Here is a 72,089-nt window from a genome sequence, read left to right on the forward strand (position 1 = left end):
ATGTTTTCCTTATATTTAATTTTTGACAGTTTGATTAATATGTGTCTTGGCGTGTTTCTCCTTGGGTTTATCCTGTATGGGACTCTCTGTGCTTCCAGGACTTGATTAACTATTTCCTTTCCCATATTAGGAAGTTTTCAACTATAATCTCTTCAAATATTTTCTCAGTCCCTTTCTTTTTCTCTTCTTCTTCTGGGACCCCTATAATTCGAATGTTGGTGTGTTTAATGTTGTCCCAGAGGTCTCTGAGACTGTCCTCAGTTCTTTTCATTCTTTTTTCTTTATCCTGCTCTGTAGTAGTTATTTCCACCATTTTATCTTCCAGGTCACTTATCCTTTCTTCTGCCTCAGTTATTCTGCTATTGATCCCATCTAGAGTATTTTTAATTTCATTTATTGTGTTTTTCATCATTGCTTGGTTCCTCTTTAGTTCTTCTACGTCCTTGTTAAATGTTTCTTGCATTTTGTCTATTCTATTTCCAAGATTTTGGATCATCCTTACTATCATTATTCTGAATTCTTTTTCAGGTAGACTACCTATTTCCTCTTCATTTGTTAAGTCTAGTGTGCTTTGACCCTGCTCCTTCATCTGCTGTGTGTTTTTCTGTCGTCTCATTTTGCTTATCTTACTGTGTTTGGGGTCTCCTTTTCACAGACTGCAGGTTTGTAGTTCCCGTTGTTTTTGGTATCTGTCCCCAGTGGCTAAGGTTGGTTCAGTGGGTTGTGTAGGCTTTCTGGTGTAGGGAACTAGTGCCTGAGCTCTGGTGGATGAGGCTGGATCTTGTCTTTCTGGTGGGCACATCCACGTCTGGTGGTGTATTTTGGGGTGTCTGTGGCCTTATTATGATTTTAGGCAGCCTCTCTGCTAATGGATGGGGCTGTGTTCCTGTCTTGCTAGTTGTTTGGCATAGGGTGTTCAGCACTGTAGCTTGCTGGTCATTGAGTGATGCTGGGTCTTGATGTTGAGATGGAGATCTCTGAGAGATTTTTACCGTTTGGTATTACGTGGAGCTGGGAGGTCTCTTGTGGACCAGTGTCCTGAAGTTGGCTCTCCCACCTCAGAGGCACGGCCCTGATGCCTGGCTGGAGCACCAAGAGCCTTTCGTCCACACGGCTCAGAGTAAAAGGGAGAAAAAATAGAAAGAAAGAAAGAAAGAAGGAAAGAAAGAAAGAAAGAGGCTATAATATAGTGAAGCAAAATAAAGCTATTGTAAAGCAAAGCTATACAGACAAAATCTCACCCAGAAGCATATACATATACACTCACAAAAAAAAAGGAACAGGGGAAAAATTAATATATCCTGCTCCCAAAGTCCACCTCCTGAATTTGGGATGATTCGTTGTCTATTCAGGTATTCAACAGATGCAGGCACATCAAGTTGTTTGTGGAGTTTTAATCCGCTGCTTCTGAGGCTGCTGGGAGAGATTTCCCCATCTCTTCCCTGTTCACACAGCTCCTGGGGTTCAGCTTAGGATTTGGACCCGCCTCTGCGTGTAGGTCGCCTGGGGGCGTCTATTCCCCGCCCAGACAGAACGGGGTTAAAGGAGCAGCTGCTTCAGGGGCGCTGGCTCACTCAGGCCGCGGGGAGGGAGGGGTACGGAGGAGGCGGGGCGAGCCTGCGGCAGCAGAGGCCGGCGTGACGTTGCACCAGCCTGAGGCGCGCAGTGCGTTCTCCCGGGGAATTTGTCCGGGGATCACGGGACCCTGGCAGTGGCGGGCTGCACCGGCTCCCGGGAGGGGCGGTGTGGAGAGTGACCTGTGCTCACACACAGGTTTTTTGGAGGCGGCAGCAGCAGCCCCAGCATCTCACGCCCGTCTCTGGGGTCCGCGCTGCTCGCCGCTGCTCGCCCCCTTCTCTGGAGTTCGTTTAGGCGGCGCTCTGAATCCCCTCTCCTTGCGCACAGCGAAACAAAGAGGCAAGAAAAAGTCTCTTGCCTCTTCGGCAGCTGCAGACCTTTTCCCGGTCTCCCTCCCAGCCAGCTGTGGTGCGCTAACCCCTTCAGGCTGTGTTCACGCCGCCAGCTCCAGTCCTCTCCCTGCGATCTGACCGAAGCCCGAGCCTCAGCTCCCAGCCCCGCCTGCCCCGGCGGGGGAGCAGACAAGCCTCTCGGGCTGGTGAGCGCTGCTCGGCGCCGAGCCTCTGTGCGGGAGTGTCTCGCTTTTTCCTCTGCGCCCCTGTTGCTGTGGGATCCGCGCTGTTAGCTGCGGCTCGCGCCCGTCTCTGAAGTTTGTTTAGGCGGCGCTCTTAATCCCCTCTCCTCGCGCATCAGGAAACAAAGAGGGAAGAAAAAGTCTCTTGCCTCTTCGGCAGCTGCAGACTTTTTCTCGGACTCCCTCCCGGCTAGCTGTGGTGCGCTAACCCCTTCAGGCTCTGTTCACGCCACCAATCCCAGTCCTCTCCCTGCGATCCGACCGAAGCCCGAGCCTCAGCTCCCAGCCCCGCCCGCCCCGGCGGGGGAGCCAGACAAGCCTCTCGGGCTGGTGAGTGCTGGTCGGCACCGCTCCTCCGTGCGGGAGCCTCTCTGCTTTGCCCTCCGCACCCCTGTGGCTGCGCTCTCCTCCGTGGCTCCGAAGCTTCCCCCCTCTGCCACCCGCAGTCTCTGCCCGTGAAGGGGCTTCCTAGTGCGTGGAAATCTTTCCTCCTTCACAGCTCCCTCCCACTGGTGCAGGTGCTGTCCCTATTCTTTTGTCTCTGTTATTTCTTTTTTCTTTTTTTCTTTTGGCCTACCCAAGTACGGGGGGAGTTTCTTGCCTTTTTGGAGGTTGGACGTTTTCTGCCAGCGTTCAGTGGGTGTTCTGTAGGAGCAGTTCCACGTGTAGATGTATTTCTACTGTATCTGTGGGAAGGAAGGTGATCTCCGCGTCTTACTCTTCCGCCATCTTCTCTCCTCCTAATGTTCTTTTATTATGAAGGAATAGTAGCTGAACACTGATCTTACTAGCACAATGGAACTCAGCAAGGAATACGGTACCCTACTCAATAACCATTCACTTTAAGCTTTTCTTCTTGGCTTAGTTTTACTGCATGTCTGTCTTGAGAGTGTTTTTAAATGGTTTTCTCTGGCTTTTGTGCATTTTCTCCTTGTGACCTTCTTCTATCAACCTACCTTTATCTCTGAAGAAGATCAAACCCTATGTCTATTATTGATTTTATTCATTTAATTAGAAATTTAACATATCTTTTTTTAAATAGACTTTATTTTTTGGAACAGTGTTAGATTTACGGAAAAATTGACAACATAGTACAGAGAGTTCCCATACACCACACACCCAGTTTCCCCTATTAGTAACACCTTACATGAGTATAACATTATCTTTTTAACCATTTAATTTATTTAGTAGAAACGCTAATGTTTTTGTTAGTGCTCTGGTTATAGGTTTTGCATGATCTGCCACAATATTTTTTTCCCAAAAGACTTGTTATTTTTAGTGTGTTTTTTCAGAATGCAAGGACTTTTTAAAATCAATGCATCTGATGTTGTAGCAAAAACACCTGTGTTATGTTTAAGAACTGTTGAGTTGAATGAGTGAAAATCATTTCTCCCTTTTTGCCTATTCAAGGACTTAACTCTTTTAACTATTTAACCTTGTCTTCCCTCATCCTCTGTCTCTGCTTACTGCATTATTCCTACCTGCTAACAAATATGATCTAGCATCTCCTATAAAATACAAACCCTCTCTTGACCCACATCTTCCTATATTACCATCCCATCGCAAAACTCAGAAAACTGTCTACACATGCTATCTCTACTTTCTCACTTCCCATTTACTCTTCTACCTACTTCAACCTGACTTCCACACATACTAATCCACTGAAACTGCCATTGCTAAGGTCCCCAAAATTTCCGTATTGCTAAGTCCAAAGAATAATTTTATTCTCTTATCTTACTTCACCTCTCAATAAGATTCAATATAATCAATGATTTCCACTAGAGCCGTACTCTCTTCAGCTTCAGTGACACAACTCCCTGAGATTCCTCCTACATTACTGGCTGTTTCCTCTAGTCTCTTTTCTAGATCTTCCCCTTCTACCCATCCTCTAAATATTGGAATTCCTTATGGCTCTGTCATGAGACCTTCTCTGTTTTCTAGCTGCTCTTCCTCTCTCTTTAGCTGACCTCATCTTATTCCAATGGTTTTAAACATATGCCAATGACTTACAAATTTATGTTTCTAGTCCAGACATTTATTCTGGTCTCCCAACTCTTGTATCTGCCCATTTAGCATAAACACTTAGATATCACAGAGACACTTCAAACTACAACATCTCCAAACTAAAGACTTGATTTTCCTTCCTAAATCTGGAACTTCCTCAGACCTTCCCATGTAATAAATGGTATCACCACCTACCCAGTGATTAGAGCCAGAAACTTAGGAATCATATTTCATGTTTTCCTCACCCTCTAATCTATCAGCAAGTCCTGATAATACTATCTCCAATATACATCTCAAACCAATCAACTTGTCTTTATTTCCACTGCTCCTTCTCTAGGCCAATCTATCATTGCATTTTACTGTCTCCTAACGAGCTCTCAATAGCTACTCAAAAAATATTTATCACATGTAGCTACAGTGTGAATATGTATGTATGTGTGTATATAAACATATACATGAAAACCCATCAAACCATTTAAAGTAAGGAAGTGCATAAGCATTTGTGTATGTGTGTGTGCCTACACGTGTGTGTCTGTGTATTCCCTTGCTTAAAACAGTTTGGAGGCTTTTCATTACCCTTCAAGTAAAATCCTGACACTTTACCTTGTTTTACTAGGCCCTCGCCAACTGGCCCCTATATACGTATCTAATCTCATTTTATGCCATAGTCTCCCTTTGTTCCCTACTATACTTCAGTTCTACTTGTCTTCTCTTAATTCCTAGTGTTCTCTAAAGTCTTTCTTGTTATGGGGACTTTGAATTTCCCACTGCTTGAAATAGTCTTACTCCAGCTTTTTCTCGGTCCCTTCTATCTCATGCTTTAAGTCATTTTTGTTGAAAGGCCTTCCTTAACCATCCTATCTAAAATGTTACTCTTGTGAATCTGTATAGCAACATTATTTACTTTTTGTAAACTTTATTTGTTTACTTGTTTATTGTCTATCTTCTCCAACAGAAACCTTACTCCATGAGGGAAAAGAGCTTGTCTATCTAATTCTCTTTTGTATTATCAGCAAATAACAGAATGCTTAGCCATAAATATTTGTTGAACAAATAAAGAAGTGAATGTATATGATGACTAATGTTCTTGTGCTAAAACAAAATTGTTTTGTGTTGGGTTTAATGGTGGAATGATCAACTATCAGCTCTGTATCTATATTTAAGTCATTCCTATATTTGGCCATAATAGTTCAAGTTCAGGGATTGCCTGTTTGGAAAAGTATATTGTACAAATGATATTAATAGACTTCAAGACTTAAGTTTGTTCACTCTGAGAAATCAGGGCATATAATTAACCAAAACTCTACCAGCAATCTATGTTCAAATGCTGACTTTAATAATGTAGGCTTTGATAATTCTATGTAGTTCTCTTTTTCTCTTAAATATAAGATTAGCACTCTGACATTACTGAAAAATATATAGTGAATTGGTACAAATCCAAGTTAAAAATTGGAAATATTAAAATTATTTATTTCATATTTATCATTATACTTTCCTTCTAATTAACTGTTGCCCCATGGGTCTTATGAAGAGAGGATTCTCTTCATGTGTATTTCTGCAATGTGACTATGGTATTAGCTGTGATAAAGAGGACTGTTTTGTGTTCTGCAGCTTATTCTGTTGTGGGCCTTATGTTGATTCACTCTTCTCTCCACTTTTCTCTAATTGAACCCATTTTCATGGGTACAACATGACTTAATTTGACAGTCACTTGATGTAATTTTAAACTGTAAAAAAAAAAATAGTGCAAACGTAGGTCCTGAGATCAAGTGACAATTTCTGGTTATGAAATGGTCATGTGGATGATCCATAACATAGTTATATTAATTTGTTTAGATTGTCACTAATTAAAAATGTACATATTTTCTTGTTTAAAAAAATTTCAAATCTCTGATTGTGAGAAACACTGGCCTATAGGAATGGTCACTAAAAGGTACTAAATTTTCTGACATTGCACCTTTTTCCAATATTTAGTCCAATGTTCAAATCACGTGTTAGACCATACATTTTAATTTTTGGTCAGACACTCAATATTCATATGTTTTCTTGAACTTCTATGATAATCTTTCTTGTTTTGAAGGAAAGGAAAAGTTCACTGGGAACTGTCTATGTTTAAGTCCCCTATTTCACCTTCTGGCCCTTTTCTGTTCTTCAAAATCTAGACCAGTGGTATTCAAATCCTACCAGACCCCATTTTATGGTTTATATTTTCTAACACTTTCTTTGCTATGCTGATAAGAAATTATGAACTCACCTAGCAGAGTTGGAGTTACGGTGAAGCTAATGAAAGTTAAACTTCATGACCCCTCATTTGCATGGGCCCCTCCAAGATCCTGCATGTGGTCATATATTTTTATAAAATTTGCAAAAGTAAGATATTTTAGCCACGTTTGGATAAGACCACTGTCTTTTCCCCATCAGACTTCCCTCTGTCATGCTTCCTTTTTAACTGGCAGCATGAGAGAAGCTGCAGAAAGCTTTTGGGATCCAGCCAAGATGAACTTGAGTTAAGGATTTGTTTAGTTCTTGTTTAGTGTAATAGATGTACACGGTTCGCAGTCACTTCCAGGTATGGGAAGGTATTGCAAGTCACCCTGGTGTAGAAATGGCTTCCAAGAAAACGCCACCAAGAGCCAGCTCTCCTGACTTTAGGACACAAAGGCGGAGGGGCAAAGGTCACACTGAAGCATGAATGCATCCTCCAGTACTCAGCACTGGAAATTTGTGGGCAGTGAAGTAAGACAAGGTTGAAATATCTGGAGTCAGTTCTCCTGGGTTCTTCCCATGTATACACGATATTAAACTTTTGTTTGATGTTCTCCTGTTAATTTGTCTCATGTCAATTTAACTCTTAGACCAGCCTGAAGAATCTAGAAGGGTAGAGGAAAGTTTTTTCCTTCCCAACACTCTATAAAAAGTGATATTACAATATAACTGTCTAATGAAGAAGAGATCAGAGTATGTAGTAAAGGTATATAGGAAAAGAAAATTATTTCTATATTTTATAATGTTCATGTCATTTTCCAGCTTTTACATTTTGCAGTTTGTTGTAGTTTGTTTTCTTTTTCTAAATAAGTAGTCATTCTAATACCTAATATTGTATTCATAATTTTCTATTCAAATTTTTAAGGAAGACACCCCAAATTGTGGAAGTTTCAGGCACCTGAACCTGGATTCATCGCTCCTACCTACACACACATATAGATTTTAAAATCAATATAATTCCCAGTCTTAATATAAAAAAGAAATAAAATGAATTGACTTTATAGTAAGAAAATATATCCATGATGAATATGACAGCTATAAATGTAGCCTAATATGATAGTAAGGTATTGGTGATACTGAAACCAAGGCTGTTACCCCAGAGGTGTTCTCCAGCCCCTCCCTCCAAGAAACCAATTACTCTTATCTAAGTTTCAGGAGGAAGCTGTAAAGAGAAAAACAAGAACTGGTTAGAACCAACTAAGCCCAAGATGGCAGAAGATTTGACTTCCAGTAGTCCTTGAGCCTCATTATATGCTCATTGTAATACATTAGCATATGCTAAATGATACACCCACAGGTGCTATGACAGTTGACAATTGCCATGACAACAACTGGAAAAGCCCATGCAAAGGCTGAACAGGAGTCTTGCATCAGTTCCAGGTCCAAACCACACCCCTGTGCTTGGATAACTCATGAATATTCCTCTCACTCTTTCCGATTTCCCTCCTTTTTACCTCGACCCTCCTATATATTTGGTGTCTCTGCCCGAACTGGATTGAGAAGTTGATTTGCAAAAAGTTCCTGCTTCTTCATTCTTTGGCCATTGAATAAAGTTTGTGCTGTTCCAGCCTCAGCATCAGTTTTCTTATTGGCTGCACAAATGCAAGCAGAAAAAGAACCTCCCTGGCTGAGACAAGGGGTCTTGGCCCAGGCCAGGACCCTGCTGGGGTCTAGCTGACTAATTTGGTAACAATACAATGATCAGGAACAGTGTAGCTGTTGGTGATCTGATTTTGGGAAACAGTGAAAAATTCAAGGATGCTGTTCCAGGAAAAGCAAATGTGAGCAGATAGGGTAGGTGTTCCCCAGAGAAAGAGAACCAGGCATGGCTTTCTTGACATAAGAGAAGCCATTTCTGGCCTAAGTCATCTTGTGAACTAAGCTTGGCCACAATGCTTGCCCATGAACAGATCTCAGTAATCAGGAAGTGAGGGAATGAAGAAACAAAGGAAAAGTAGTCAAGAAACAATAGTACAGCTATAAAACAGGGTCCTAGCTCCTCCTCAAGGGATATACACGACACTCTGATACAGTCTTTGAGTTCTGCAGGAACTAAGGTCCCCACCAAGGGGGAGGATTGAATGATGATGTTGACCCTTGTGACTTTAATCAACTAAAGCTTGGACTTGACCTTGACCCCAATTCTATGCTGATTCTCCTCTGCTCGAGCCCCTTCAAGAATATGCATGTAAGGCTTCCCTGGTGGCGCAGTGGTTGAGAATCTGCCTGCCAATGCAGGGGACACGGGTTCGAGCCCTGGTCTGGGAAGATCCCACGTGCTGCGGAGCAGCTGGGCCCGTGACCCACAATTACTGAGCCTGCACGTCTGGAGCCTGTGCTCCGCAACAAGAGAGGCCACGATAGTGAGAGGCCCGCGCACTGCGATGAAGAGTGGCCCCCGCTTGCCGCAACTAGAGGAAGCCCTCGCACAGAAAAGAAGACCCAACACAGCCATAAATAAATAAATGAATAAATAAATAAAAAATAAAAAAAAGAAAAAGAATATGCATGTACCCTTAGCTTAAAACTTCCCAGTTTTTGCTGTTCCAGGAGACACTGCTTTGGGAAATATCCCCCGTGTTCTCCTTTTTGCTGTAAGTAATAATAAATCCTTCCTTCTCCCAATCTTTTGGCTTGGTTGTATCTTTTGGCTCGACACCAACCAAGAGGCAAAGCCAGTTTTCAAATAACACAAAGACTAATCTTCCCTCAGTGTACACAATAGTGTCTTCCCTGTAAAATCCAGTACATATGAAAAAATGTAAAAATACTTTGCATTATTTGTCAAACAGTCAGATGCAAGGCTCAAATAATTATAAAATATCTGGCTGGACAGTCAAAAGCATTGCAAAGGCAGAACAAGTTCTTTATTATGGAAGCCTGTCCTGGGTATTACAGGACACTGGGCTGCCTCCTAAATGCTAAAAATGTATCCTGCACACCCATTACTGAGACAAGCAACAAGAAACTCCTCCCAGCTTCCAAAAGCTACTTACTAAAATGCAAATATCCTTGGCTGGGCTAAGACCTCTTTTCCTTATCTGCTAACAGCCTAAAAGGGGTTCCTTTAAGAGAAAGTTGTTTTCATTTTTAACTGTGTAATTCTGTAAGGAAGCATAAAATAAATCTAGCCTGCACCACACATGGTTTGAGGGCTGACTCTGCAAGACTGGGGTTTCTCTGTCTAGAACCACACCTGAGAATGATCTCAGGACCCCCACAGATCAACTCCTCCCCTCCAGCCCCCCAGCTTGTGAGTGCAGATAGGGTCTGCTTGAAGCACAATTCCTCCTGTGTGATCTGGGCTGCACCCTCTGAGGACAGTTTTTGCCTTCTGGACCAGTAGCCTTTCCAAATCTTTTCCCTATGGACAGAAGGAATCTCTTTCTCTGCTGCTCTCAAGTCCAAAGGCTGTAACAAAATGATCATAATAACAGTAATAACTATCATATACAGCATTTACTATCTGCCAGCCTCTCTTCTAAATCTTTCACTATATTAACTCATTTAATACTCTCAACGAGTGCTGTTACTGTCTCCATTTTACCAGAGAGGATGCTGAGTCACAGAAAGACTGAGTAACTTGATGAGAGTCACAAAGCCAATAAGTGATCTGAGCTGAGAATCAAACTCCAACGCTTGCTCAGAGCCTGGACGCCTAATCAGTCTTACACTTAATCTCTTTAAAATATACCTGGATAATAATTTTTTTCTTTTAATTTTTAAAATTTAATATAATAGTCCAGCATCAAAAAAACAATTTTTTTTTTTTTTAAACGCCATCATTCTTCCTAGGAATCTTCCTCAGCAGGCTTATAATTCTGTTCTCTCTACTCTGAAGGAAAGATCAGCTCACTTAACGTCTTTTAACTGTTGGAAGGCAGGAAGACAAGCCGGAGGCCCTCTGGGTCTCTTGGCTGGAACATAGTATTTATAAGGCAAAGGTCCCGGTCAATTTTCCTGAGTGCACCTTATGGTTCAGACTGTTTCCTAACTACAAGGCGCTGCAGAGATGCCTCAACTGGAAGGTGAATAGCTGGTTTCACATCTCAAAGACAGGCAGCTTGATACCCCAGCTGCCCACAATATACTCTATAAAACAGTAGGAATTAGGTTCAGTCAGTGGTCCAGGCTGGAGGAATTTTAGGAGACCTACTCAAGGATTTTCTCTGTATTTTATAGGTTTAGGGGATACCTCAGAATTGTATCACTAGTTAGGAAATCTTTTCCCAGTCTATTGCATTTTTATGTTCATTCAGTACATGACCATGAACCTGACCCAGACCCTTTGACTTCTAGGCTTCCACTGATGACCTTTAATTGGCTATCTCGTAGACCTGTCTATAACCAATCTGTAGAATATTGTCTATAAATAGTCTGTAAGATATTAGTTCTATCTATATCAATTTGTAATATCCAAATAGTATGATCACTTTTGAATTTGAGCTATAGCATATTTTGTTATTAAAATCAGGTGTCAGGGGACTTCCCTGGTGGTCCAGTGCTTAAGAATCTGCCTTCCAATGCAGGGGATGCGGGTTCGATCCCTGGTCAGGGAACTGAGATCCCACATACCACGGGGCAACTAAGGCCACATGCCGCAACTAGAGAGAAGCCCGCATGCCACATCGAAAGGTCCTGTGTGCCACAACTAAGACCCGAAGCAGCCAAAAATAAATAAATAAATATTAAAAAAAATAAAAAGATAAAGTAAAATAAAATCAGGTGTCGGAAGGATATTTTACAACTAGTCTCCATTCAAATCCTTATTTCTGTGAAAAATTCCACCGATTCTCCCTTCCATGATAGACAGAAGTTAGTCTCTAAAAATGCAAGGGAAAGTATCAACCTTGGGATTATTTCCTGAAGTCTCATTTTTCTTTTTCTGGGGGAAGAATCTCTGTCCACACCTAAAGTTTTAGCTTGCATAAACCCTTTCTCCATCTCTTCCTGAGTGCATTTACTTTGGGAGTCCTAGGAGTTTCTATTTATTCCTTGATGATCCACCCAAAGCAGGTAACCATTCAAATCAAGGCATTTTAAAAGTATTAAAGCCACTGATGTTATTGTGAAAATTCACCAGGCAGTCAGCACCAGCTATTCAGAGCTCTTTCCTGAGCAGACTCCTGTTCAAGGTGGCAGGAGCTGGGTGTCCTCCTCGCCCTAAGAATCTAGAGTAAAAAGGCAAGAATCTCTCTCTCTTCTCTCTTCTTTTATAGGTACATCAATGAAATATACATAACTAGTATGTCAACAGTGCTCACAGCATTGTGGCTGTGGATTGAAATGTCATTTCCAAAAACAAGAAAAAATTGTAGGACTGCATTTTCTACAATTTCTAGAGGTGGGATTAGATCAATGATTTTCCATCTGTGGGTGGGTCATGGATCCTTGGAATCCATGAAATTTTTGCATGGGGACTATGAACTTATGTCAACTTTAAGGACAATCTGTAGATTGGATGAATAAGGATACATATTATATAGAAGTGGTCATGAGTGTGGACTCTTCAGCCAGATTCCCATTGTAGCTTTTCGACTTAGCAGTTGCATGTTCTTGGACAAGTCACTTAACCTCTCTGTGCTTTAGTTTCCTCATTCTTTAACTACATAAAGTTGGTGGGATGAGCAAAGTAGATAAGGCATGTTGCATACTTAGCCTTGTACCCAGTCCTCAGGAAGAAATCAGTATTTGTCGGGTACATACACACCGTGAGCAGACAGCTGTTTTGCTGTTTCACCATTTTATATCCAATTTTATATCAACCTTGCCTGATACTGGAAAACACAGAGAGGAAAAAGCCAGTAGATTAGCTTTTCTTCTGCTTCCCAGTTTTGGAAGGCACAAAGGCTCAGACACACTATGGACTGATCCCTCCTTTGCCATCATGTCCCAAATCATCAAAGTTCCTGGCAAAAGTCTTTTACTCTGGACACCTCACAGTGGATAGGCCCTATAGTTCATGCATGGCCAGCTGAGTTTCATTTCCCCACTGCTACAAAGTGAAGAATAGATTAAGCTTTCTGAGAACCAGTAACAGGTCAAAATTTGGGGATAGAGATGCTGTTTATGAGTGTTGAACACATGAGTACCCAGGTTCAAAGTTTGTAGTAAGAAGTGAGGTTAAGACACAATCTATTGATCCCAGCGATCCTGACATTGACAGGTAGGATACAAGAATCAACAGCACATTCCACCCAGACAGTGGATAAAAAATTTGGAGAACTTTTTCTTTTTTTTTTTTTTTTATAAGATAAAGGATGTGTGGAATTCAACTGGTGCATCAACCAGTTATGGCAGAGTGGAGTGGAACTATGGTTTAATCTTAAGTGTTGTCCCTTCTGAATTCTCATTTTGTTCCTTTGGGTACCTGGGCTTGTATACTATGGGAATTAGGGTATAGTTTATTCTTTCTGAGGTTGATATTGTTGATTTTGTTGTTGTTGTTGTAGGGGTTGATGGATGCATGGTTTGTTTTGTTTTCTGAGCTTTAATGAACTACTTTTGTTGAATCTGCTGATCTTTGCCATTACTGCTACCAAAATACTACCTTAATTTCTCTGCTGGACACTGAAGCAAAAAAGGCTTTAGGATGGTGGAGGAAATGAAAGTAATGTCTCAACTCCAAAGCTTATACTCTCCAAACTAGGAAATATTACGTCCTGTTGAATTTCAGTCTACCTCCCATTCAAGCAGGGAATAACTGAAGGAGGAACCTTTAAAATAGATTATTTGAGTCGCAGTAAAGTGATCATCTATGAAGGACGATTTTATTGTAGAATCGCTGTCCTAGGGAAAAAGAATATCTGATAACTCCCCTGGACAAACTCAACAAAGTGGTGAAATAGCTTCTGTCTTTGTCTCTTCCAGGATCTTGGTATATTCAAATACGTATTGCCCTCTGACAGTGCCTCAAAAATTGCATATTCCCCATTTCTTTCTCCGCCCCGCCCCCCCCCCCCCCCCACCAGCAAACAACTTTTTCTTATCATGCTCCCTTCTTCGTGACTATGGAGAGGAGTGAGATTGCTTACATGAATTATACTGGCGTTAAGATACTGGTTATCAAATCAAGCATCCTGTGTATTTGCTGATTGCCTTAACCCTGTTGAAATGCATGTTTCTCCTGAGTCTTTAATAAATAATGGTAATAAAGGAGGGCAAAGGTAGATTTACTGAGCAGCTTTTACATACCAGATGCTGTGTAATGCACTTTACACATTTATTATCTTATTAAACCTCATAATAAAGACATGACCTGGATACCATTATTGTCCTTATTTTACAGGTAAACCTTAATCACATAAATACTAGGAGTATTTGAATTCAGATCTTTAAATACTTACGCTTTCCAAAATAAATTGCTGCTTTCTTTAAAGATCTGTCACTAAAACATTGCATGACCTGGGACCAGTCACAATCTTTCTTATATGAAACTTTCTATTTATGAATCTGTAACCCCATATTCTCTAATTTCATAGAAGTTGGAAGCTTTGGTTAGATCTTTACGTGCAGTGACTTTATGTTTAATTCATTAGACTTAATTCAAGAGTCTGTGAGGAAAAGCATGGCATAATAGACTGGGGCCTTGCTTACTTTGTACTGCCTCTGCCTACTTCAGAGATTTGGCAAGGACCAAATAATAATACTGCATATGAAAAAGCTTTGTAAAGGGCAAACCATTGTAGATATTTATGGGGTTATTATCTCCAGTATCACTATCAATACCAAATCCTGGAAGAAGGTGACCAACTCTGACCTAGATTTAAAAAACAGAAGAATTAGGCAAAGGGGTCCTGGAGGGAGGAGAACAGTTGCGGATTTATAGGAGAAAGGGTGATCGTGCTGGAGATTAGAAAGATAAAAGTGGAAAAATGCTGGGAAAGAAAATAAAGTAAATTATATGACCGAGATCCCTGTAAGTTAAGGCTTAACGTCCGCCTTCCTGTGTTGTGAGCCCCATCAGGACCCCATGGGAGAGAAGGAGTCTCTGAAAATATCTCTAATTTGGCTGGTTGGATAGTGGATCATCAGGGAAGCAAATGAAAATTTGTGACTTTGTGAATTAATGTTTCAGCAGGAAATTAGGTAACAAGGGGGTTGGTAGCTCTGCAGAACCACAGCAGAATTTCAGCAATTGCTGGCCATACTTGTAGACATGCATAAACAATATATCATCATAATTAAGAGTTTTACTCTGAGGTTAGATTTTTAAAATATTTTGAGCCCCAAATTAGCCATTTACTAGGGAATACCCTAAGACAAGCTACTTCACCTCTCTAAGCTCCAATTTTCTTATCTATAAAATGTCGATAACAATGGTACCTCCTTCATAGGGTTATTGTGAGAAATGAGTGAAATACCAGATGTATAGTGCCTGGCATATATTAGGTGCTGAATAATTAACTGTTGTTGTTTTATTCTGCTCTCCCTGGCACCCTTTTCTAAGTTTGAAATGACATAGCTGTACATTGACAGACAGTTTAAGAAAGCTCTGTGCCTGTGTGCCTAGCTCTATGCCTCTTTACCACTAGATTCCAGATGTGTACACAGATGTGGGATGGAGAGTGCAGTATGCGGGTAAATACAAAATTGCCCTATTAGGCACCACCCTGAATATTATCTCCAGAGAAGGAAGCAAACCTAGGTGCAGCTGATGAGTTAATGAGATATGAAACAGAGAACATTTCCTTCTCCTTTTTAGTTTCAAGCTTACTCTAAGGCTCTAGGTCTCTCCAGGCCAGTTGGCAGCTGGCAGCCACAGAGGAAATGCCTACTGACATGGGAACCCCTGCCCTGCTGTGGATAGCTCTGTTGCTCTTCTGTAAGTAGAGATCAGTTACCTGCCCCTGAAGGGGCCAAAATGGATTGAGGGAGCAGCTGGAGTGGGAAAGTTGATCATTTTACTGTGACTTTTTCTAGGCTATGTGCAAACCGTGGGGAATTTCCCAGGGATTCTGTAAGGAAGGCAATCTGGATAGCAGAGGAAGTGGGGCTGAACACCATCTAAGGGGGAAGCTGGACTGAAAGTCTGGTCCTTACTATCATGCTGGCATCTTCCAGAGGGCAAGGGAGGAAAGACAGAAGCTCCTTCTTTCCCTGAGTCAGATTCCTGGAAAGATGGTTGGCCCTTAAAACTTCGTGGATGTAGACCTCATCACCATTTCCAGATCCCAGTCTTTAGGTGTCCAGAAGGCTGGGGATAGACACTAACGTATCCTCTCTGGACTTTTTGCAGCTCCAGATGGCATATCAGCAGGTGAGTCCTCTGTCCTTGTTCCCTCAGCATTTCAATGTGTCTGGGACTTGCCCTCCCTTCACTCTTTCCCTTCATCCCATCATCTATTTTCTAATGATTATTAATCTGCTCTTCCCTGTCCAACCCACTTCCACCTTGCATAATCTTCCTTTTTTCCCCCATTCAAAAGTTTCCCACATGCCACTTCATTCTCTCAAGTCACCCTTTCCTCTTTAATGCCAACAATCATGTCTGTTGAGCATCTAAGTGTCTCAGCCACTCCTCCAGCCACTATCATGTAAACTCGTTCAATCCTTTTTTTAATTTATTTTTTAATACAGCAGTTTCTTATTAGTTATCTATTTTATACATATTAGTGTATATATGTCAACCCCAATCTCTCAATTCATCCTACAACCCCCCCCCCCGCTTTCCCCCCTTTGTGTCCATACGTTTGTTCTCTACATCTGTGTCTCTATTTCTGCCTTGCAAACCAGTTCATCTGTACCATTTTTCTAGATTCCACATATATGAGTTCATATACGATATTTGTTTTTCTCTTTCTGACTTACTCACTCTGTATGACAGTCTCTAGGTCCATCCACATCTCTACAAACGGCCCAACTTCACTCCTTTTTATGGCTGAGTAATATTCCAATGTATATATGTACCACATCTTCATTATCCATTCGTCTGTCAGTGGGCATTTAGGTTGCTTCCATGACCTGGCTATTGTAAATAGTGCTTCAATGAACATTGGGGGTGCATGTGTCTTTTTGAATTATGGTTTTCTCTGGGTATATGCCCAGTAGTGGGATTGCTGGGTCATATGGTAATTCTATTTTTAGTTTATTAGGGAACTTCCATACTGTTCCCCATAGTGGCTGTATCAATCTACATTCCCACTGACAGTGAAAGAGGGTTCGCTTTTCTCCACAACCTCTCCAGCATTTGTTGTTTGTAGATTTTCTGATGATGCTCATTCTAACTGGTGTGAGTTGATACCTCATTGTAGTTTTGATTTGCATTTCTCTAATAATTAGTGATGTTGAGCATCTTTTCATGTGCTTCTTGGCCATCTGTATGTCTTCTTTGGAGAAATGTCTATTTAGGTCTTCTGCCCATTTTTTGATTGGGTTGTTTGTTTTTTTTTGTTTGTTTGTTTTTGTTTTTTTAATATTGAGTTGCATGAGCTGTTTATATATTTTGGAGATTAATCCTTTGTCCATTGATTCGTTTGCAAATATTTTCTCCCATTCTGAGGGTTGTCTTTTTGTCTTGTTTATAGTTTCCTTTGCTGTGCAAAAGCTTTTAAGTTTCATTAGGTCCCATTTATTCATTTTTGTTTTTATTTCCATTACTCTAGGATGTGGATCAAAAAAGATCTTGCTATGATTTATGTCAAAGAGTGTCCTTCCTATGTTTTCCTCTAAGAGTTTTATAGTGTCCAGTCTTACATGTAGGTCTTTAATCCATTTTGAATTTATTTTTGTGTATGGTGTTAGGGAGTGTTCTAATTTCATTCTTTTACATGTAGCTGTCCAGTTCTCCCAGCAACACTTATTGAAGAGATTGTCTTTTTGCCATTGTATATTCTTGCCTCCTTTGTCATAGATTAGTTAACCATAGGTGTGTGGGTTTATCTCTGGGCTTTCTATCCTGTTCCATTGATCTATATTTCTGTTTTGTGCCAGTACCATATTGTCTCAATTACTGTAGCTTTGTAGTATAGTCTGAAGTCAGGGAGCCTGATTCCTCCAGCTCCGTTTTTATTTCTCAAGATTGCTTTGGCTATTGAGGGTCTTTTGTGTCTCCATACAAATTTTAAGATTTTTTTGTTTTAGTTCCGTAAAAAATGCCATTGGTAATTTGGTAGGGATTGCATTGGATCTGTAGATTGCTTTGGGTAGTATAGACATTTTCACAATATTGATTCTTCCAATCCAAGAACATAGTATATCTCTCCATCTGTTTGTATCATCTATGATTTTTTTCATCAGTGTTTTATAGTTTTCTGCATACAGGTCTTTTGTCTCCTTAAGAAGGTTTATTCCTAGGTATTTTATTCTTTTTGTTGCAATGGTGAATGGGATTGTTTCCTTAATTTCTCTTTCTGATCTTTCATTTTTAGTGTATAGGACTGCAAGAGATTTCTGCTCATTAATTTTGTATCCTGCAACTTTACCAAATTCATTGTTTAGCTCTAGTAGTTTTCTGGTGGCATCTTTAGGATTCCCTATGTATAGTATCATGTTATCTGCAAACAATGACAGTTTTATTTCTTTTCCAATTTGTATTCCTTTTACTTCTTTTTCTTCTCTGATTGCCATGACTAGGACTTCCAAAACTATGTTGAATAAGAGTGGCGAGAGTGGATATCCTTGTCTCGTTCCTGATCTTAGAGGAAATGCTGTCACTTTTTTCACCATTGAGAATGATGTTTGCTATGGGTTTGTTGTATATGGCCTTTATTATGTTGAGGTTGGTTACCCCATGCCCACTTTCTGGAGAGTTTTTATCATAAATCGGTGTTGAATTATGTCAAAAGCCTTTTCTGCATCTATTGAGATGATCGTATGTTTTTCATTCTTCAATTTGTTAATATGGTGTATCACACTGATTGATTTGCATATATTGAAGAACCCTTGCATCCCTGGGATAAGTCCCACTTGATCATGGTGTATGATCTTTTTAAAGTGTTGTTGGATTCTGTTTGCTAGTATTTTGTTGAGGATTTTTGCATCTATATTCATCAGTGATATTGGTCTGTAATTTTCTTTTTTTGTAGTATCTTTGTCTGGTTTTGGTATCAGGGTGATGGTGGCCTTGTAAAATGAGTTTGGGAGTGTTCCTTCCTCTGCAATTTTTTGGAAGAGTTTGAGGAGGATGGGTGTTAGCTCTTCTCTAAATGTTTGATAGAATTCAGCTGTGAAGCCATCTGGTCCTGGACTTTTGTTTGTTGGAAGATTTTAAATCAGTTTCAATTTCATTACTTGTGATTGGCCTGTTCATATTTTCTATTTCTTCCTGGTTCAATCTTGGAAGGTTAAACCTTTCTAAGAATTTGTCCATTTCTTCTAGGTTGTCCATTTTTTGGGCATAGAGTTGCTTGTAGTAGTATCTTATGATGTTTTGTATTTCTGCAGTGTCTGTTGTAACTTCTCCTTTTCATTTCTAATTTTATTGACTTGAGTCCTCTTCCTCTATTACTTGATGAGCCTGGCTAAAGGTTTATCAATTTTGTTTGTCTTCTCAAAGAACCAGCTTTTAGTTTTACTGATCTTTGCTATTGTTTTCTTTCCAATCCATTTATTTCTGCTCTGATCTTTATAATTTCTTTCCTTCTGCTAACTTGGGGGTTTTGTTTTTTCTTTCCTTAGATCCTTTAAGTGTAAGGTTAAATTGTTTATTTGAGATTTTTCTTGTTTCTTGAGGTAGGATTGTATTGCTATAAACTTCCCTCTTAGGACTGCTTTTGCTGCATCCCATAGGTTTTGGATCGTCATGTTTTCATTGTCATATCTCTCTAGGTATTTTTTTATTTCCTCTTTGATTTCTTCAGTGATCTCTTGGTTATTTAGTAACGTAGTGTTTAGCCTCCATGTGTTTGTGTTTTCTACGTTTTTTCCCCTGTAATTCATTTCTAATATCATAGCACTGTGGTTGGAAAAGATGCTTGATATGATTTCCATTTTCTTTAGTTTACCAAGGTTTGATTTGTGACCCAAGAGGTGATCTATCCTGGAGAATGTGCCGTGCGCACTTGAGAAGAAAGTGTAATCTGCTCTTTTAGGATGGAGTGTCCTATAAATGTCAATTAAATCTATCTGGCCTATTGTGTCATTTTAAGCTTGTGTTTCCTTATTAATTTTCTGTTCAGATAATCTGTTCATTGGTGTGAGGTGTTAAAGTTCTCCACTATTTTTGTGTTACTGTTGATTTCCTCTTTTATAGCTGTTAGCATCTGCCTTATTTATTGAGGTGCTCCTGTGTTGTTTGAATATATAATTGTTATATCTTCTTCTTGGATTGATCCCTTGATCATTATGTAGTGTCCTTCCTTCTCTTGTAATATTCCTTATTTTAAAGTCTATTTTATCTGATATGAGTATTGCTACTCCAGCTTTCTTATGACTTCCATTTGCTTGGAGTATCTTTTTCCATCTCCTCACTTGCAGTCTGTATGTGTCCCTAGGTCTGAAGTGGGTCTCTTGTAGACAGCATATATATGGGTCTTGTTTTTGTATCCATTCAGCAAGCCTGTGTCTTTTGGTTGGAGCATTTAATCCATTCACATTTAAGGTAATTATTGATATGTATGTTCCTATTACCATTTTCTTAATTGTTTTGGGTTTGTTTATGTAGGTCCTTTTCTTTTCTTGTGTTTCCCACTTAGAGAAGTTCCCTTAGCATTTTTTGTAAAGCTGGTTTGGTGGTGCTGAATTCTCTTAGCTTTTGCTTGTCTGTAAAGCTTTTGATTTCTCCATCGGATCTGAATGAGATCCCTGCTGGGTAGAGTAATCTTGGTTATAGATTCTTCCTTTTCAACACTTTAAATATATCATGCCACTCGCTTCTGGCTTGTAGAGTTTCTGCTGAGAAATCAGCTGTTAACCTTATGGGAGTTCCCTTGTATGTTATTTGCCGTTTTTCCCTTGTTGCTTTTAATAATTTTACTTTTTCTTTAATTTTTGTCAATTTGATTACTATATGTCTTGGTGTGTTTCTCCTTGGGTTTATCCTGCCTGGGACTCTCTGTGCTTCCTGGACTTGGGTGGCTATTTCCTTTCCCATGTTAAGGAAGTTTTCAACTATAATCTCTTCAAGTATTTTCTCGGGTCCTTTTTCTCTCTTTTCTCCTTCTGGGACCCTTATAATGAGGATGTTGGTGCATTTAATGTTGTCCCAGAAGTCTCTTAGGCTGTCTTCACTTCTTTTCATTCTTTTTTCTTTATTCTATATCACAGCAGTGAATTCCACCATCCTGTCTTCAGGTCACTTATCCGTTCTTCTGCTTCAGTTATTCTGCTATTGATTCCTTCTGGTGTATTTTTCATTTCAGTTATTATATTGTTGATCTCTGTTTGGTTGTTCTTTAATTCTTCTAGGTGTTTGTTCTTTAATTCTTCTAGGTCTTTGTTAAACATTTCCTGTATCTTCTTGATCTTTGCCTCCATTCTTTTTCTGAGGTCCTGGATCATTTTCACTATCATTACTCTGAATTCTTTTTCTGGAAGGTTGCCTATCTCCACTTCATTTAGTTGTTTTTCTGGGGTTTTATCTTGTTCCTTCATCTGGTAAATAGTCCTCTGCCTTTTCATTTTGTCTGTCTTTCTGTGAATGTGGTTTTTGTTCCACAGGCTGCAGGATTGTAGTTCTTCTTGCTTCTGCTCTGCTTGTGTTGGAGGGTCTCCTGCAGGGGGCTGGGGAGGGGGGGTGGATGGTGGCTGTGTCTCACCACAGGGACAAGGACACTGGCAGCAGAAGTTTTGGGATGCACTCCTTGGCATAAGCCCTCCCAGCATCCACCATTAACCTCACCAAAAAGCCTGTAGTCCTCGTTCATTTCTTACACCATCATCGCTATTATTATTATTGCCATTTTATAATTGAGGATGCTGAAACTCAGATTAAGTGATTTGCTGGAGGTTACACAGCTAACAAAGGACTGGATTGTAACATAAGTCCCTTGAATCCAAGTCTTTCAGCAGCATCATCTCTTCCTCATCACCACCTGGCTGCTTCCGAAGTTTCTGTTCAAATTTGTACCACATCTCTTTGTCCCTGAAAGCCTTTTAAGACTGATCCTCTTGGTGCTTCTCACTACCATCCAGAATTGACATATATTTTTAATTCCATATTCACTCACAATTAAATCGTCATAAAAATTTAAAGCTGGGAGAGATCATATTTCGTCTAGTCCAATACCTTAATTCATCCATTATTCACTCATTCATCAACTCAATAAATATTTAATGAACACTTACTATGTAATAGTCACTGTGCTGAGTTATGGTTGAACATCACAGACATAATCTCTGCCTGAAGAGACTGCAGCCTTCATTTACAGATATTGGAACTGAAATCTAGAGAATTAGAGGGAGCTATCCTACATCACATAGTAAATTTGCTTGTTTGTTTTTGAATATCCTGCATTTGTGTCTTATGTTTCTCCTTAGGTTGGGAGCTTTGTGGGGCCACAACACCCTTTTCTCCTTCCTTTAATCCTAGGAATCAGGGCAGTTTCTTATTACCAATGGTATAAGTAAGGGTAGACTGGTCATTGATTGTCTGACTATTGGTATGTCTGTACTTTGGAGGCTGTACAGTTTTCAATGATATTTTCCCCCTTCTATATCTCTTTCCACAATCTGCTCTTCTCAAAGCCATCTGGAAATCTAAGGTATCCTTGAATCCCCCATGGAACAGAGTATTTAGGGGAGAGAATGTGACTCTTACATGTAGAGGGAACAATTCCCTTGAAGATGACTCCACTTTGTGGACCCACAACAAAAACCCTTTGGAAGTAAAAACTTCACGTTGGGACATCGTGAATGCAAGCATCCAGGACAATGGGGAATATAGATGCCAAAACAAAGGAGTTATCATGAGTGAACCTGTGTACCTAGATGTCATCAGTGGTAAGTTCCAGGGTTATGGAAATATCAGTTCTCTCATGTGAGGAATGGCCCATCTGAAGATGAGGAGAAAGCAAGTTATTCCAAGGCTTAGGGCACCAAGGTGGGACTCAGGGTCTCTCACCAGACCTGTCCATCTCTCTTTTTCTACCTCTACTCCTTCTGTCTGCCATTCTGCCTTCTTTCAAGATTCTGGCAATCTCCCAGTGTTACTCCTCTACTCTATTTCACTTCTGACTATCTTTTCTACATAGGTGCAGATGCATGTTTTATGGTCAAATGGCATGTTGGATATGTGAACATTGCAAAGAGCTGTATATGTTAAATAGGATCAAAAAATTGATTTAAAGATTTGTTCTGCAATTTCTATGTATCACAACCTGAATATTAAGTTGCAATTTTCATTTTGAAAGATCTCTCTGTACATTCCTCATGTCCTCTGCTTTTACTTCAGAACAAATCTTATGTTTGCTTCATCTTTATCACTCTCCTACTGTCAACAATTAGTGCAGCATGTTCAGGCACATGTGGGTTAGTTCGTAAATGTTGAATGAACAAAGCAATGATTTTATTTGCATGGCTAGCTCATTGTTATATTTTGCTTTATATTTTTAAATAAAAAAATATTTTAAAGCATAAACATACTTTGTATTTTTCTCTAGTAAAAAGAGATGTTTCAACAGCTGTATACAAATTCCAAATAGAAACTAAAGCAGTGTAAAATATCTTCTTTATTTCTTTGGAGTAGATTCTAGAAAAGTCCTCAAGGATTGCTCCTAAATAAAATATGCTTGTGCAACCTAGCCACATTTCCACTGAAGAGTCTCCTTTGGTGAATACTTTTCAGTTCTTAAAATGACATTAGCCATGCAACATGACTCATATTTTACTGACTCATTGACAAACGTTGGTTGAGAAACTACCAACTCCTAAGTATTGTGTTAGGCACTGGAAATACGATGTAAGGAACAGACATGCCTCAGACCTCTGAAGTATAGAGCCCAATGAGGAAAAGGACATCCAATCAGTAATTACACAAATAACTAATTAAAAGTGTGATACATGTTCTGAAGAAGTCAGAGGCTAACTGTGACGAATAGAACTGGGAAGCACCTATAAGGTTAGAGAGGACAAAACAGACACTCTCCTAGGCTAAGACTCCCCAGGCTGAGTAGGTTTATTTCCCCCTTAGTGACTAAATGCAACAATGGAGCTGAGTGGGATAATGGGTTTCAGACCTTCTACGGGTGGGCTCATTAGAAAGGTCAGCGATGTTGTGGTCCCAGAATTACTTTTCAGGAGGAGAGAGGATTTATCAATAGAGGAGACAGGCTGTAAGCATTATTTTGTGTTTCCTTTTTATTGACCTTATGAACCAAGAAATGGGTTAATGATAAAAGTTTCTGACACACACTCTCTGCATGACCTCTTTTATCTATTTTTTTAATTTTATTTTTATTTATTATTAATTTTATCTATCATTGTTGAATAAATGACATAACAAATGCTCTTCAGACTGGCTGCTCCTTCAGGCCTCTGCTGAGATGGTGTTGGAGGGTGAGCACCTCTTCCTCAGGTGCCACGGCTGGAGGAATCTGAATGTCTACAAGGTGACTTACTTCAAGAATGACAAAGCCCTTAAGTACTGGTATGAGAACCACAACATCTCCATTACCAACGCCACAACAGGGGACAGTGGCACCTATTACTGCATGGGCACAATTCAGCGGATACGCTATACTTCTAATCACCTCATCATTAAAATTAAAAAAGGTAAGTTGGTGAAGGAAAAGGAAGGAGTCCATAGCAGGGGAAAGGAGAAAGAATATTTGAGCCTAAAGTGATAACAGCTGTAGAATGGGGGCCGCTGTGATTCCTTGGAAAGTCTATTAGACTTGCAATGAGGGCACCAGGGGTAGAGTGTATCCCTCAGTCTGTCTTAGATTCCTTACTTGTTCAATGGCAACAGTGATACCTGCTCACATTGAATTTTTATAAATATTAAATGTAATATTTGTGAAATGGATTGTTAAATACTAGCCAAGCAAAGTCATCTGTTGCTCCTGGGGAGAAACTTATATTTATCAAATTGAAAGAGAGTTTCAAAGTTGAAGGAACAAAGGCTATAAAGAGCTTGAAGAGTCTATTCTAGCCTAGGAGGGATGGGAAAGGAAACCAACAAGTCAATAGGTTGTGTGCCTGTGAATTAGGAGATGAGAGAGAGGGCTTGATGAGGAAAGAATAGGCAGGTGGGCTGCCTCTCTAGCCAATGAAAAAGGCTGCTCTTTCCAAACTTCATATAAAAAAGTGAGCCTTTGAAATATTTCTCTTGCAATGAAGAAATCAGACTTTTGCTTGGTGGACTTTGCCCATGTTAATATCTTAAAAAGCATGAGACCAGAAGCCAGAATTAAGCTCTAATGGTTGCTCTCTGTTAACTAATTTGAGACCTGTTATTTTATTGTTGCTGGGCTTCTAGTCCCCTTATTTGTAAACTAAAGGATTTGGACTAGACTCCACTAGAATCACTTGGGGAACTAAAAAAAAAAAAAAAAAAATTTGTGTCTGCATATCATTCCTTGAGATTCTGATTTAATTGGTTTGGAATGAGGCCTAGGCATCAGTATTTAAAATCTCTTTCAGGTAATGGTAATATGCAGCCAGTGCTGAGAGCCATCAGTCTAAGTGATCTGTAAGTAATTTCTGGCTGTAATATTCTAGGGTTCTATAATTCTAGAGCAATCACAAAAAATCAGTACTTTGCAAATAGGGTAACGGAATCACAAAACAGTGGAATTGGAAGGCAACTTAAATATGATCTAGTCCAATATCTTCATTTCACCCAACAGACATGCAATAAATGATGACTGATTGATTGATTGATTGAGAAATAAGGCACTGGTGACCCCCTGCCCTCATTCTGTCTCCTTTCCACCTCTGAATCATATGTGGATGTTGGTCTTGTCAGCTCCAAGGAAGTAGCCATCTTTCCTATGACCCTTCCCCTTGGGCATACTGGCTAGACAAACCATTAGACAGGGGCTGTGGGGGAAATACTCAGGACTCCCTAGGGCTCCAGGGAGCACAGACTGAGGAACCCAAACTCATGAGTGTTTTCTCTCTCCTCCTGGATGCCATATCATGCTAGAAAATGAAAGACCATGTTGGGTCCTTCTCTTAGGGAAGATGACACCCTTAAACTCATTTTTCAGTTTCTAATATGAGTTATGTTTCTTGTTGCATCTAGATTCCACTCCAGCTCCCCAAAGCAAATATTTCTGGCTACAATTTCTTATCCCATTGTTGGTGAAGATTCTGTTTGTTGTGGACACATGGTTGTTTATCTCGACCCAGCAGCAGTTCACATTTCTCTTGAAGATTAAGAGAACCAGGAAAGGCAACAGACTTATGGACCCACAGCCCAGACCAGAACCCCCAAAGAACTGATGTTACTGCTCAAGAAACATCTGCAATAGCAATTTCTTTCTGGCATTAGCAATTGCTTCTTAATGGTTAAACACAGCTCACAAGGTACCAAGTGCTCAAGGCTTTACAGAACTGCTTCATTAAACCAATCAAAACTGGTCAAGTGACATGTAATAGTAAGTGCTCAATAAACATCAATTAAATAAGTAAAAGAATGAATAGATTCATTTATTAGTATTAAAAGAGACGTACAACTTGAATAAAAGAAGTATGAAACCACGTAACATGACTTTCCTAAGTATTTGAGGCTTGCTAATTTCTTTTCTGCTTCTAGAGGCAAGAACCATGAAGTTCTAGATTAGAAATGTTCTCTCTTCTAATGTTCTCTCCATTGTAAGTCTGAGCTAGGAATGAGAAGACATGGTAGGATGCTGATGAAGTTGATCATTTTTATGCTCTCTCTTCAACTTAGTATCATATGAACTTCTAGTTCTTGGCAGAACCTGGGGCAGGCTTGAGCCGTAGGTCTCTGGGGATGAGGCTCAGTCTAAGATTTCCCTGTGATTGTTTCACTCCTCTAATATCTCCCCAATTTAAATCTTGTATACCCTCTTGCAACACCTGAATTAAGCATCTTAGCGAAATTCTAGCAAATAATAATCATAACTCTCACTCTGAAAACAGTCCAGGACTGAATAAGATCTCAGACAAAGACACAGTCTTTGATCTCCCACCCACACCCCACCTCTGCTTATGGAGACAGTTATAGTGGGGGCCTAGGGAAAGCATCAGGGAGGAGAGGCAACATACTATCAGTGCTGACCAAGAGTTCACAACAGGCAACGGACGATCAGAGCACCTTTAGTTTACCTGTGTTTTCGAACAATTGATAACGTAACATAAGGAAGAAGTGAACTAGGGGGGAAATTTGTAAATATCCATGAGACTGACAAGGCCTATTTTCTCTGAAGGATGTTTGGGGCCATAAAGCAGAGAATAATTATTAAAGCTTTTTAAAAAAATATATAGGTATTTGGTGTTGAGGTGGGGTAAATTTTCCCCTTGACCTCTCTTGAGTTTTTGTGGCTGAACTAATAATAAAATCTACACAAGACAAATTAGCAAGAGAAAAAGTAATACTTTTTAATTCATGTGCACAGAGGTCTCATAGAAATGGGACCTAAAAAGTGGTCAAAGCAGGCAGCTTTTATACTTTTTAGACAAAGAAATGATACATTTGAGAGGAATTGACAGGACAAAAAAGCTTAGGTTTGGGGTGCTCAATTCGTGAAGAATCTAAACAGAGTTTGGGCTTGAGGTGGTAAATAAAATAAGTAACAAGGTTTGTTTATATAGGCTTCTAAGCCCTGAATTCCCTCTCTCTGGCAATAAGGGTGTCCTTCTACCTCCAGATGCAAGGAGTATACCTCTCATGTGCGAGATTTATTTCCTACTTTCAGGAAGACAGAAATATATATGGAAAATGAAAAAATAGGAGGATATATCCTTTTTTCATATTCTTTTCCATTATGGTTTATCACAGGATATCGAATATAGTTCCCTGTGCTATACAGTAGGACCTTGTTGTTTATCCATTCTATATATAATAGTTTGCATCTGCTAATCCCAAACTCCCAATCCATCGATCCCTGATTCTTAAGTAACTTTAATTCAAAATAATCGATATGTCATTGTGGCATATTTAGGGGCAGCCCACCCTGAGTCCCAACACTGGTATGAACCTCCTTAACACTGTCCCTTTTTTAAAAATCATTTCAGAGAGACAGGAAATGACCAGATTCTCAGGGAACGGCCTTGGTACTTGGCTTTGTGTAAAGAAGCCTGATGAGTGGAGAAGAGATTTTTCCTGCAACCATAGGCCAGGAAAAGTCCCTACAGGAAGCTCCTTGGTGTTGTTCCTGGACACTTCCCTACCTTTAAGGAAAGACAGGAGGTCTGTTAGATGTTACAGCCTTGAGACCACAGTCTTACAGAACATTCATTAACAACATCTTGCCTCACAGTGTTTTACACACAGTTATGCATCAGGCTAGACAGCAAGTTACTTACTCCTTTATATGGTCTGAGGCCAAGTGACCCGAAGTTAAGAATTGAGAGAGACTGAACATGGATAGAAAGTCGAGGCTTTATAAGCTTCAGATACATCTTCTGAGGGATTTTCTGAGTCTCTGAGTGACTTTTACCTCTATTTTCACTTTTTCACATTTTCACATTTTCACTTTACCTCCAATTCACTTTTACCTCCATTTTCATCCTCACTCCCACCTTGCAAGGGCTATGGACAGAGCACAGACCTGGAAGTTCGAGCTGTTGTTAATCAGCTATGTGACTGGGGCAAGTTCTTGCCAGTCTCTGAGATTCCATTTCTTCTTTGCAACAAGGGGCGTTTGGACTAGGTGGTCTCTAAGCTCCCTTTGAGCCCATTTTGTCCTTCATTACGTGGGAACCCAGTTCTATGTGGTGACCTCCCAGCACAAAGGCTCAGAACACATTCCCAAAAAAGCTCCAGTGTGAATTTCTCCTTCATCCTCTACACACTTGTCTCTCCCTTCATTGTGCTCTCCCATGTATCTAAATTTCAGATTCATATCAGACTTATGTCTACCATTTATTTCCACCTTTTTTCTTCCTGATATTCATACATCTGTTCCATAGGGAATGTGGAACACACAGTGAGGTCTTGAGTATTTTGTGGACTCCCAAAATATGGCATTTATAAAGGTGTTTTTTATTTTAATATACATAAAGTCTATCTGTGCCAGAGAGGAAGTATGGATGTTATACAAATGATTAGAATAGAAATAATTCACCCCAGCTTCACCCTTGGGGTTTCCTCTGTTACCTCCAATATCTTACCAGATTGGTCTAGGCCAGTCCATAGAGCAAATTTCTTTCCCATGATTGCTGTTCCAAATTGTCTGCTACAAAATGTCACAAACTCCCAATAATTAGCATTGGCTTTTGGAAATCAAGTTGGTAGCTCCCTACTAGTGGCCAATGGAAGACAAATTTCCTTGGCTACCTCAAGAGTGGAAACTCGGACAAAAGATACACCTTGTATTTTGGGAAATTGAGTACTTGAAGAAGAGCTCTGCTCTTTCTCTCTTCTCATTAAATGGGAAATGGGACAACAAGAGCATCTCCTTGAAGTCAGAGATGGAAGCTTTATGCTGAGAATGGCAGAGGTACTCGCCAGCCTGGGTGCCCAGAGAAACTCAGAGAGTAGTATTGTCTCCCTGCCTTAAGTTGTCTACCCAGCCATGGACAGTTAGTTACCAAGCCAAAGTCCCTATCTGGTGTCTTATCAGAAACTGACACTGGTCATCAGACCTTTACCTAACAGCTTTATCTAGACTAAGCAGAACACAACGCAAAAAAAAAAAAAAAAAAATTAACTGTTTTTTGGCTATCCTTGGCTATCCTAACAGAAATAAACTGACTCTATCTTTTCTAGAAATCTGGTCACAAAGGCAAAGATATCTTTTATCTCTGGTCAGATAGCACACGCCAGTGTTTCTTGGCAAAGCTAGACATGTTAACTTGACTTAGAAGATTTGTTAATTTCCACTGGCTTGTCCTATCCTCAGCACCCAGCTAACTTCATGACACTGTTACAAGTGAAATCTTGCCTCTGCAGCGTCACCCCATGGGATCAGCTGGATTCTGGAGACTGCAAGAACTGGGTTTGAAACTCAGGTTATACCTGTTCTTCAGTATAGAAGGCCAGAGTGGAGTGGAAGGATGAGGAAGAGAGGACCTGGGCATACGCCTTCACCTTCTGTGATGCTCAAACACGAACTGCTGTTTTTTAACTCAGGTTTTAAGTTGGGAGTATCTAAGAAGAAATTTCTGAAGATTAACCTCTGACAGCTTAGGAACTTACTGGAAAATTTTTTCATTAAGTCAAGCTTCAGATTTCTGCTCATTAATAAATAATTTCAGAAGTTGTAGTTAAAGTACTTACATTTATAACACTATTTCAAAGATTTAGGTCTACCCTGCAAAAGGAACTATGATTTAGCTTGGCTTCTTCCAGCCTCCATCCTCTTTCACTCCTGCACTGGAGATATGAAAAGCACTGAACTGTTCAGCATGCTCTCCTTTCCAAATTGGAGTTTTCTCACCTAGGCATCTTGGGACTATGGACAACCCACCTCTGTGTGCTAGTAGCTAATGATTGTTTTCTTTCCCACATTTGTACGCCTCATTTCCAGGAACGGTCAGTTAGGGCAGTTCTATCCACTTGGAGAGTGCTGGGTTTGTTTGTTTGTTTGTTTGTTTGTTTGTTTGTTTTTTGGCCTTCTGAAGAGTCCTCAGGCTGTGATGAGATATTAGTAAGCAGCAAAAACAGATTACAAGAAAACCTTCAACGTCCACAGAAAAGGGCATGCATGTGTCTCCACACTTATTTGTTACAATTTTGCATAAATTACTCACACACCCTTAACAACAACAGAGGTTTTTCTAAGGTGGTTTCCAAACACTTTGTTCATTAGCTTTTTAGAACCTTGATGGATTTTGTGCTTTACTGGAGTTGTATAACCCAATATATTCTCAGGGCATATGTAGATGTGTGCATGAGTGTGTAGCAGAACATAGGTATGAGTGACCCAGGCAGGTAAATCTTTCCCCTCTATTATTAAGTGTATGCTAAGTCATTTTCTATCCTCTCTAAAGGAGGGCACAGAGAACCATGACTAGCTCAAATGGAAGCCTCCAGTTTTAGCACCCAATTCAATTTAGTCTATTCTTCTTGATCCCATACTCAAAGGTATTATTGATAGAGCATTAAAATTAATACATACTTACAAAATGAAAGAAAAGGCCTTCAACAACCTCCTCACTGAGAGGAAGAGGGGCTTTTGCCCCTGGCTCTGCACAGAGCATCTTTGACCTTCTTGTTCCTCAGGCTGTACACGACGGGGTCCAGCAGAGGAGTGATGACAGTGTTCGTCACTGAGATGAGTCTGTCCTGCCCCAGGGAACTCTGGGACTTAGGCTTCAGGTAAATGATGGAGGCACAGCCATAGTGGATGATGATCACTGTGAGGTGGGAGGCGCAGGTGGCAAAGGCCTTCTTCTGACCCTCAGCTGAAACAATCTTGAGGATGGTGGAGATGATGAGGACATAGGAGATGAAGACCAGGCCCATGGGTAGAATAAGGACAAAAACACTGACAACAAAGTTGATGATCTCATTGACAGTGGTGTCTGTGCAGGTCAGCTTCAGCAGGGGTCTCATGTCACAGAAGAAGTGAGAGATGACAAAGGCATCACAGAAGGGCAGGCCAAAAAGAGACGTTACCTGGACAATGGCCATACCCAGGCCAATTCCCAGGGACCCAGATGCCAACTGGATACAGGACTCTTTAGCCATGATGACTGAATACTGTAGTGGATTGCAGATGGCCACATAGCAATCATACCCCATGGCTGTGAGCAGGAAGCAGTTATTGATACCAAAGGTGAGACAGAAGAAGAGTTGAGTGGCACAGCGTTGGATAGAAATGGGCTGATGAGGACTCAGGGGGCCAGAAAGCATACAGGGAATGATAGCCACAGAGTAGCAGGTCTCAGAGATGGACAGCATGCTCAGGAAAAAGTACATGGGAGTATAGAGGTGACGGTCCAGGTGAATAACAGTCACAATAATGACACTGCCAAAGAGAGTCAGCAGGTACAAAGTTAGAAAGAGAACAAAGAAACCAAGCCTGTGTTGCCAACTAAAGCTGAGGAAACCTTCAAAAAGGAACTCAGTCACAGCAGTGGAGTTTGGCTTTAGCAATGAGGGAGGTCTAGGTTTAAAAGAACTGGGCAAAGGAAAGAAATGTGTGATGAGTTAATCCTGAAAGACAGTAGGCTGGACCAAGGCCTTCAGTAAAGGGTATGTCCATCCTCTGAGCAATGCCCAAGACCTCAAGGTTCATCAGTGTTCAACTGTTGGTCACTTGCTCAGAGCCATCACCTTCCCCCCACCCTCTTCTTTGTTACTATGGAAGTGTTACCCCAGGACCCTGGGGTTGATGGCAGAGATAGATCTGAGAAGGAAAGTACAGACACATCAAAAGGCAGATTTGTAGAAATAATTACCTAGCCATTGAAGAGGTGAGTCCAGGTCCAGGAAGAAGCCGAGTTCTATAGTTCCTCCTCCAACACTCTTGATTTAGCCCTCTAAGCACCCAGTGAGGAACAGTAACCTAAGTGAAAGACAAAAGATACCTGAGGCTGATAACCTTTCAACACTGTCAAAATGCACTGTCAATATCAAATGTCCCATGAAGGTCCTAGAGTGGCTTCTCCTCCCCAGAACCCTAGGTCCTAGGCTTCACTTCCCTAAGCCCTGCACTAAAATCTACTGTGATCACGAAAGACTCAAAAAGGGAGCACTTCTAGATATTCTAAGGCCATGCAGGTATTTAGCTTATTTCCATGAATTCTAGCCAAAGGCAGGAGAGAGGCTGGAATAAATCTGAGGATATCCCTTCACGTCGCTTCAAGTAGGGAATGGTATTCCTAGTGTGAGAGCAAAGATAAAGCTCATTTAATCAGTGAAGGGCCAGATGTTCTGTTTTTCACTTTAATTTTGCATATTCCAAGTTGTGATGAAGATAGAATTGAGCTTATTCCACGTGAGCTCAGAATTGGAGACTATACTGGAACAGAGTTAACCTTGCCCTTAAACCCATATCTACTCCTGATTACCCACCGTGTTTAACCATTACCTCCATTCAGGAAGCTGAGAACCATCCTAACTATCTCCCTTCCCTTTTCCATCCTGAAGACAGTGCTTCCTGAAATTCTCTCCACTCTGTCCCCTCCTCTCCATACTTTCTACCAACACCCAACTTCCGACCACCATCATCATTCTCTATGATGACTGCAATGGTCTCCTAACTAATCCCCCTCATTTCAGTTGACCTTAGTCCAAGTCTTCCTTCCGAATGTTGTCATAACATTGCTTTATTTTTCTTTTTTTCCCTTTAACATCTTTATTGGACTATAATTGCTTTACAATGCTGTGTTAGTTTCTGCTGTATAACAAAGTTAATCAGCTATATGCATACGTATATCCCCATATTCCCTCCCTCTTGCGTCTCCCTCCCACCTTCCTTGGTGGTTGCAAAGCACTGAGCTGATCTCCCTGTGCTATGCGGCTGCTTCCCACTAGCTATCTATTTTACATTTGGTAGTGTATATATGTCAATGTTACTCTCTCACTTCGCCCCAGCTTCCCCTTCCCCTTCCCTGTGTCCTCAAGTCCATTCTCTACGTCTGTGTCTTTATTCGGGTCCTGCCCCTAGGTTCATCAGTCAGAAAGAGAAAAACAAATACCGTATGCTAACATAACATTCTTTTAAAAAAAAGTCTGCTAATGGAGACTTCTTGCATAAATTCCTTCAGTAGCCCCTCTAAGTTTTAAGCATTATATTTAAACTCATTTATAAATTGAATATAGTAATACTCCACAGAGTTGCCATAAGTATTACATGGGTTAATGTATTTGAAGAGTTTGACATGCACTTGATACATAGGAAGCCCTTAATAAATAGTAGTTTTATTTGTACTTCTTCTTTTTTTTTTGGTCACGCTGCACAGATCTTAGTTCCCCAACCAGGGATTGAACCTGGGCCCTTAGCAGTGAAAGTGCTGAGTCCTAACCACTGGACCACCAGGGAATTCCCTAGTACTTCTTTTTGTTTTCCACATATGAACCAGTTTAAATATTTAAGAGAAGCGGGAGGAGATAGACAGGCTTCAGCTTAGCATTCTAGGATGTGTAAAGAAGTCTGTGATTATCCTAGCCTTGATTTTATAAATTTTATCATTTCCCTTCCAATTGTTCATATGGACTTTTTCATGCTCTTTAAAAATCTTTCTTGAGGTACATTGATCAGAACAATGCACTGTTACATGTACTATATCAACACAGGTATGAATCAGGTAGAATAAGACTTTCATTTTTGCTTCTAATCCCCTTCTTGAAGATGCCCAACGTTTTACTTCTCCCTTAGATCACAGTAGCCCACCCAGCTAATATATCTAAGACTAATCTTCAGTGACTTCTAGATTGCATTTCTGGATTATAAGTAATAGTTTGGAATCCACCACTATAAAATCACAGTTTTCATTATACTTGCACACTTGATTTGAAAGTCATCCAGGTTATTCTTTTTTTTTTTTTTTTTTTTTTTAATGGAGTTAGCATAGTCTCCTCAGTCCCTTCTAGTCCTGTGACTGATTTTTTTAAATATTTTATTTATTTATTTTTGGCTGTGTTGGGCTTTTGTCTCTGCATGCAGGCTCTCTCTAGTGTCAAGTGGGGGCCACCCTTCGTTGTGGTGCCCGGGCTTGTCATTGCGGTGGCTTCTCTTGTTGCGGAGCACGAGCACTAGGCACGTGGGTTTCAGCAGTTGTGGCTCACGGGCCCTAGAGCGCAGTCTTAGTAGTTGTGGTACACACACTAAGTTGCTCCGCGGCATGTGGGATCTTCCCGGACCAAGGCTCAAATCCATGTCCCCTGCATTGGTAGGCGGATCCTCAACCAATGCACCACCAGGAAAGCCCCCATCCACATTATTCTTATAATTTAATTCCACTTTCTTGGCCAGAAGATCTTACTCATGCTGGTAGCCTACAATATTTCTGTTTCCCTCCTCCTCCAGACCATTAATCAGCTCTAACTGTTGACACCCTAAAAAACTGTACCCCAGCACCATCATGTGGGAGACTCTAACAGACAGGACAATCAGTAAAGGGCTGCAGAGTGGGATGGGGAAATGAGAAACATTGGCAAGGGTAGGATTACTCATCTAGGGTGTAGGAAGGAAACATGAGAGACCAAAAAATAAGGAGAGTACAGATGGACAGAAACCTCAAAATTCATATAATGTCTTTGACTTTGGAATTTTTACTACCTTTTATTTCTTTCAAATAAATGACCCCCCCACCAAAAAAAAAAAAGTGAAACAAAGCCTGCCTGTGACTTCATCATGGATGAATATACTATTTACATTTTTCCTCCAGTGAAGAGAGCTTATTTATCTCATCATTCTGTTTTTTTGTTTGTTTGTTTGTTTGTTTCCTGTGAATAGTAAAATTTTGCTTCAAATCCAAACAAAACCATTTTTTCAATAGTTCAATGTGTTGAATAGTCACAAAGTATAAGTACTGTGCTAATACTAGGACAACAAAGATGACCAAAGAATGGTCCTTGTCCTCATGGAGCTTAGATTTTTGAACAGCCTTTTGTAAAGGACCCAATTACAGGTCTTTGAAGTCTATGTCCCTCTTTTCTACGTTAGTTTACACATCCACATTTCCAAAATCATAGAAATCACAATATGCTCTAGGAGAGATCATGTTCCTCCTTGTATAGACTTATCACTGGCTGTGTGATAACTGAATATATACTATAATAAACATTCTGGCATATCAGGAAGTGAAACTCACCAAGTGGCCTAATTCTTGGGTCTTCTAGAGAGCTGTATTCATTCCTGAGAGTCATAATCCCCACTCTGGGAATTTGCCTACAAATTAGATATGGATTTTTACGAATAGTTATGAAATGTTTCCCTGATCATTATCAGTGTCTTTCCTGATAAATATTTAAAACCTATCAGTTATCTAAATTTAGACCACATTGTAAAAATTTGCTATTTTAGCAAATAGTCTACATTTTTTTTTTTTTTTTAATCTGAAGGTCACTAATGTCTTACTGAGCAGAGCTACGGTTTAATAGGAATTTCCCCTTCACTGGCAAATCTTTAGATACCTCTTGGATGCAATATATAAAAGAACTGGACAGGAAGGAACAATGCCTATCCCAGTCTTCCAGTGTCTGAGATTAGAAGTGAAGGACAAAGTCACATTAATTTCCTCTAGATTCTCACAGCCCCTCCTCCTGGAAGAAGGTCCTCATTGAGTCACAAAGCAGTAACTCTGGCTTAAGGTTTCTTTATAAGGTGCAAATTGTCTGTTCCAGACTCCTGGGTCTCCTTCCCAAAACAGCACTGACTGCTCCCAAGTGATCAATATCAGAAGACACAATCCAAACAGCAGAATACTTGGAGACCCTATTACTCAGGCAGCTCATTTCCTAATCCTGAGATTAATGTTTTGGAGGGAAGAGTTGCCCTGACCATTACCAGGGCTCCTTCCATCCTGCTACCCTTCCTATTCCTATAAAGTTGAAGGAAAGAACTAGTTCTCCTTCATCCCTAGAATGATGTTATAAAGACTGTAAGATGTAGATACAGCTTCTAAGTAAGAGAAGAGTTGAGGGGCAAAGATTCCAGAAAGAAAGAAAGAAAAGATATGTGGAAATGTTAGCCTGACACCCAATTCTTTGTAGTTTCCTTGAGGAACTGTAACTTGTTGTCTGTATTCTTTGGTCAAAAGACTGAAAAAATGGCAGTCTCCATATGCTTAAGGGCTATACCCTAGGCAAAAGGGTAAAGTGGAAATAAGTTAACCCTCACAAACACTGAATCCAGCTCAATTTTACTTAATCTCTATTTGTATTAATTTACTCTTGCCTTTAGACTAACTACCCAACAGAAGATAAAATAAAACCTTCTCTAGAGGAAGATGATATAATGTACAGCCTCAATTTAATTTTACAATTTACAACTTTTTTTTTCATTTATAACAGAGGTAGGCAAACTACAGCCTACTGACCCATGAGCCCACCAGTGGTTTTTGCACAGCCTGCAAGCTATATAATGGTTTTTACATCTATAAATGATATAGAGTGTCCAGGATGTGATAAAAATACAACAAACATACCAGGAGAAAAGACCAAAAGGCTAAAGATCAAGAAGAAAAAAAAAAAAAAAAAGCACTCAACAGAAACAGACCCATAAAAAAAATCACTGTATTAAAATTATCAGATACAACTTTAAGATAAATAGATTGTAGCAAATTCATCTAAGGTGACCCTCAATGAGTCACACCCATGTATAATACAATCCTCTCCTCTGGACTGTGGGCAGAACTGTGACTTGCCTCTACTACTACTACTTGCCTACTTGCCTCTACTACTTGCCTCTACTCTAAGAACAGTAGAATAAAGCAAAGGTGATGGATGTCACACCCATGCTTATAATACATCTATAAAAATTCACCTCAGCAAACAGGAACAAGAGATAGTTCCTTGCTGGCTCTGAAGAAATAAGCTACCAAGTTTTGAGAGGGCTTATAAAAAGGCCATTTGGCAAGGAATGTGGACAGCCTCTAGGAACAGAGCAATCTCAGTTGGCAACTGGTAAGAAAACACAACCTCTGTCCTATAACCACAAGGAACTAATTCTGCCAACAACCGTGTAAGCTTGGAAGAGTACCTGAGGCATAAGAAACCCAATTAAAAGGTCTAGCATATGTGTAATTGGAGTTGCACATGGATAGGAGAGATAGAATGTATCAGACACAATATATGAAGAAATCATAGCCATATGTTTTCCAAACCTGAGGAAAACATCAGATACAGATTCGAGAATCACTCTGAATTACACACAGGATATATACACATACGCCTACACACAAAAGGCATGTAGGCATATCATGTAAAACAACTAAAAAAATAAAGATAAAAAGTCTTTACAGTAGCTAGAGGAAAAAAGATACATTATTTTCAAGGAATAACAATAAGACTATTATATGACTTCTTGGTAGCGATAATGGAAAACACAAATCAGTGGAATGGCATCTTCAGGGTGCTGAAAGAAAATAACTGTCAAACTAGAATTCTATATTCAGGGAAAATCTCCCTCACTAAAAAAGCAAAACAAAGACATTTTTAGAAATGGAAAAAAAATGAGAGAATTCACCATCAGACCTGCATGAAGGAAATATCAAAAGGAGTTCTTCAGGTAGAAGGAAAATCCATCCTAGATGGAAACAGAAATGAAAAAAAAACAAAAAAACAAAATGAATTTAAAAATAACAGAAAAAGAGAGAGGAGAAGATAGCAGAAGAGTAAGACGTGGAGATCACCTTCCTCCCCACAGATACATCAGAAATACATCTACACGTGGAACTGCTCCTATAGAACACCTACTGAACGCTGGCAGAAGACCTCAGACCTCCCAAAAGGCAAGAAAATCCCCACGTACCTAGGTAGGGTAAAAGAAAGCAGAAAAAACAGAGACAAAGAATAGGGACGGGACCTGCACCAGTGGGAGGGAGCTGTGAAGGAGGAAAGGTCTCCACATACTAGGAAGCCCCTTCGCGGGCAAAGACTGTGGGTGGCAGAGGAGGGAAGCTTCGGATCCACAGAGGAGAGCACAGCAACAGGGGTGCGGAGGGCAAAGCGGAGAGATTCCTGCATGGGGATCAGTGCTAACCAGCACTCACCAGCCCGAGAGGCTTGTCTGCTCACCCGCTGGAGCGGGCAGGGTCTGGGAGCTGAGGCTCGGGCTTCGGTCGGATCCCAGGGAGAGGACTGGGGTTGGCGGTGTGAACACAGCCTGAAGGGGTTAGTGTGCCAAAGCTGGCGGGGAGGGAGTCCGGGAAGAGGTCTGGACCTGCCAAAGAGGCAAGAGACTTTTTCTTGCCTCTTTGTTTCCTGGTGCGGGAGGAGAGGGTATCCAGAGCACCGCCTAAACAAGCTCCAGAGACGGGCGCGAGCCACGGCTATCAGCGAGGACCCCACAGACGGGCATGAGACACTAAGGCTGCTGCTGCTGCCACCAAGAAGCCTGTGTGCGAGCACAGGTCACTCTCCACACCGCCCCTCCCGGGAGTCTGTGCAGCCCGCCACTGCCAGGGTCCCGTGATCCAGGGAAAACTTCCCCGGGAGAACGCACGGCGCGCCTCAGGCTGCTGCAACGTCAAGCTGGCCTCTGCTGCCGCAGGCTCGCCCCGCATCCATACCCCTCCCTCCCCCCGGCCTGAGTGAGCCAGAGTCCCAAAAGCAGCTGCTCCTTTAACCCCCTCCTGTCTGAGCAAAGAACAGATGCCCTCAGGCGACCTACATGCAGAGGCGGGGACAAATCCAAAGCTGAACCTAGGGAGCTGTGTGAACAAAGAAGAGAAAGGGAAATTTCTCCCAGCAGCCTCAGGAGCAGCAGATTAAAGCTCCGCATTCAACTTGATGTACCTGCATCTGTGGAATACCTGAATAGACAACGAATCATCCCAAATTCAGGAGGTGGACTTTGGGAGCAAGATATATTATTTTTTCCCCTTTTCCTCTTTTTGAGAGTGTGTATGTATATGCTTCTGTATGAGATTTTGTCTGTATAGATTTGCTTTCACCATTTGCCCTAGGGTTCTGTCCGTCCGTTTTTTTTGTTTTACTTAAAAAATTTTTTTTTTCTTAATAACTATTCTTTATTTTAATAACTTTATCTTATTTTATCTTACTTTATTTTATTTTATTTTATCCTCTTTCTTTCTTTCTTTCTATTTTTTCTCCCTTTTATTCTGAGCCGTGTGGATGAAAGGCTCTTGGTGCCCCAGCCAGGCACCAGGGCTGTGCCTCTGAGGTGGGAGAGCCAACTTCAGGACACTGGCCCACAAGAGACCTCCTAGCTCCACATAATACCAAACGGCAAAAATCTCCCAGAGATCTCCATCTCAAAACCAAGACCCAGCTTCACTCAACGACCAGCAAGCTACAGTGCTGGACACCCTATGCCAAACAACTAGCAAGACAGGAACACAACCCCATCCATTAGCAGAGAGGCTGCCTAAAATCATAATAAGGCCACAGACACCCCAAAATACACCACCAGACGTGGATGTGCCCACCAGAAAGACAAGATCCAGCCTCACCCACCAGAACACAGGCACTAGTCCCCTCTACCAGGAAGCCTACACAACTCACTGAACCAACCTTAGCCACTGGGGACAGACACCAAAAACAACGGGAACTACGAACCTGCAGCCTGTGAAAAGGAGACCCCAAACACAGTAAGATAAGCAAAATGAGAAGACAGAAAAACACACAGCAGATGAAGGAGCAAGGTAAAAACACACCAGACCGAACAAATTAAGAGGAAATAGGCAGTCTACCTGAAAAAGAGTTCAGAATAATGACAATAAAGATGATCCAAAATCTTGGAAATAGAATAGACAAAATGTAAGAAACATTTAACAAGGACCTAGAAGAACTAAAGAGTAAACAAGCAATGATGAACAACACAATAAATAATATTAAAAATACTCTAGAAGGGATCAATAGCAGAATAACTGAGGCAGAAGAACGGATAAGTGACCTGGAAGATAAAATGGTGGAAATAACTATTGCAGAGCAGAATAAAGAAAAAAGAATGAAAAGAACTGAGGACAGTCTCAGAGACCTCTGGGACAATATTAAATGCACCAACATTCGAATTATAGGGGTCCCAGAAGAAGAAGAGAAAAAGAAAGGGACTGAGAAAATATTTGAAGAGATTATAGTTGAAAACTTCCCTAATATGGGAAAGGAAATAGTTAATCAAGTCCTGGAAGCACAGAGAGTCCCATACAGGATAAATCCAAGGAGAAACACGCCAAGACACATCTTAATCAAACTATCAAAAATTAAATATAAAGAAAACCTACTAAAAGCAGCAAGGGAAAAACAACAAATAACACACAAGGGAATCCCCATAAGGTGAACATCTGATCTTTCAGCAGAAACTCTGCAAGCCAGAAGGGAGGGGCAGGATATACTTAAAGTCATGAAGGAGAAAAACCTACAACCAAGATTACTCTACCCAGCAATGATCTCATTCAGATTTGATGGAGAAATTAAAACCTTTACAGACAAGCAAAAGCTGAGAGAGTTCAGCACCACCAAACCAGCTTTACAACAAATGCTAAAGGAACTTCTCTAGGCAAGAAACACAAGAGAAGGAAAACACCTACAATAACAAACCCAAAACATTTAAGAAAATGGGAATAGGAACATACATATCGATAATTACCTTAAATGTAAATGGATTAAATGCTCCCACCAAAAGACAGACTGGCTGAATGGATACAAAAACAAGACCCATATATATGCTGTCTACAAGAGACCCACTTCAGACCTAGGGACACATACAGACTGAAAGTGAAGGGATGGAAAAAGATTTTCCACGAAAATGGAAATCAAAAGAAAGCTGGAGTAGCAGTTCTCATATCAGACAAAATAGACTTTAAAATAAAGACTATTACAAGAGACAAAGAAGGACACTACATAATGATCAAGGGATCAATCCAAGAAGAAGATATAAAAATTGTAAATATGTATGCACCCAACATAGGAGCACCACAATACATAAGGCAAATACTAACAGCCATGAAAGGGGAAATCGACAGTAACACAATCATAGTAGGGGACTTTAACACCCCACTTTCACCAATGGACAGATCATCCAAAATAAAAATAAATAAGGAAACACAAGCTTTAAATGATACATTAAACAAGATGGACTTAATTGATATTTATAGGACATTCCACCCAAAAACAACAGAATACACATTTTTCTCAAGTGCTCATGGAATATTCTCCAGGATAGATCATATCTTGGGTCACAAATCAAGCCTTGGTAAATTTAAGAAAATTGAAAACGTATCAAGTATCTTTTCCGACCACAATGCTATGAGACTAGATATCAATTACAGGAAAAGATCTGTAAAAAATACAAACACATGGAGGCTAAACAATACACTACTTAATAACGAAGTGATCACTGAAGAAATCAAAGGTGAAATCAAAAAATACCTAGAAACAAATGACAGTGGAGACCTGACGAACAAAAACCTATGGGATGCAGCAAAAGCAGTTCTAAGAGGGAAGTTTATAGCAATACAATCCTACCTTAAGAAACAGGAAACACCTCAAATAAACAACCTCACCTTGCACCTAAAGCAATTAGAGAAAAAAGAACAAAAAAACCCCAAAGCTAGCGGAAGGCAAGAAGTCATAAAGATCAGATCAGAAATAAATGAAAAAGAAAGGAAGGAAACGATAGCAAAGATCAATGAAACTAAAAGCTGGTTCTTTGAGAAGATAAACAAAACTGATAAACCATTAGCCAGACTCATCAAGAAAAAAAGGGAGAAGACTCAAATCAATAGAATTAGAAATGAAAAAGGAGAAGTAACAACTGACATTTCAGAAATACAAACGATCATGAGAGATTACTACAAGCAACTCTATGCGAATAAAATGGACAACCTGGAAGAAATGGACAAATTCTTAGAAATGCACAACCTGCCGATACTGAACCAGGAAGAAATAGAAAATATGAACAGACCAATCACAAGCACTGAAATTGAAACTGTGATTAAAAACCTTCCAACAAACAAAAGCCCAGGACCAGATGGCTTCACAGGCGAATTCTATCAAACATTTAGAGAAGAGTTAACACCTATCCTTCTTAAACTCTTCCAAAATATTGAAGAGGGAGGAACACTTCCCAACTCATTCTACGAGTCCACCATCACGCTGATACCAAAACCAGACAAAGATGTCACAAAGAAAGAAAACTACAGACCAATATCACTGATGAACATAGATGCAAAAATCCTCAACAAAATACTAGCAAACAGAATCCAACAGCACATTAAAAGGATCATACACCAAGATCAAGTGGGGTTTATCCCAGGAATGCAAGGATTCTTCAATATACGCAAATCAATCAACGTGATACACCATATTAACAAATTGAAGGAGAAAAACCATATGATCATCTCAATAGATGCAGAGAAAGCTTTCAACAAAATTCAACACCCATTTATGATAAAAGCCCTGCAGAAAGTAGGCATAGAGGGAACTTTCCTCAACATAATAAAGGCCATATATGACAAACCCACAGCCAACATCATCCTCAATGGTGAAAAACTGAAACCATTTCCACTAAGATCAGGAACAAGACAAGGTTGCCCACTCTCACCACTATTATTCAACATAGTTTTGGAAGTTTTAGCCACAGCAATCAGAGAAGGAAAAGAAATAAAAGGAATCCAAATCAGAAAAGAAGAAGTTAAGCTGTCACTGTTTGCAGATGACATGATACTATACATAGAGAATCCTAAAGATGCTACCAGAAAACTACTAAAGTTAATCAATGAATTTGGTAAAGTAGCAGGATACAAAATTAATGCACAGAAATCTCTTGCATTCCTATACACTAATGATGAAAAATCTGAAAGTGAAATTAAGAAAACACTCCCATTTACCATTGCAACAAAAATAATAAAATATGTAGGAATAAGCCTACCTAAGGAGACAAAAGACCTGTATGCAGAAAATTATAAGACACTGATGAAAGAAATTAAAGATGATACAAATAGATGGAGAGATATACCATGTTCTTGGATTGGAAGAATCAACACTGTGAAAATGACTCTACTACCCAAAGCAATCTACAGATTCAATGCAATCCCTATCAAATTACCACTGGCATTTTTCCCAGAACTAGATCAAAAAATTTCACAATTTGTATGGAAACACAAAAGACCCCAAATAGCCAAAGCAATCTTGAGAAAGAAAAAAACAGCTGGAGGAATCAGGCTCCCTGACTTCAGACTATGCTACAAAGCTACAGTAATCAAGACAGTTTGGTACTGGCACAAAAACAGAAACATAGATCAATGGAACAGGATAGAAGGCCTAGAGATAAACCAACGCACATATGGTCACCTTATCTTTGATAAAGGAGGCAAGCATATACAGTGGAGAAAAGACAGCCTCTTCAATAAGTGGTGCTGGGAAAATTGGACAGGTACATGTAAAAGTATGAAATTAGAACACTCCCTGACACCATGCACAAAAATAAACTCAAAATGGATTAAAGACCTAAGTGTAAGGCCAGATACTATCAAACTCTTAGAGGAAAACATAGGCAGAACACTCTATGACATAAATCACAGCCAGATCCTTTTTGACCCAGCTCCTAGAGAAATGGAAATAAAAACAAAAATAAACAAATGGGACCTAATGAAACTTAAAAGCTTTTGCACAGCAAAGGAAACCATAAACAAGACCAAAAGACCACCCTCAGAATGGGAGAAAATATTTGCAAATGAAGCAACTGACAAAGGATTAATCTCCAAGATTTACAAGCAGCTCATGCAGCTCAATAACAAAAAAACAAACAACCCCATCCAAAAATGCGCAGAAGACCTAAATAGACATTTCTCCAAAGAAGATATACAGATTGCCAACAAACACGTGAAAGAATGCTCAACATCATTAATCATTAGAGAAATGCACATCAAAACTACCATGAGATATCATCTCACACCGGTCAGAATGGCCATCATCAAAATATCTAGAAACAATAAATGCTGTAGAGGGTGTGGAGAAAAGGGAACACTCTTGCACTGTTAGTGGGAATGTAAACTGATACAGCCACTATGGAGAACAGTATGGAGGTTCCTTAAAAAAACTACAAATAGAACTACCATACCACCCAGCAATCCCACTACAGGGCATATGCCCTGAGAAAACCATAATTCAAAAAGAATCATGTACCAAAATGTTCATTGCAGCTTTATTTACAATAGCCAGGACATGGAAGCAACCTAAGTGTCCATCATCAGATGAATGGATAAAGAAGATGTGGCACATATATACAAAGGAATATTACGCAGCCATAAAAAGAAACGAAATTGAGTTATTTGTAATGAGGTGGATGGAGTTAGAGTCTGTCATACAGAGTGAAGTAAGTCAGAAAGAGAAAAACGAATACAGTATGCTAACACATATATATGGAATCTAAGGGAAAAAAAAAAAAGGTCATGAAGAACCTAGTGGCAAGACAGGAATAAAGACACAGACCTACTAGAGAATGGACTTGAGGATATGGGGAAGGAGAAGGGTAAGATGTGACAAAGTAAGAGAGTGGCATGGACATATATACACTACCAAATGTAAAATAGATAGCTAGTGGGAAGCAACCACATAGCACAGGGAGAGCAGCTCTGTGCTTTGTGACCACCTGGAGGGGTGGGATGGGGAGGGTGGGAGGGAGGGAGATGCAAGAGGGAAGAGATATGGGTACATATGTATATGTATAACTGATTCACTTTGTTATAAAGGAGAAACTAACACACCATTGTAAAGCAATTATAATCCAATAAAGATGTTAAAAAAATAAAAAAATAAAAATAAAAATAACAGAAAAGATAAATGCATGGGCAAGTATAAATTAGTATTATACTTAATATTATACAATAATAAATTAATGTGTTATGAATTTTTAAATATTTATAGAGTTAAAATATACAACAATAACATGAAAATGGTAATAATTTAAATTAAGTCTTCATATAGTCTTTGCATTGTCCTTGAAATGTAATTCTAAAATAACCATTAAAATGATGTAAAGGTAACAAATGAAAAAGGCAAGAATTAATAAAAATGCTTGATTACTCCAAAATAAAACAAAAAGATGAGAGGAAAGGTACTCACACAAAAAAACTGGGAAAAAAGAATGTGAATCCTAACATGGTATATTTAAACCCAAATATATCAGTAATTTCATTAAATTTAAAATGTAAATTTCATTAAATGTAAAATAATAATCCAATTAGTAGACATAGATTGTCAGATGGATAGGAAAACAAAGTTTTGTTAACAAGAAGCATACCTTAATTATCAGGATACAGAATGATTGAAAACAAAAGAGTAAAAAAAAATACAATATAAACAATAACTAAAAGAAAGTAATTGTTTTATGTTCATATCAGCCAAAGATTTCAATTTTTAAAAAAACTTTGAGGTCTTTTGTGGCCTGATATACAGTCTAGTCTGGAGAATGTTCTATATACTCTTGAAAAGAAGATGTATTCTGATCTTTTTGTAGGGAGTTTTACATAAATGTCAGTTAGATCAAGCTGGTTAATGACTGTTGTTCAAGTATTCTATATCTTTACAGATCCTCTGTCTAGTTGTTCTATAAAGTACTGAAATTGAATTATTGAGTTCTCCAACTATAATTGTTGAATTACCTATCTCTCCTTTTCATTATGTCATTTTTGCTTCATGGATTTTGGGGCTCTTTTGTCAGGTATACATTTATAATTTCATATCTTCCTAACATATTGACCTTTTATCATAATTAAATATACTTCTCTGTCTCTTGCAATATCCCTTATCTGAAAGTCTATGTTGTTTGAAATTAACATAGCCACTTTAGCTCTCTTATGGCTACCGTTTGCATGATAGGTCCATTCACAAGCTTTTACTTTCAAGTATTTGTGTCTTTGATTCTAAAGTGTATCTCCTATAGACAGCACATAGTTGGATCTTGCTTTTTTAAACACAATATGACAATTTTCCCCTTTAATCAGAGGATTTAATGCATTCACTTTTAATGTAATTAATGATATGACTGAATTAATGTCTTCCATTTTGCTATTTGTTTTCTATGTTTCATGTCTTTTTCATTCTTGTTTCCTTTTACTGCCTTTTCTGTTAAAATATTTTTATTGTACCATATTAATTCCTCTGTTGATGTTACAGTTAAATGTTTTAGCGACTGTTCTATGCATACTTAAATTATCACAACCTAGTTCAGGTTAATACTGATTTGATTTCAAAGACATATAGCAATTTCACTTCAGTATGACTCCATTTCCTCCTCTCTCTCCTTTGTGTTATTATTGTCATATGAATTATGTCTATTTTTTATAATTCCAAAAATACAGTATTATAATTATATAACTGTTTTAAACAATGTTATGTTTTTTAAAAAGAAACTAAAAGAAGAAAATAGAAATGCAGATATATAAACAGACACACACATACATACAGTCCTTTATAATTACCTACATATGTTACATAGGTAGCATTTCCGGTTTTCTTTGTTCTTCCCTGTGGATATGAGTTACTGTCAATTGTCATTTCCTTTCAGCTTGAAGAACTTCCTCTTGTATTTCTTGTATAGTAAGTCTGCTAGCAACAAATAATGTCAATCTTTGTCTACCTGAGTTCACCTTTATTTTACCTTCATTTTTGAAGGATATTGTTGCTAGATAGAAATTTTTGTTAAAAATGTATATGATGAGTCAATTTTCTCTGGTTGTTTTCAAGATTTTATCTTTGTATTTGGCTTTCAGCAGTTTGAAGTGTCTACATATAATTCTTTTTGCATTTACCTTAAGATTTCTTGAGCTTACTGAGTCTATTAAGTTAACGTTTTTCATAAAATTTGAGTTTTTAGTCATTATACATTCAAATTTGTTCTGCCCTTTTATTCCTCTTTTTCTGAGAATCCTACTACACTTATGTTGAAAAGTTTACTTTCTTTTTTTTTTTTTTTTACAGGTCTCTGAGGTTCTTCATCTTTCTTCATTCTTCTGTTTTTCTGTTCTTCAGATTGGGTAATTTCTATTGATTGATTTTCAAGTTCACTGATCCTGCTTCTGCCATCTCAAATCTGCTGTTTATATCATCATTTCAGTTATTATAGTCTTCATCTCTCAAATTTGCAGTTGCTTCTTTTTTATGGCTTCTACTTCTCTTTTGAGATTTACTACTTGTGGACTCACTACCACATTTTTCTTTTAATTCTTTGAACATAGTTTCCTTTAATTCTTTGAATGTATTTATAAAATAAGTTTTCATCACTCTGTAGCCTTCCCTAAAGGAACCTGCATCTATTTACCAGGATGACCGAATATAAGGGATATATTTTGGGGAGAATACTGGCCACTATCTCTGAACTGACGTTATCCCCTCGATAGCAAACACAGTTTAGCATGGAAAGTCAAGTAAAAAATGGAATTCAGGCCTGAATTCATTTCACAGTAGGGCCATTGATTCCCAAACACAATCTGGTTTATTTCCCCACTTCCAAATATATTATTAAATAGACATGCTTGGCAACATATCGCACATCTGCCACTTCAATCCATTTTCTGAGTAGGCCATGATGCTGTCAATTTTGAGCGGGCCTAGAACAAGAGAAGGCTCCAAAGTTGGTCCAAGATATAGTGCAAGCAACTCTACCACTAAAGCCTTATGACCCCAATGATACAATGTACTCAAAGAGAGTCAATTTTTTATAGAGATTGAGATATATGTGTATACAATATTTATTTGTGGCAGTACCACAGAGTCTGTCCTCAAGGGGACATGTCTACCCCCTCATTCAAGGGTTCTAGTTAGAGAACTAGGTGAGAGGCTGTGATGATTCTCCATGATGGTGAACTAAGTCAAGATTCTGCCAGACTCCCAACAGGAAGATCACAGTTCAGATTCCTCAGACTTCTATAAAAATCCATACTTTGTTCCTCTAGATTAGCATTCTTCTGAGAAATGACTCCCGAATCACTTCTGAGTCCTGGTAAAGGCAGGTCACTGGACCATGGGACCTAGGAAGCCTATCGTGAATTGGTCTTGTGTGTCTCAGCAAGCTAAAGCATCTCCGTGTCTACCTCCCAAGTTCCAGCTCCTATGTTTCCACTAGAAAACCTCAGCAGCCTCCTAATTGACCCTTCCGCTTCCAAACTTACTCTTCTCTAATTTATTTTCCACATTTCAACCAGACATTTGGAAATGCACATCTGATGGTGCTATTCACCTCCCTTCAAAGCATTGCCTGGCTCCACGTCAGCCTCACAATAAGCTTGAAGTGGTACGAAACCCCGCACAATCTCCTCCCCATTACCTTCTAACTTCATCTCTCCCTCAGATTCTCTGTGCGCAATTTATCTTTCTTTCAGTTCTTGGAATGAGTTATTATCATGAATGTATCAAGTCCTTCACTCATGTTTTTCTTTCTGCCTTAAATTCTCTTCCCTAACTTCACCTAGTTGACCCATACTCATCTTAAAGATTCCAACTCAAACATCAATCCTCTGAAAAATCCTGCAAGACTCCCCAGACTAGCAAAACTTGCCCTCCTTTATTATATGCTCTCATAAGACCGTGCATTTTTCCTTATAGCATTTATTTTTGTTTATAATAATGTATTTATTTCTGAGACTATTTGTTTGAAACCTGCCTAGTGTGCAGGCTAAGCACTGAACAGGGATACCTAATCAAGAGGGAGAGTGAAGGATAAAATTAAGCCCACAGTCCACTTGACAAGTCATATATCCTGGTATGGAGCTCCATCCATCAATTGAAAAGATGCTCTTTTACAAATTACAAAAATATACTGTCTACTCATCAAGTGGTGTGCACATGGGATGCATCTACCCAAAAGAGGCTTTTTTTTTTTTTTCTAATTTGCACAAAGATACCAAATGGATTAGCTACAGCTCTATATGCCTCCCTTCTTGATAAGCTCTATGAGAGCAAACACCATGACTGTTTTTGTCATGCTTGTACCTCCAATATTCAGCATACTACATGGAACACAAGGAGATGTTCATTAATATTTGCTGCTTCACTAAAAGAAGGAATAATCCTCAGGCACAGAATTATTGACATGTATTTTATTTTGCATGTTCCTCCTGGGTTCAATGGTTTTTTAACAAAACATATTTCAGTTTCTACAATGCAAGCTGCTCTTGTGAGTCAGTAACCAAAGGCAGAATTTTGTTCTCCTAATTGCCCAAGTTCCTAATCAGGCCCCTGGGATAGAGCCTCAAACTCTTTTTCTGCTGTCCCTTGTGCCCTGGAATGATTCTCAAGGGGGAAGTCCCTAGAGTCCTAGATCAGATGGATCTGGTCCTCTTTCGGGAATAAGCAGAGTTCCTGGATTTGGGATTTCAAGAGGCTTCAACTCTGCAGGAAGATCCTCTCAGGCCAGCGGATGCAATGCTCTGGACCTTAAGTTGGTCCCCACACCCTGAGCTTCCTTCTGACACTCAGGAAATGCTGGACTTCTAAGCCTTGGGGTTTTCAATTTCTCCCTTATAGGCCTCTTGGAAAGAGACTTATCTCTGTTTTTTTGTTTTTTGTTTTTTTTTTTTAAAGTTCAGATGCACAGCAATTAAAAGAACTTCTCTCATCTCCTTTGCCAACTTTGCAAGAAGTGGTTAATGGTAGAAAAAAAAGGAGAGAAGAACTGTTTTAAAATTTTCTAAGTTTCTTCCTTTTCTCATCCTGGTTTTCTGATGATTTTCTTGAACATTAGAGTTTCATACTTTTCCTGTGTTTTGCATGATGACTTTTTGAGACCAGGTGCCTATAAAGTGAACAAGAATATCCTCAGAAGTTTCATTTTAATTAATGGAAGAATCTGTTTAAAATCATGGAGGAGAGATAGTAAATTTAAAAACCTTTACAATCCCAGAGTTTTCATCTACCAGTGATATCTCTGTTATCTTTTGAGTGAATAAGGCTGAGCATCAGGCATTTTTCATACAGTTGTTGTCTTCTTCCCCTCTAACCGGAAACTCATTCCTGAATATTCATTCAGTAGAGTTTTGACTCAACGAAAGCATGTAGAATTTGGAGTCACACATACTGTGTTTCACAGCTGGTCTTGTCAATTACTAGATATGTGAGTCTGACAAGTAGTTTATCCTTCCCAGCTTCAAATTATCCATCTATAAAATGGGAGTATGTATTTTATTTCCTTGTAGGGTAATTCTAAATTGTAAGTTATGCAGAGTGTCTTAATAGGCCAGCATATAGTATATTTTAATCAAATGTGCATTAGTAAATGTAAATGCAAAAACTAACTCAGACATTCAGAGTGTAAGGGCCAACTTTATTGTTCCATCAGATTTTGAGGTCTATATGTTGCTTTGACTCCCCTTACTTATTATGCTCAATCCTGGGTCAGGTTCTTTACCCTGCTCTCATCCAGCAATGTTACATGGGGGCATCCAGATCACTACTTCCAGAGAACTATGCTTGACATAATCTCTATGTGTGTGTATGTATGTGTGTGTGTGTGTGTGTTTGTGGAATGTGGGATGTGGATGTGAATGGGGCTGAAGCTGGAGTTTCTAGACAGATAGATGCTAGCCTTGCAGCAGAAGAAAACAAATAAAGGAAATACTGTGTTTTTCTGAGTCTTGCCCTTCCACCAGACAGTAGTAACTATGTTAAGAACTAAAAGGAAATTAGGCAATACGTATCAAACCCATGCCCCTGTCTCTTCACAGAGACATCAAAACAACCCAGAACAAGATAAAGTGATTTCCTCTTTTTTTAAATGTCTTCCTAGAGAAGGCTCATCAAATTCTGTGTATCAGTGTTACATGTATCAGTATCTCAGCTGAGACAGAAAGAACATCTTCCCTCCAGTATTGAGGTCTTTCAAAAGCAGAGGGCTCAGAGTACAAGGTAAAGAGAGCTGGGTTCCCAAATTCTCTCTGCCATGAACTAAATATGTGATATTAGGCAACACCTTCGTCCTTTTTGGATTAAGCATCCTCACATTTCTACCACATAGTTATTTTTGGGTAGTAGATGTATTATTACTTTGACGAATAAAGGAAACTGTAAAATGCCAAAATTTTGCATAATTTTCTACCATCTTTTTGGAGAAAAGAGCTGTTCACCAAAAGTCAGATTAAGGATTGGAAAACTAAATCCAGATGCATTATCTATGTCTCTTCTTAATGATAATAGTTTTTCATGTTTTCCTATATTGTTCTTTCATATCTTTTTCCTCTGGTAGTCTCTCAATTTCTGCAACTTAATGGGGTTAAGTCAAGATTCTGACTTCAATACTTTGTCCTGGTTTCCATGTGCCCAAGGCAGCACTGCTGTATATATCTGGCAGAGGTATGGGTCTCCTCCTCTAGACTAGAAGTACCTCGAGAGTATTACTTCATTTATTGGTTTGCATAGTTATCAAAAGCTTAAGAAATGGCAAATACTGGGCTAAAGAAATGGCAAATACTGGGCTAGGTTCTGGGTATGTGGAAATGACTAAGTATGATCTCTGTCATCAAAAAGCTTGCAATGTAGTTGAAAAGTTAGATAATAAATAATTTCAACTGAATGTGATGTGCCATCATATGAGAATGAAAAATGCCAATAGAACCAAGACTGGAGGGATACTTAGAAAGTAGGTGATAAGAATGACCTCAAGGGAGGCTTAAAAAAATTAAACCTATCCTCCACCCCACTGCCTAAGTAGTACATATTCATCACAGACATTTTGAAAAATTCAGGAGATAGTAGAAATTCACCCAGAGTTATACCATGCAGAATCATGCACTACTAACATTTCAATGATTTCCATTTAGCTTTCTCTGTATTCATACTTTCAATTAGTTGAGATAATTCTGCATATACCATACCATATCCTGCTTTTTAACCTATTATTTTCCATTGAATTAAAAATTTTTCATATGCATCATTTAAAAGCTGAATATATTTTTTAAAAATATTATATTAGTATTAGTCTCTGTTTACAGATGACACATATATTCATTTCTATATTCTTAGTCTTTTTCCTGTACATACATATCCACATTTATGTGGGTATATATCTTTGCTTTTCATTACAATATTGGGATCATATGACCTTTACTATTTTGTAACATTTCTTCCATTTAACAATATCATAAACACTTTTCTTGATGTATAACACTAAAATTTTTATTGTAAAATGTGGTGTGCATTTAAATGTTCATTAAAACAAATGCACATTTTAAGAAAAATAACAAAACAAATACCTAGGTACCCTCTGCCAAAACTAAGAAACAGAACATCACCATAAAGCTAGAAGCCTCACATATGCTCCTTTCAAATACTTCAGATACTTTCAAGTACTTCAAATATATGCCAGATAGTCACTATCATGAATTTTATGTTACAGAATTTCCATGTTTTTAATTTCCCATGTTTTTAAAGAATATACTGCTTTACAGTACATATTTTTTATTTCTAAGCTATATATTATTTAATCTTGCCTTCTTTTGAACATTAAATAAATGGAATACACACACAAACATATGTATACAATCTTTGATTTGCTTCTATTATTCAACATTATGATTTTGAGATTTATCCGTGTTGGTTCATGAAAATGTAATTAGTACCTTTAATGATCTTTAACAGAAGTCAACAAACGTTTTCTGTAAAAGATCAGTTAGTAAATATTTTAGTCTCTGCAGGCCATACAGTCTTTGTTGCCACTATTTAACGCTACTATTTTAGTGCAAAATCGGTCACACATAATACATAAAAAATGGGTGTGACTGTGTTTTAATAAGTCCTTATTTACAAGCGCAGCTGGCCTATGGGCTGTAGTTTGCCCACCCCAGCTTTATAATTAATTCATTCAATGTTCTATAATACTTCATTGTAAGAATTTACTTCAATTTAAATATCCTTTCTTCTTCTGAAAAACATGGTTTGTTTCAGTTTTATTTTTCTATAATAAACAAACTTGCTTTAATCTTCTTGCCTGTGATTCTTTAGTTTTTCTGGGTTAAATATCTAATGGTAGAATTGCATAGGATATGTTCATTTTCAGCTCTGACAGGTAATTTCTACCTGTTTTCCAAAAATAATTTTATCAATTTACATTCCCTTCAACAGGGAACTGGAGCTTCCATTACTCTATATCTGTGATAGTTTTGATTTTTTGCAATCTGATAAGTGTGAAGTGGTCTGTGGTCTTAGCTTGTGGTCTGCGGTCTTATTTTTCCCTGGCTATTCATGATGTTAAAAATCTGTTCACATGCCAGTTGTATTTCCTCTCATATAAAATTCCTGTTTTCTTTTCAAACTATCATTATATTAAGCTGATCTTTTTGATTTTTAGATGTTCCAGATATTAGTATTTTATCTGTTATTTTATTGTAAATGTTTTTCTGGTTTCTACCTTTTTCTTTTCATGTGACTTATTTTGAAAAATAGAACTTAATTTTCATGGAATAAAATTTATCATTATTTTCTTTTATGTTTTGTATCTTCTACTATCTCAAATTTTTAAAATATTCTCATATATTATCTTCTAGACATTTCATAGGACGTTTTGTTCATTTCCTTTTAATACACTTGAAACTGATTTTTTTTTAAATGGTGTAAGTTAATCTAATTTCATTTTTTCCCATATGGATAAACCAACTATTCTAGGACCATTAATTGATGACTCTGTGCTTTCCACCAATCTGCAATGCCAGCTCTGGTGCAAAGAGTTTCCATATACCAGAACTCCATTTTTTCCCCATTAGTGTGACCACTTATCCCTGTGACAATACCACACCTTCTTAATTCCTATAGCCTTATAATAAGTAATGGTATTTGAAAGGCAACCCTCTCTTCTTCTTCTTCTCCTTTTAGAGTGTTTTGGCTTCTCTTGGATCTTTGTACTTCCATATAAATTTTAGAATCAGTTGTCAATCTAACAAACAACCAACCAAAAACAATCCATTTGGAATTCTGATTGAATTGCACAGAATTCATAGAGTATGAATTCATGGATTTTTGATTAATTGGAATCTTCATAATATTAGGTCTTCCAATTCATAAGCATTGTGTATTTCACCATTCATTTCAGTCCTCTTTATTGTTCATTATTAAGGTTTTATAATTTTCTTAATAAAGGTCTTCATTCCTAGGTATTTTCTATTTTTAAGCTATTATAAATGATAGCCCTTTTAAATTTAATTTGCTATCAATTTGTTTAAGTACAGAAATGTGATGAATTTTAATATATAAATTTTATACCAGAAAGCTTGTTAAGCTCTCTTAATAATTCTAATAATTTATCAGTAGCTTCTCTTAGATTTTCTATGTTCACAACCACATCATCTATAAAGAATTTCTTCCTTCTCAATCCTTGTATTTTTAATTCCTTTTTTCTTGCCTTACTGGGTAAGAAATTAGAATATTCTAGAATATTCAATATTCAATGTTGAAGAGAAGTGGATAAAGCAGTTCATCCTTATCTTGTTCTTAATCTTAAAGAGAATCCTTCAGTATCTCACCTCTAGGTATATGTTGGCTGAAGAATTGCTCTACACATGTTTTATCAGCTTAAAGAAAATCTTTTATTGTTTGTTTACTAAGGGCTCTTATAAGTAGACACTGAATTTTAAAAATGCTTTTTGGCAGCTATTGAAATAATCATGTCTCTTTTCCTTTAAACAATTCACGTGAGGAAATACATAACTGGACTGCTTTAATGTTAAACAAATTTTGCATCCTAAAATAAAACCAACTTGGTCACATACCCATCTTATACATTGTTGGATTTGGTCTGGTGACATTTTGCTTAAGAATTTTGTATCTATTTCTGTGCATGAGATTGGCCTGATAAATTTGGTGTCAAGATAATTCCAGCTGCAAAAAATGAGGTGAGGAGTATTCCCTAGTCAGGAAGGAAGTTTCCTCTACTCTTCAAGGTCCTTCTGGCTGGTCTAAGAATTAAATTGACCTGAGACATATTAGCGAGAGAAAACCAAACAAAAGTTTAATAACATGTATACATGGGAGAGATTCAGGAAAACTGAGTAATTCACCAAAATGGCTATAACCCTCATCTTAAATACCATCTGCAGCCAAAGAAAAAAGAGAATGTTGGGAGTAGTGGTTTGAGACTTCAAAGGAGAGAAAGGCAATTCACAAGGAGATGGAAAAGCAAATGTTTGGTAAACAAATGCTTGCTGGGCCAGGCAGAAACAATGGGAGCCAGAAATTTTAAAAAGCAGACTTTGCTAGGTTCCTCCCTGTCTACAATACCTGGTTCATACCATAGTTATCTATCGTGCTAGCTCCCTTCCTGGAACAAGTCATCCATCTACATTCTTTTAGTCAGTTAGAGGAAAGGTCAAAGATTCTTCCTGAGTCTTTGGACCTTAAAAATAATCAGCCTAGGGCTTCCCTAGTGGCACAGTGGTTAATAATCTGCCTGCCAATGCAGGGCACACGGGTTCAAGCCCTGGTCCAGGAAGATCCCACATACCACGGAGCAACTAAGCCCGTGTGCCACAACTAGTGAGCCTGCACTCTAGAGCCTATGAACCACAACTGTTGAGCCCACGTGCCACAACTACTGAAGCCCACACACCTAGAGCCCATGTTCTGTAACAAGAGAAGCCACTGCAATGAGAAACCCATGCACTGCAATGAAGAGTAGCCCCCACTCGCAGCAACTAGAGAAAGCCCGCACGCAGCAACGAAGACCCAATGCACCCAAAAATAAATAAATAAATTTATAAAAAAAAATAATCAGCCTAAATTAATTCTCATGCTAAAGAGACACATTTTGGTCTCTTTTGCTCCCTTATACCCTCTTTTTCTATTACCAAACATAGTTTGTGTAAGACTGAAATTAATTTATCCTTGAATGTTTTATAGCACATACTGGTAAATTGTTCTTGGCCTGGAGGTTTATTAGTAGATTTTTCATTACTGTCTTTATTTCCAATAGTTTTCAAGAATCTTCTTCTTCATTCAATATTGGTAAGTAATTATTTTTCTAGAAATGCATCCATTTCATTGAAGTTTAAAAATGTATTGATATTAAGTTGTTCATAATGTTGCTTTTCATCTTTTTGTGTCTGAAACTTCTGTTATTGTGCCCCTTTATTAATTCATACTAGAGTTTATGTCCTCCTTTTTTTTTTCTTGGTCAGTTTCTCTAGCAGTTTACCTAAAGTTTATAAACTTTTACCCTTGTGGACCTTGTCTGTTTTATCTTTCTTTTATATATCATTAACATTGTGTCATTATTATTTTTTCCTTCTACTGTCTTTTTTTATCTTAGTTTTATAACTTCTTAGGATGGATGCTCTACTCATTAATTTTCAGCCTTTAACAAAAAATTGTAACAAACAAGCATTTTAAACTACAAACTTCCCTCTAATTATGTTCCAAATGCATTGTACATGTTTTGGCACATGATTCTTTTATTATTCTTTAATTCTAAATATTTTCTAACTTCCATTATTAGTTCCTCTTTGAACCATTGGTTAGATTATCAACTATTTGTAATTTTTCAAGTTCCTTTCTGTGACAATTTCTAACTTAATTACACTGTGGCCTGAGACTGTGGTCTACATTTTAAGAAAATCCAGTTTTAAGAAAATTTTGAGACCAATTTCATGGGCCATACATAGGTTGTCATTTTTTACATGACCCAGGAGGACTCGACAAGAATGCTTTACCTCAAACTTTTAAATAGTGTTGCTCGAATTCGCTGTATCTTTTTTTTTTTTTTAATAAATTTATTTATTTATTTTTGGCTGCGTTGGGTCTTCGTTGCTATGTGCGAGCTTTCTCTAGTTGCGGTGAGTGGGGGCTAATCTTCGTTGTGGTGCACAGGCTTCTCATTGCCGTGGCTTCTCTTGTTGAGCATGGGCTCTAGGCACCTGGGCTTCAGTAGTTGTGGCACGTGGGCTCTAGAGCGCAGGCTCAGTAGTTGTGGTGCACAGGCTTAGTTGCTCCGCGGCATGTGGGATCTTCCTGGACCAGGGCTTGAACCCGTGCCCCCTGCACTGGCAGGCAGATTCTTAACAACTGTGCCACCAGGGAAGCCCGAATTCTCTGTATCTTTAATTCCAGTTCTAGGACCTAGTCTGCCGTGCCCCTGGAAAAGGCAGTTGATTCATGAAGTTTTGAACTGGGTCTTTGTGGTGTTGAATCTTTGCTCTGGACAGTGTGCTCACCAGAGGGCAGGGCAGTCTCTGGTCCAAAGAGATGGTGCTGACTTTGTCTTTCAGACCTGAGATCTTCAATGAGCACAGCCAACCACACAGAGGTAAGAGAGTTTATTTTCCAAGGTTTCTCCAACTTCCAAGAACATCAGCTCACACTCTTTGTGGCGTTTCTCACCCTGTATATTCTAACTCTGGCTGGCAATGTCATCATTGTTACTGTAATCTGCATTGACCATCACCTCCACACCCCCATGTACTTCTTTCTAAGTGTCATCTCCTATCAGAGACTTTCTACTCCCTGGTCATCATCCCTCGCATGCTTTCCAGCCTTGTAGGTCTGAGCCAATCCACTTCCCTGGAGGGCTGTGGGACTCAGCTTTTTTTCTTCCTTGGCTTTGCCATCACCAACTGCCTCCTATTGGCAGTAAGGGGGTACGCTTGCTATGCGGCCATCTACCACCCACTTTATTACTCGATCATCATGAACTGGAGGGTCTGTGCCAGGCTGGCATCCTCAGTCTGTGCCATGGGGTTCTCACTCTCGCTGGTTCAGGCTGTGGCCATTTTCAGACTGCCCTTTTGCAAAGCACTGATTGAGCATTTTTTCTGCGATGTTCAACCTGTGTTGGACCTGGCCTGTGCTACCACAATCATCAAGGATATCCTGACCTTAATTATCAGCATCTTGGTCATTACAGGCCCTGCAACCTTCTTCATCTCCTACGTCCTCATTATTTCCACCATTCTCAAGATCGCCTCCACCGAGGGCCGGAAGAAGACCTTTGCCATCTGTGCCTCCTACCTCACTGTGGTCATGGTCCACTACGGCTGTGCCTCCACTCCCTTCCCCAAGCCCAAGTCAGAGAACACCAAGGATGATCTCAGTGACCTACACTGTCATCACACCTTTACTAAACCCTGTTGTGTGTAGTCTAAGAAATGAAGAAGTCCAGGAGGCTCTGTGGAGAGTGGTGGGTAGGAAATCCCTTTCCTAAGATGAAATCCCTACCCAAATAGGTATGCATGCCTTCCAGGAGGAAGCCTATATAGGTAAAGTTACAGAACCAAGATTTCAAATGATTAGTGAAGTCTCATACATCACAGCCAGGGCAAAAGTGGAGCTGGGGTCTAGCCTCTAATAATTGATTTTCACTTCCTCAACCTTTTGTTAACATAAATAAAAGCAAAAGTCACTCAAAGACACCCATTGGCCGTATTCCAGTAGATAATTACAAGGTCAGAATGTGATCTAGTGTTTAGCTCAAGCTTAAATTTAAAGTGACCAGTCCACTTTTTAATGTGGTATAAACCACGTTAAAATCGCCACTGCACTGAATCCCCTTTTAACATAAATTGGATGCTTGAATAAGTGGTCACTAGGGAGGATATTGTGTAGAAATCTAAGTGCCTTGTGCTTTAATAAGATAAGCAAAGCAAAAATATAGATATCTTTTAGGAAATGGGTTTGCAGTGAGCTAAAATCCTTCTAGAGAGAATATTTTCAAATATGTGGGACTTCAAAGGAAAGGGAACCATGGGGTGGGAAGTGAGGAAATTAAGTGGAGAGAACTCCTAACTGCATATGATGGGCATGCAGCACACATGACTTGGTCTGATGCTTCGCTTCTCCTGGCTAGAGATGAGCCACATAAAGAAGTCCTTGTGGGGTTGAAAGAAGGGTCTCTCTCATGGACAGGATGCACAGCAGCTTCAGAGGAAGAGAAGACTAACAGCTCAGGGAGCAAATTGTTGAAAGAATGCTGTGAAATTGGCTGAAAAGAAAGAAAAGTTAGAAGCAGATCCAAATTGGAGCTTCCTGTGGTAGGAGAGCAAGAGAAGCCAGAAGTACAAGGGGAGGGTCAGGAGGAGCCAAAGAGAGTTTAGAAAAGGTCCTTCAGATTGGGTCCTCTCCTGCCCTTTATAAGCTAAGTCACAAAGGCAAAGAAAGAGAATTAAACGGAAATATGAAGAGTCAGCATAACACCTTTCTGATAAATTAGGTAATTTCATTAGTCCTGAAAATCTGAAAGGAGTCGACAGTAAAGGATTTTGACGTGAAAACTTCCATAAAATTAAAGCAACTGAGTTAGAAATGGAATAATAAAAGGCGATTTACTGCTCCTCACCTTAAAAATATAAAAAAGAATCAGCGTGAACTTTAGACTTAATTTGTGACACAATATAGGTGTTGAATCAAACTATAATGATCAAAATCGATAATTACTGAGCAAATAAAAATTATTATATGATCTATTTATTAAAAGATGCATAAGATTCACATGAGTACACAGTATTCTCATTATAAAATATTTTTGAAATATAAAAATATTAAAATCTGTAAAATGATTGTGCATTTTATAGGTTATGCATGCAAGCACCTAAAAATCTAACTTTAAAACAGGTCTGCAGTTCAGTCTACTTTGTAATTCTGAGCTCCCAATCTGCCTGACAGAAAAAAGTCATCTAGTCTTTTTCATGTAAACTGGGGCAATTTAGTAATTAAGTCATTTTATGAGTAAACAATGAAATTCAAGGTCGTGCTCCTGCCCTTTCTTTCCCATTATCCTCTGGGTGAAACAAGTTCTGATGCAGGTGAGACAGGCTGGACCTGGGACCTGGGACCCTTTGTTGCAGTGCTTGCACCTGGACAAAACTCTCCTCCAGCAACAGAATACAAAGAAACTATAAGGGCCTAAAAGTAACTGCACACATGGCAGTCAGGCAATTACAAACAATAAGATACAAAATGACTGGGACTTCCCTGGTGGTGCAGTGGTTAAGAATCCACCCGCTAATGAAGGGGACATGTGTTCGAGCCCTGGTCTGGGAAGATCCCACATGCCGCGGAGCAACTAAGCCCGTGCGCCACAACTACTGAGCCTGAGCTCTAGAGCCCACAAGCCACAACTACTGAGCCTGTGAGCCACAACTACTGAAGCCCACGCACCTAGAGCCCATGCTCTGCAACAAGAAAAGCCACCAAAATGAGAAGCCAGTGCACCACAATGAAGAGTTGCCCCCGCTCGCTGCAACTAGAGAAAGTCCGTGCACAGCAACAAAGACCCAAGGCAGCCAAAAATAAATAATATAAATAAAAATAAATTCATTAAAAAAAAAAGATACAAAATGAAAACCCAACTTCCACTTCTGAGGTGTCAAGCAAAAGCAGGGTCCTGCACATGATCCCTGCACAAAGCACCACCAAGGGGGTGTGCAGACCACCTAAGCCACCCCTCTGGCTTGACCCAAGGGTCCACCCCTACCCTCACCCCATTTAAGGGACCAGCTCACCCCCACTCAGGAGTGAGCAAGGGAACCTGCTACTTGCTTTCACTCCCTTGTGCCACAACACAAGTACCAATAAAGCCTTGCCTGAATTTCTAGTTTGAACTCTTATCAATTTCTATTGATTAAGGAGTCCAAGAACCCTGGGTTGGTAACAAAGCCTTCTAGTTTTCTTAGCATGGAGGAAGAGGAACCTGATCCATAGTCACTTCCACCTGTCCATGTTGGACTTCTATGTAAATACATGACTCCCGTGGTCATCCTTGTTATCTATTGTGATGACTCTGGTCTTATCATGTTCTTTAATCAATGTGATTCCTGCCCTTCATCTTCCTTGTGACTACTCTATATCCACTGGCCCTTTCTCAACCACTGCTTGAGGGCGATTGGACATACAGTTGCACCCTTGACCCTATAATGGAGTAAGTAAGACACAGTGGGGTGTCACCAAGACATCCACTTGGATGTATCACTCAACTGTTTCTGCTCCACCAGGATTCACATGTTTTCTGAGGCTGGGAAGTGAGGGACATATCCCTTCTGCTTTATCAGTTGTCACCCGTCCTTCCTTACAGCAGGGTAAACCTGGTATCTGCTGGTAGATCTAAGAGTGGGCCTTCCCCAATATCCAACTAACTCCAGTGTTATCGTCTCCACAAAGCTGGATACCTTTATTTTATTTTGGCAGAAAAACCTAAATTCTTCCTAACTCTGTAGTAGTTTACATTATACATTTCACATACAAAGTACTTTTAGTGCTTAGACTTTTGATATTCAAAATAATTCTTTGTAAACTAAATGTAGCTTTACTCTCTAGAAAAGTTTGCTAAAGTTAAAAACTATTTCAGCTTTTAAGACAAATATTTTAGTTATGAGTTAAAAAAAATCTTTTTGAAATTCAATTGACCTTTTTTTTCTGGATTCTTTTGGGCTTACCCTTCCCTGGGGCAAATGAAAGTCCTCTGAAACAATGTGAAATATGGAAATAAAGTAGAATTTTTATTCTATTGTATTATATATTTATTTAATGTGTCAACATTAATTATCATAGATTTTTTAAAATGTTTTATCATCTAATAGAGATAGCTACCTGCCATTATTCTTCTTCAGAATATATTTAGGTGTTTTGCCTGTTTAAATTTTTCATATAAATTTTAGAAGCAGCTTGTTTAACTTACACCTCTCCCCAACACACACACATACTCAGCACAGTTACATACATACAAGCGAACCAAACTCTGGTATTATTTTATTGAAATCCTATTGCATTTATTAACCAATTTATGAAAAACCAAAATTTTAATGATCTTGAGCCTCCATATTAAAAACATAGTATTATTTTCCATTGGTTTAAGTCTCCTTTTCTTTTTTACTTTTTACATTTCAAAGTGATCAACCATGATAACCCTAGTTACAATGTCACCATACAAAGATGTACATAGTTATGTTCATAACCATGACTCATTTATTTTGCAAATGGAAGTTTGTACCTCAATATCCCTCACCTACTTCTTTCCTTCTCCCATCCCTTTCCCCTCTGGCAACCACCTGTTTGTTCTCTATGACTCTGTTTCTGTTTTGTTATGTCTGTTCATTTGTTTTGCTTTCTAGATTCCACATATAAGTGAAATCATACAGTATGTGTTTAACTTCTTTCACTTAGCATAATACCCTCTAGGTCCATCCATGTTGTCAAAAATGGCAAGATTTCATTCTTTTTTATGGCTAATATTCCACTGTAAATATTTACCACATCTTCTTTATCCATTCATCTATTGATGGACACTTAGGTTGCTTCCATATCTTGGCTATTGTAAATAATGCTGTAATGAACACTGGGGGGCATGTAACTTTTCTAATTAGTGTTTTTGTTTTCTTGTGATAAATACTCAGGAGTGGAATTTCTGGGTCAAATGGTAATTCTAATTTTAATTTTTTCAGGAATCTCCATACTGTTTTCCATAGTGGCTCTACCAATTTACATTTCCATCAACAGTGTATGAGGGTTCCCTTTTCTCCACATTCTCACCATCACTTGTTATTTGTTATCTTTTTGATAATAGCCATTCTGACAGGTGCGAGGTAATGTCTCATTGTGGTTTTGATTTGCATTTCCCTGAGGATTAGTGATGTTGAGCATCTTTTGAGCATGTGCCTGTTGGCCATTTGTATGTCTTCTTTGGAAAAAATGTCTATTCAGGTATTCTGTCCATTTTCAATTGGGTTGTTTGGTTTTTATGATGTTGAATTGTATGAGCTTTTTATAAAAATCCCTTACTGGATCTATCATTTGCAAATATCTCCTCTTATTCAGTAGGTGACTTTTTCATTTTGCTGATAGTTTCTTTCACTGTGCAAAAGCTTTTAAGCTTGATGTGGTCCCATTTATTTATTTTTGCTTTTGTTGCCCTTGCCTGAGGAGACATATCCAAAAAAATATCACTAAGATAAATGTCAAAGAGTTTACTACCTATGTTTTCCTCTAAAAGTTTTATGGTTTCAGGTCTTACATTTAAGTCTTTAATCCATTTTGAATTTATTTTTGTGCATGGTATGAGAAAGTAGTCTAATTTGATTCATTTGCATGTAGCTGTACTGTTTTCACAAAACCATTTATTGAAGAGGTTGCCCTCTCCCCATTGTACATTGTATATTGTTTTGTTTGTCATAGATTAATTGCCCATATAAGAGTGGGTTGATTTCTGGGCTCTCTATTCTGTTCCACTGATCTATGTGTCTGTTTTGGTGTCAGTACCATACTATTTTGATTATTGTAGCTTTGTAGTATAATTCAAAATCAGGGAGTATGATACCTCAGCTTTACTCTTCTTTCTCAAGATTGTCTTGGCTATTTGGGGTCTTTTGTGTTTCCATATTTTACACATTTTTCTATAATTTTTTTCTAGAAGTTTTACAGTTTTATTTTTTACATTTAAGTCAATGATCCATTGTGAGTTTTTTGGTAATAAGCTGTGAGATTTAGATCAAGGTTAAATTTTTGCCTACAGATATCCAATTGCTTCAGTTAAGCATATTTCTGTGCATCAATTTCTGAGTTTTTTTTTAAGGGCTACCATCCTCCATTTTGCATATTTGTCAAAAATCAGTTAAGCATATTTCTGTGCATCAATTTCTGAGTTTTCCATTTCTGTTCTAGTGATCTATGTGTCTACTGCTCCACCAATACCACAGTATCTTGATTAATGTAGCTGTATAGTAAATCTTAATTTTGGGTAGAGTGATTCCTCTCACATTATTCTTCTTTATCAGGATTATTTTAGTTTAGGCCTTTAGTCTAAGGCCTGTGTATCTCCATGTCAATTTTAGAATAAGCTTGTCTATGTCTACAAAAATGTTTGCCAGGATTTTTATAGGAATTGCATTAAATCTATAGATCAATTTAAGGAAAATTGACAACTTTATAGTGTTGAGTCTTCCAGTTCATGACCAAAGTATGTCTCTCCATTTAAGTCTTCTTTGATTTCTTTCACCAGCATTTAGTAATTTTTCAGCATACAAATCTTATACATGTTTTGTTAAGCATATACCTAAGTGTTTCATTTTCTTTGGAGAAACTGTAAATCAGTGGTCCCCAACCTTTTTGGCACCAGGGACTGGTTTCGTGGAAGACAATCTTTCCACAGACCAGGGTGGGGAGTGGATGGTTTTGGGATGATTCAAGCACATTACATTTATTGTGTACTTTATTTATATTATTATTACATTGTAATATATAATGAAATAATTATACAATTCACCATAATGCAAAATCAGTGGGAGCCCTGACCTTGTTTTCACTTGCCACTCACTGATCGGGCTTTGATATGAGCCTGCAAGCAGTTGATTTATTATGGTCTCCATGCAGTCAAACCTCTCTGCTGATGATAATCTGTATTTGAAGCTGCTCCCCAGCACTAGCATCACTGCTTCAGCTCCACCTCAGATCAGCAGGTATTAGATTCTCATAAGGAGCACTCAACCTAGATCCCTTGCATGCACAGTTCATAGTAGGGTTCGTGCTCCTATGAGATTCTAATGCCACCGTTGATCTGACAGGAGGTGGAGCTCAGGCAGTAATGCAAGCCATGGGGAGTGGCTGTAAATACAGATGAAGCTTTGCTCGCTCTCCCGGTGCTCACCTCCTGCTGAGCAGCCTGGTTCCTAAAAGTCCATGGAGCAGTAGTGGTCCATGGCCCAGGGGTTGGGGACCCCTGTTGTAAATGATATTGTGCTTTTAATCTTGGTTCCCTCATTTTCACTGTTAGTATATAGAAATGTCATTAATTTTCATATGTTGATACTGTATGTTTTAACTTTACCTAACTCACTAGCTCTAGGAAGTTTTTTTGTTTTATTTTGCTTTTGCAAATACCTTGGGTCTTTCTACATAGATAATTATGTCACCCACATAAATAGGGGCAGTTTTACTTCTTCCTTTCTGATCTATATGCCTTTTATTTCCTCTTTGTGTCTTATTGCAGTGGGCAGAACCTCCATTACCATGTTAAGTAAGAGTGGTGAGAGCAGATATCCTTTCCTTGTCCCTGATTTTAGGGAGGAAGCATTCAGTCTTTCACAATTAAGTATGATCCTATTGAATTTTTTTTTTTTTGGATATGCTCTTTATCAAATTGAGATAATTCCCTTCAATTCTTAACTTACTAAGAGTTTCTGTCATATATGGGTGCTGGATTTTGTCAAATGTTTCTCTCTGTCAAGTTGATATAATTATACGATCTTTCATAGGAGTGGCATATTTATTAAAAAAAAAAAAAAAGAGGAACAGGAAACATCTAAGTGATTACATAACAACAGGAGCTTCTTAGTTGAAAGATCCTTGTTAGAAGAGGGAGCATCAAGAACTCAGCAGTTAGTATCAACCTATTCTTCCACTGTCAGCTCTTTGCAAAATTACTGAAAGGGGAGAGAAAATTAGCCTTTGAGGCCATGTCGAGTAGTATTTCCTGAAAAGTTTTGTCAGTTCTACCTACAAAACAAATTTATCCATTTCCTTCCATCTCCACTGAAACTGCTCCTATACAGAAACAATCTTCTCTCAGTATCTACTCTCCTTGTTTATTCTTATTCTTTTCCAATTAATTCTCTACACAACAGCCAAAGTTTTCTTTTAAAGATGAAAATCAGATCATGCTCTTCCCCTAATTAAAAATACCCAATGGATTCCCATTGTACTTGGAATATAATTTACTCTCCTCATGATGACCTATAGGCTCTACCTGTCCTTGTCACTCCATGCCATTAAGAATGACCTCATCTCTTATGTCTAACCTCTTACCTACTAGTCCGGTAACAATCAACATAGGTTTATTCCCACTTAGGAACTTTATACTTGCTATTCCTTCAGTCTAGAGTGCTCTTTTTCTACAGATTACCATTCATTCATTTATGCATGTTCATTCTCTGTCATTCAAGCCTCAACTAAAATGAGAAGTAATCTTTAGGGATTCCTTCCTTGATCACTACATCTACTGTAATGCCCACCAATGTGGGCACTCTATTAGGTGTTTTATGTTTTTGTTTGTTTGTTTGTTTGTTTTAGCACTTATCACTATCTAAAACAAAACAGGAAGGTTAAAAATAAGGGATGGAAAACTGTATTCCAGGCAAAATACCAAACAGAGGAGAGCAAAAATCACTAACAAAAACAAACAAGCAGTGAACGAAGCAAAGTTCCTGCTGTCACAGAACTTATTTTCCAAGAGGTACATAGATGATTTTAAAAGTATATAAGTTATATGTAATGTTATTTTGGGAAGTGATAGTGTTTGGAGAAAAAGCACAAGGAAAAAAGGACAAAAGGATAGTCATTCCTGGCAGCAGGAAACAGTAGCCCATCAGGTGGTCAGGTGGTCCACCTGATCAGGTGGTCAGGAAAGGTGATGTTTGAGCAGAAGAATGAATGAAGGAGTGAGTGAGCCACACAGAACGTGGGGAAGAGTGCTCCAAGCTAAGATAAGATCTAGAGAGAGGTTAACCTTGGCATGTGTGAGGAACAAAAAATAGGCCAGCGTGGCTGGAGGGTAATGACCAAGGCAATTAAGGGGAAGATTGAAACTATGGTCTTATAAGCTATGGTAAGGGCTTTGAATTTTATTCTAAGAGGGTTAAAAATTCATTGTCGAGCCTTCTGAGCAAAGGGGCTACCTGATTTGATTTAGACATTAAAATCTTTACTCTGACTGCTACTGTAATCAACCCCCAGACCCAAAGGAGAAGCAGGGAGAGGCCAGTCAGGACCTTGCTGCTGTGGTCTAAGTTAGAGGTGATGGCACCTTGGAACAAAGTGTCCCTTTGAGTGAAGAGTTTATCAGTTCAGTTGGGGACATGTTCTATTTGAGATGCTAAGGAGATATTCAAGAAGAGAAAATGGGATGACTGTTGAACATACAACTTTGGATTTTGGAAAGAAGTATGGACTGGAGATTTAAGTTTGGAAATTGTTTAAAGCCAGAAGAGGAAGTGATCACTAGGTTGCAACTGTAAATACAGAAGTGGTTTGTGGCTGAAATTTGAGGTAGTCCAACATCATGAGATTGAGGAGAAAAGAGATATGACATTGGAAGGGGAAAATATGAAAACTAAAAAAGGGTGTTTCCTGGAAACCACATGAAAAGAGATTTCCAAGTAAGAGAAATTAGTCAATTGGGTCCAATGCTGCCAATATGCCAAGTACGTTGTGTTAGAATTGATTGTTAGATTTGGCAATATGAGGTGTTCGGTCTCATCCAAAAAAAATCTGTATGAGAGATGGTGATAAAAGCCTGTTTAGTGTGAATTCAAGAGAAAAAAGGAGAGAAACTGAAGACAATGCAATTCCTTCAAAGAGTTTTGACGTAAAAGGGAGCAAATAAATGAGGCCGTAGCTGGAGAAGGATATGGGATCACAGGAAGGTTGTTTTTATTGGCCTTTATATTTGTTCCTTTAGGATGAGGAAAATTACAAGCAAATAAGTTTGTAAATGAAAGTGATCTAATGCAAATTTGATGATTCAAAAGACATAGAGGAAAACTGCTAAAGCAAAGTCCTGAGTAAGAGAAAGGGGATTGGGGTGCAGTGCACAAGTGCATAGCTGGTCTTGTTAGAAGTACATGGAGTGCTCCCCACAGTGAGAGTACACAAGGATTGGTACTGAGCACAGATGCACATGGTTGGGTTGATGTGTTGGTGGGACTACATGGAAGATCTCTCCTAACTGCTTTAATTGTTCTTAATGAAATAGAAAATAAAGTCATGTGCTTAAAAAAGGATAAGGAAGAATCTTTGGAAGTTAGAGAATAGAAAAAAATGTGTGAAAAGATGAAAGAGGGTGAGAGAAATAATGGTAGGCAGGAATACAGAGGGGTTCCCCAGTAACATCAAGACCCCACTTAGTGTTAAATGTCATGACTTCTAAGTAAGACCAGTTATCATAAGAATGTATTTTCCACCAGTGAAGTTCAGCTGCATGGGTGCTCTGCACAAGAGGAAAATTTGATTTAACCAAGACTGGTATTATGTCAGGTTAGATAGGGGCACGTGAATTAAAGGTGAATGCAATTAAATGGTAGTCTGTGGAATTTTAACAGGGTAGGGAGGACGGAAGGGGGCAGTAACATGGAACTTTGAAAATGACAGAAATAAACAAAGATATAAAATGTAGGGCTTTATAAATTGAGGAATTATTTAGATTAAGATACCAGTGAGAGTGAACTGGAAAGCTAAGTGATGAAAATAATAGTCCTTTAGAAAATATAATAGAAGAAGATATCTCATTCCTAAATGAAACAAAACAGATCAAATACATGGAAATCGAAAATACTCATTTTCTACATGAAGACTATTTTAAAACCCTACTGAAACACATAAAAGAAGACAAACATTACCATTTAAATCTTGCTTTGGGTAGAAAGCCTCAGTATTATAGACTAAAGATGTTTATTCTTAAATTTCTGTGAATACAATGAGAAATCAATAAAAATACCATTAATTGTTAAATGTGAGAATAACTGGGGAAATTCCAAAGAAGAATAATTGTGGGAGGAGGGGCAGATTTAGCATATGGTAGCATAATGTAGTAACGATATGAGATATTTTTATTATTTGATATATGGTGTTGAGACAATGGCCTAGTTATAGGTAATAATAAAAGGTGCATCTGATTTCATTTTAAGAAGTACATCTTTGTTTCTTACAACCAATTTGATTCCAGATGAATCAAATACTGAAACATAAAAAGTATAGAATACATGGGTACTTAAAAAAAATAATGTTGGAGTTAGGAAGACCTTGATAAACACATAAATAAAATGCTAATAAAATTTCAAACTCACAAACTCAGTAACAATGGTAAACAGAAGAAAAATACTGCAACATGTATAATAAAAGGCATATTTCCTTATTATAGAACTCTTACAAGAAAATGATGACAGAATATGAAAAATGAGCAAGATATGTGAATGGACATTCACAGCAAATGAAGTACAAATGATTAATAAGTATATGAAAAGTGTGTAAATTAATACCTCTTATTTTGGTTTCAGTTTGGCAAAAGTTATTAAGTTTTTGAATGCACATATCACTGTCTAAGAAGTCTTACTTTCAGGAATGTATCCTACAGATGTGCTCCCAGAAGTGTACAATTATATATGAACTTTATATATAAAGTGATTTTCTTTATAATACCCTTTAAAAATGCCAAAAACTGCAAACAGCCTAAATATCCATGGATATTTAGAATAGAGTAAATAAATTATGTTATACTCTTACCTTACTATATGCAATTGTTCAAATGAATGATAAAAACCTTCATGTATTGTTTTCTAAAGACATCTCAAACGTATTGTTATGTCAAAAAGCAAGTCATATAACAGTACACAGAATACAGTCCATTTGGATTACAAAAAAGGACACACACACACACACACACATAGGTATATGCAGAGAACATTCCTAAATTCTATTTAGTAGGTTTGGTTTTATTTTATATTTTTATTTTATTATTTTTTTCTATATTACGCTAAAGCCTGTTTGACTGTTTTGCACACAACTCCATCTGCTTTATTTGTTCAAGAGAGGATGTCGCTCAGCTGTTTGATAGCTTTGTCTAAAAGGAAGAGTGCACCACTCTTACATGGTCAGAGAAACAAAGCAGCTAGAGATGTATGTGTATGTCAGTGCGTATGTGTGTACTTGTGTGTGTGTGTGTGTATGTGTGTTTAAAATTGGAGAACCGTCTCAGCCAAAATCAGTGTTTCCAAAAAGTGATAGAATGTAATGAAAAGTTCATCCCCTTTGCAATATTTTCAATATTAATTTCAACACCTAATTACAATTTTCAGAGACTTTCTAAAGTGAATTACTCTATCTTTTTTCTTTGAAATTTTGAATTTTATTTTATTTATTTTTCTATACAGCAGGTTCTTATTAGTCATCCATTTTATACACATCAGTGTATACATGTCAATCCCAATCTCCCAATTCCTCACACCACCAACCTCACCCCCTGCTGCTTTCCCCCCTTTGTGACCATACATTTGTTCTCTACATCTGCGTCTCAACCTCTGCCCTGCAAACCGGTTCATCTGCACCATTTTTCTAGGTTCCACATACATGCGTTAATATATGATATTTGTTTTTCTCTTTCTGACTTACTTCACTCTGTATGACAGTCTCTAGGCCCATCCACATCTCTACAAACGACCCAATTTCATTCTTTTTTATGGCTGAGTAATATTCCACTGTATATATGTACCACATCTTCTTTATCCATTTGTCTGTTGACGGGCATTTAGGTTGCTTCCATGACCTGGCTATTGTAAATAGTGCTGCAGTGAACATTGGGGTGCATGTGTCTTCTTGAATTATGGTTTTCTCTAGGTATATGCCCAGTAGTGGGATTGCTGGGTCATATGGTAATTCTATTTTTAGTTCTTTAAGGAACCTCCATACTGTTCTCCATAGTGGCTGTATCAATTTACATTCCCACCAACAGTGCAAGACGGTTCCCTTTTCTCCACACCCTCTCCAGCATTTGTTGTTTGTAGATTTTCTGATGATGCCCATTCTAACTGGTGTGAGGTGATACCTCATTGTAGTTTTGATTTGCATTTCTCTAATAATTAGTGATGTTGAGCAGCTTTTCATGTGCTTCTTGGCCATCTGTATGTCTTCTTTGGAGAAATGTCTATTTAGGTCTTCTGCCCATTTTTCGATTGGGTTGTTTGTTTTTTTAATATTGAGTTGCATGAGCTGTTTATATATTTTGGAGATTAATCCTTTGTCCATTGATTCATTTGCAAATATTTTCTCCCATTCTGAGGGTTGTCTTTTCATCTTGTTTATGGTTTCCTTTGCTGTGCAAAAGCTTTTAAGTTTCATTAGGTCCCATTTGTTTATTTTTGTTTCTATTTCCATTACTCTAGGAGGTGGATCAAAAAAGATCTTGCTGAGATTTATGTCAAAGAGTGTTCTTTTTATGTTTTCCTCTAAGAGTTTTATAGTGTCCGGTCTTACATTTAGGTCTCAAATCCATTTTGAGTTTATTTTTGTGTATGGTGTTAAGGAGTGTTCTAATTTCATTCTTTCACATGTAGCTGTCCAGTTTCCCCGGCACCACTTATTGAAGAGACTGCCTTTAGTTCATTATATATCCTTGCCTCCTTTGTCAGAGATTAGTTGACCATAGGTGTGTGGGTTTATCTTTGGGGTTTCTACCTTGTTCCATTGATCTATAGTTCTGTTTTTGTGCCAGTACCATATTGTCTTGATTCCTGTAGCTTTGTAGTATAGTCTAAAGTCAGGGAGTCTGACTCCTCCAGCTCCATTTTTTTCCCTCAAGACTGCTTTGGCTATTCTGGGTCTTTTTTGTCTCCATACAAATTTTAAGATTTTTTGTTCTAGTTCCGTACAAAAGGCCATTGGTAATTTGATAGGGATTGCACTGAATCTGTAGATTGCTTTGGGTAGTATAGTCATTTTCACAATATTGATTCTTCCAATCCAAGAACATGGTATATCTCTCCATCTGTTGGTAACATCTTTAATTTCTTTCATCAGTGTCTTATAGTTTTCTGCATACAGGTTTTTTGTCTCCCTAGGTAGGTTTATTCCTAGGTATTTTATTCTTTTCGTTGCAATGGTAAATGGGAGTGTTTCCTTAATTTCTCTTTCAGATTTTTAATCATTAGTGTATAGGACTGCAAGAGATTTCTGTGCATTAATTTTGTATCCTGCAACTTTACCAAATTCATTGATTAGCTCTAGTAGTTTTCTGGTGGCATCTGTAGGATTGTCTATATATAGTATCATGTCATCTGCAAACAGTGACAGCTTTACTTCTTCTTTTCCAATTTGTATTCCTTTTATTTCTTTTTCTTCTCTGATTTCCGTGGCTAGGACTTCCAAAACTATGTGAATAATAGTGGTGAGAATGGACATCCTTGTCTTGTTCCTGGTTTTAGACGAAATGCTTTCAATTTTTCACCATTGGGAATGATGTTTGCTGTGGGTTTGTCATATATGGCCTTTATTATGTTGAGGTAGGTTCCCTCTATGCCTACTTTCTGGAGAGTTTTTATCATAAATGGGTGTTGAGTTTTGTCGAAAGCTTTTTCTGCA

The 72,089-nt window shown here is 38.6% G+C and overlaps 2 protein-coding genes, 1 non-coding gene and 1 pseudogene across 3 annotated transcripts; 2 read left to right on the forward strand and 2 right to left on the reverse strand.

Moving 5' to 3' along the window:
• Window positions 1-15,190: 15,190 nt before the first annotated feature.
• FCER1A (Fc epsilon receptor Ia) lies at window positions 15,191-25,775 on the forward strand. The gene is made up of 5 exons (XM_068538288.1): window positions 15,191-15,245; window positions 15,660-15,680; window positions 22,046-22,300; window positions 23,813-24,070; window positions 25,557-25,775. The coding sequence occupies exons 1-5, from the start codon at window positions 15,191-15,193 to the stop codon at window positions 25,742-25,744; spliced, it is 777 nt and encodes a 258-aa protein (XP_068394389.1). The 3' UTR covers window positions 25,745-25,775.
• A 4,809-nt stretch (window positions 25,776-30,584) lies between these two features.
• Window positions 30,585-48,346, reverse strand: LOC137760686 (olfactory receptor 10J3-like). The gene is made up of 3 exons (XM_068537607.1): window positions 48,247-48,346; window positions 38,121-38,265; window positions 30,585-31,554 (listed from the first exon to the last, which is right to left on the reverse strand). The coding sequence occupies exons 1-3, from the start codon at window positions 48,344-48,346 to the stop codon at window positions 30,585-30,587; spliced, it is 1,215 nt and encodes a 404-aa protein (XP_068393708.1).
• On the reverse strand, window positions 33,348-33,420 carry TRNAE-UUC (transfer RNA glutamic acid (anticodon UUC)). The gene has a single exon. It is a non-coding gene; the product is annotated as a tRNA-Glu (tRNA).
• An 8,918-nt stretch (window positions 48,347-57,264) lies between the features above and the next one.
• Window positions 57,265-58,182, forward strand: LOC137761370 (olfactory receptor 10J1-like; annotated as a pseudogene).
• Window positions 58,183-72,089: the final 13,907 nt, after the last annotated feature.

The sequence above is a fragment of the Eschrichtius robustus genome, chromosome 3 (assembly GCF_028021215.1).
Source record: "Eschrichtius robustus isolate mEscRob2 chromosome 3, mEscRob2.pri, whole genome shotgun sequence".
Classification (NCBI taxonomy): Eukaryota; Metazoa; Chordata; class Mammalia; order Artiodactyla; family Eschrichtiidae; genus Eschrichtius; species Eschrichtius robustus.

Coding starts and splice junctions, on each gene's coding strand:
- FCER1A (XM_068538288.1), top strand. CDS start 15,191: ATGCCTACTGACATGGGAACCCCTGCCCTGCTGTGGATAGCTCTGTTG. Junction 15,246..15,659: donor GATAGCTCTGTTGCTCTTCT/GTAAGTAGAGAT, acceptor GACTTTTTGCAG/CTCCAGATGGCATATCAGCA. Junction 22,301..23,812: donor GTACCTAGATGTCATCAGTG/GTAAGTTCCAGG, acceptor AATGCTCTTCAG/ACTGGCTGCTCCTTCAGGCC.
- LOC137760686 (XM_068537607.1), bottom strand. CDS start 48,346: ATGAAGTTAGAAGGTAATGGGGAGGAGATTGTGCGGGGTTTCGTACCA. Junction 38,266..48,246: donor AGGCAATGCTTTGAAGGGAG/GTGAATAGCACC, acceptor CCTCTTTGGCAG/GTCCAGACCTCTTCCCGGAC. Junction 31,555..38,120: donor GACCCTGCCCGCTCCAGCGG/GTGAGCAGACAA, acceptor TCCTTTGCCCAG/TTCTTTTAAACCTAGACCTC.